The 72,089-nt window shown below is 41.5% G+C and overlaps 3 protein-coding genes across 5 annotated transcripts in view; 1 reads left to right on the top strand and 2 right to left on the bottom strand.

Moving 5' to 3' along the window:
* Positions 1 to 18,212: 18,212 nt before the first annotated feature.
* On the bottom strand, positions 18,213 to 55,952 carry VPS35 (VPS35 retromer complex component). The gene is made up of 17 exons (XM_084756009.1): positions 55,804 to 55,952; positions 49,308 to 49,406; positions 44,857 to 44,953; positions 42,621 to 42,744; positions 41,350 to 41,532; positions 38,774 to 38,987; positions 36,083 to 36,166; positions 35,498 to 35,607; positions 34,212 to 34,308; positions 33,959 to 34,107; positions 30,942 to 31,149; positions 29,655 to 29,810; positions 26,489 to 26,611; positions 22,316 to 22,495; positions 21,482 to 21,721; positions 19,805 to 19,948; positions 18,213 to 19,132 (listed from the first exon to the last, which is right to left on the bottom strand). The coding sequence occupies exons 1-17, from the start codon at positions 55,804 to 55,806 to the stop codon at positions 18,953 to 18,955; spliced, it is 2,391 nt and encodes a 796-aa protein (XP_084612135.1). The 5' UTR covers positions 55,807 to 55,952; the 3' UTR covers positions 18,213 to 18,952.
* Positions 55,953 to 56,091: 139 nt separating this feature from the next.
* ORC6 (origin recognition complex subunit 6) lies at positions 56,092 to 63,715 on the top strand. The gene is made up of 7 exons (XM_084756020.1): positions 56,092 to 56,344; positions 57,352 to 57,481; positions 58,948 to 59,111; positions 59,448 to 59,537; positions 61,078 to 61,190; positions 62,055 to 62,123; positions 63,245 to 63,715. The coding sequence occupies exons 1-7, from the start codon at positions 56,280 to 56,282 to the stop codon at positions 63,370 to 63,372; spliced, it is 759 nt and encodes a 252-aa protein (XP_084612146.1). The 5' UTR covers positions 56,092 to 56,279; the 3' UTR covers positions 63,373 to 63,715.
* A 4,805-nt stretch (positions 63,716 to 68,520) lies between these two features.
* The window catches only part of MYLK3 (myosin light chain kinase 3), a 52,654-nt gene continuing 49,085 nt past the window's right edge, over positions 68,521 to 72,089 (bottom strand). For all 3 annotated transcript variants that reach the window (XM_084756008.1, XM_084756007.1, XM_084756006.1), the window contains exons 12-13: positions 70,168 to 70,300; positions 68,521 to 69,036 (exon numbers count right to left, since the gene is read on the bottom strand). In XM_084756008.1, the coding sequence (XP_084612134.1) occupies positions 68,977 to 69,036; positions 70,168 to 70,300 (193 nt within the window). In that variant the 3' untranslated portion in view covers positions 68,521 to 68,976. The remainder of the gene's footprint in view (positions 69,037 to 70,167; positions 70,301 to 72,089) is intronic.

The following is a 72,089-nucleotide window of genomic DNA, read 5'->3' as shown; positions in this document are numbered from 1 at the left end:
GCAATGGATAGGGTTGTATAATTTTCATGCGGTAAAAAGGAAAGTAAAGATTTTAGGGGCTGTGGGGGTTGGAGAGAGCACTGCCCGCTCTTCCAAAGGTCCTGAGTTCAATTCCCAGCAACCACATGGTGGCCCACAGCCATCTATAATCAAAACTGGTACCCTCTTCTGCCAGGTAGGTGTATATTCATATACATAAAATAAAATAAATAAAAATTTCAAAAACTAATTGCTGTGGCTGCCTTTCTCTTTTTCCCCTTTGCTCCATATGGGCCCCTGCCCAGACACATTTAGTAGGGGTCTTCCCTCCATTCTGGAAATATCCTCACAGAGCAGCCATAGCTATGTTTCCTTAACCTTCTAAGTCATTATCAATCCATTCAAGTAAACAACAACAAAAGACTCAGCATCACATCAGGGAAGCACGCAAAAACAAATGGCAAATGCATTTAGGCAGACAAGCTACTGAATCCCACACCTAACTGAATCCTAAAGTCAGAGCTAATGTGGGTGGAAACCTCAAAGGGCCTACAGAACCCTTGTCCAGGACTAAAGCTGTGGAAGTCAGCAATAGAAACGCTATAAGACTCAGAGGCTCCACTATTGTGTTTATATCCATAGGGAACTTTCCAGTGCTGCTATCTGAGGTAGTCACAGAAACCTGGTTCCTGCAGTTGTCCTACAGATTGTGAAAGTAACTGCTGATGTGGGACAAGAGTTACTGGCCATTTCTCCTCTTTGAAGATTGCGAAAGTCAGGGGGAAAAATAAGGTTTGGCAGACAAATAGAGCACACCAATCAGAAGGTAGTTAATGCTACCTTGTGTGCCGTGACTTCATTGCTCTCCGTTCTGGATATGCTAAATACTGCAGCTCCTTGAAAGTACAGTACAAACTCTTGTCTTCTGTCCTGATGATGATGATGACTGTACAAGTAATAAGAGATGCCCAAACCCCACAGAGTTCGCTGAGTTCTTTCTCTGGCATTTCAGAAATGTATGTTGAGGATTTTCATGCATTGAGTTTGTATAATATCAAAAGAAAAGGAAATTAGTATCTCATAAAGATGCTTACTGCATTTACTGTAGCACTCTTTAAATATGTAAAAGAATCTTTTATTCATCAGATGTAATGGTCCTCTTGGAGGCTTATTGCTGAATAAGCTAACTGTTTCTAGCTCTTTCTGAACTCTTGCTGGCTGATTCAACTCTCCCATTTTGGCTCAAACTCTTCTCTAAGCTGACTGATTCAAATAGGCTTTTCTTGGCTTTGTAGGCTCAATTTTCTTAACAATTATATTTTATTATGAATGTATTAACTGAGAGTACCTCACTTATAACTGGACTAACCTAAACAATAGGAAAAAGAGATTAACGAATGTAATAATGAAACCATAAGGATATTAGTTCCAAGGAACGATTCCTCAAGGAATGAGGAATGAGGATTTCTTCTGCTGGAACCTGGAACAACAGGAACCCGGAGCCTCAGCCAGAGCCCAGGGCCCAGAGCCCCAAAGCCTTCCCTCGAGCAGTTCTCTCTAGGAGCTTCCCAAAGTGGAGCCATGAACAGCCAAAACTATCCCAAGTCTCCAAAAGGCCCTGCCTCCTGCTTTTGGCTCACATTTGTATCTCCTCTGAGAATTTGTTCACGGATGTTTTTCAGCTGGTTAACAACCAATCTCCCCCACACGGTGGTTTGACTTCTAAGGGGGTAAACAGCACCTGCTCTCTCTCACTGGTCTTTTTCTCATCCCCCACTTGTGATCTAAACAAAAAACATATTTATCTCTCCTTCATGGCTTCTTCTGAATTGCTCTGCTTCTGAAACCCATGAACTGAACTCCATCAAACTGCCTGTACTGTTCTGTACTGTACTCAACTTTACTGGAGTGTCTTCTCTACTGAACTCTGTATTGTACTCAACTCTATTTCTTTGGTACTGTCCTGTCTTCTTCACTGGACTCTACTGTAATTTACTCTACTGTACTGTTTTCTCTACGCTCTTTCTACTATACCCTATTCTGCTGTCTCAATTCTATTGCACTGATTTTGTTTTGGTTTTTCTAGACAGGGTTTCTCTGTGTAGCCCTGGCTGTCCTGGACTCATGTTGTAGACCAGGCTGGCCTCGAAGTCACAGAGATCTACCTGCCTCTGCCTCCCGAGTGCTGGACTTAAAGGCGTGCGCCGCTGCCACCACCCGGCTTACTGTACTGATTTTAAGTAGCTTCTCTGTACTGTCTGTTCTTGTGAGAGTTGTGTGTATCCTGCCTCTGACTTTATTCTGTCAAATCTTTCTCTGATTTGTCACTTTGTCTGCCCCTCAATTAGATGTCACTTTCAAACATGGGTGCTTACTTGTACAAACTAACTTTACCTTCATTGTTTTGGATTAAAGGTATGTACTAAGGGTGTGTCTGCATTCCAGCCAGATCACACAGAACTAGGTCTTTGGATGTGATCAGAGAAGCCATGTGGCTGGATTAAAATTCATCTACATCTTTCTTCTTTTTGCTTAATCTAAAAAAGAATACACAGTTTGTTACAACAGAAATAATTACCAATCCCATAAATTTAACAGTCTGAATGTCCTTATGATGATCCGTTGGTGTGATGACCCTTCATAACTGCAGTTGCCAAGGGCCACCCTGTTAAGGGGGCTCACTAGGCATGTGGGGTGTCTAGGAGGTGATCTAGTGTTTGCAAGGTCTTATACCATGATGTACCCCAAAACTGCTTCCAGCCTCTGACATGCTGTCAGGAGCCATTGATTTGGGAAAGTCCAGGAGGCATGAGAGATCTCTGGAGGTGATCCGATATTTGCAAGGTCTGTATCATGATGTGCCCCAGAATTGCTTCCAACCTCTGACTACCCTGTCAATTGTGCACTGCTGCATCTCTCTGAAATCTGGCATTAGAGCCGGGGATGGTGGCACATGCCTTTAATCCCAGCACCCAGGGAGACACAGGCAGGTGAATCACTGTGAGTCTAAGGCCAGCTTGGTCTACAAAGTGAGTCCAGGACAGCCAGGACTACATTCATGGCCAGCCCGGTCTACAAAGTGAGTCCAGGATAGCCAAGATTACACAGAGAAACCCTGTGTAAAAAAACCAAAATAAATACATCTGGCATTGGTGTGAATTGTTATTTTCTGGGTACTGACCAGCTCGGATTGAGCAAATTTCTAGAAGATCTTATTGAAGATGTACTTTTTGTTATCCAGATGAATTAATCCCTGATTATGAAATTCCTGGTTTGATTCAAATAGTTTTAAAAGTTAAAGTTAGTTTATGGCTGCAATAAATACCTTTGTGGACCTCCAGATGCCTCACTAAGGATAGCCTACTAGCAGATTTGTGGCTTCAGATAAAGCCTCCACTGCAGATGGCACCACGAATCCTGGTATTTTCACCATAAATATGGACAAGTTTGTTTAAACTTCTCATGACCTATATGGAATGAAGTTACCTAGAGATGTCTGAATTTACTCTGTTTCTTAGAATGAAAGACAGACAAGATTATTGCCAGGGACCAAACAGCCTGTGGCCGAGTAAGGTGTGATAATAGAGTGAGGGTCCCTTCCGAAGAGCCTGGTGGCCGCTTCCCGCCCCTGCCGAATGAGGGACGCAACCAGAGTGGGATAAGTAGGAAGGACCTTAGTGGAGGAGGAGGGGAGATGAAGCCAAAAAAGAGGGGCCCGTTGCCAGAGCAGTCCTGTGGGGGCAAAGAGGGAGGGAAAAATTATGAGCGCGAAAGGCTGGGTAGGGTCATAATAGGAGATGGACTGGTGGAAGATGACGTCTTCGATCTTTTGTAGGGCCACAGAAGCTTCAGCAGTGAGACTGCGTGGTGAAGAAGGGTCAGAGTTGCCTTTGAAAATATCAAAAAGGGGTTTAAGCTCTCCAGTAGTGAGCTTAAGGTAGGGGCGCAGCCAGTTAATGTCCCCCAAAAGCTTCTGAAAGTCATGAAGTGTTCTAAGGGTGTCTCGGCGGAGCTGGACCTTTTGGGTCCTGACCGAAGAGGTCCCAAGTTCATAGCCCAGAAAAAGAAAAGGGGGGTGTTGTTGTATTTTGTCTAGGGCAATTTTAAGTCCCAGATGACCCAAACTCTTAACAAGTTCCTGGGTGACTAGAGAGAGCTCAGCCGTGTTAGGGCCAGCAAGTAAGATGTCATCCATGTAATGAATAATATATAAATGTGGGTACCTAAGGCGTAGCGGGTCGATGGCCTGGGCTACATATTTTTGACAAAGGGTGGGACTGTTGGCCATGCCCTGAGGAAGCACCCGCCATTGAAATCTGGGTGAGGGCCCCACATGATTAACGACAGGGAGGCTGAAGGCAAAACGTTTGGAATCGTCAGGGTGTAGGGGAATGCAAAAGAAGCAATCCTTAAGGTCGAGAACGAGTTTATGAAATCCTTTAGGGATAGCTACAGGAGAGGGGAGACCAGGCTGCAGAGCTCCCATGGGCATCATGGTCTTGTTAATTTCTCTGAGGTCCTGGAGGAGTCGCCAGGCACCATTCTTTTTTTGGATGACAAAAATGGGGGTGTTCCAGGGGGAAGTGGAGGGCTCAACATGGCCTGCATCAAGTTGCTCCTGCACCAGCCTTGAGGCTGCGGCCAGTTTATGGGAAGGAAGGGGCCACTGATCGATCCAGACAGGAGAATCAGTTCTCCAAGTAATTTTATCGGCCTGGAGTGCAGGGGGAGAAGTAGCCCTTAGGGCGCCACATCCACTAAAAGTATCCACATAACCAGTCCGGCTGGTCAGTTATTGGGGGGCTGAGGGGGGTCGCAACCTGTGGATAAAGCAATGGGCGAGAGAGACGCAGAGCTCAAGGAAACAGTAGCTTGTCAAGAGCCGTTTATTGAAGGTGAGGGCAGGCTTTTTAAAACCTGCTTTAGGGAGGGCGGGGGTAAGCGAGGAGAGTAATGGAAAAGTACAAAATCTTCTGGGGTTGAGCCCCGGGAACATCTGCAGGGGGAGGGGTTTTCCTGGGTGGGGCAAAGCAGGATGTCTCTGTGGTTATCTCAGGATCGGATTGCTCTCTACTCAGGGCTAAGCCGGATGCCTTGCATGCCTAATGAGTGGCCAAGCAGGATGTTTGCTGCAGATGCTGAATGGGTGGGGGTTGGCCACAGGCCGTTTGGTCCCTGGCAGATTATTGTCCTGAGCCCATAATGAACTAAGAGATAGCTGGATAATGTATAGTCAGGTCTGTCTAATTGATAAGTTGTATACTCTTGTAAGTTTCAGACCCTGTTAACCTTAGACCCTGCCAATCTTCGTCATTCTGAACTCACCATGAACTTATGTAATGGATACGTAGATAAGAAATGTTTAGCTTTAAAACATGAAACCTGTTGTATTTTAGGATTCATCTGTTTTTGTGATTAATTGTACTCTTTTGACTATGAGGTAATTCCCTTTTCTCAGAAGTATATATATGGGCTACAATAAACGTGAGCAGGAGAACAGAGGAGAAAGTTGAGGAGAGCAGAGGAGGAAAGATTGAGCAGCTTAACTTCAGTTGAAGTTAAGACGCCTGACTTCATCCACCTTTTCTCCTGGTCCTCTTCTCTTGAACGTATGTGTGTGAGTGGTTTATTTTCTATCTCTCTCTTACTTCTTATTTCTCTGTAGATTCACAAATAAGTTAGCAGACTCAAGGCCATCAGCCTTCTCGGCTAATAAGCCTAAGTTTATACCAACTTATTGGAGATCTCCGCAAAGAGGCCTATCTACAGATCAAAGAGCCTCCTTTTACGACCCCCGTGCAGTTTCTAGCCAGAAGCCGCTTTTACAGCCTCAGCCATAGGAAAAAAGGTGGTCAGTTTAAGTTCTCCTCAGCCGCAGTACAGCCAGTCCCTAGAGAAGAAACCTTGGGCTCTTTTCCCTTTCCTTCCTTTTTCTTCTTTCAATCCTGATCGGTTGCCTGAGCCATCAGCTCTGGTCACCTAAGAGATAGAGTGAACTAGAAGGGCATCCGCATCCAACCCCAGAGAAACTACCCTGGACCCTCTCCAGAGCACCAGCCGGGCATTTACATGCAGTCCTGATTATCTCTCCTTCAGCAAATATGCATTTCACATCCAGATTTTCAGCCTATCAGTTTGATGAACAATATGTACATCTTCAGCTGGTTTGTTGAACTGTCTCCATGCAGGAGAAATCAACTTTCTGAATCATCTGCATTGCTGTCTTTCTGTGTTTCTTCCTTCCTTGAATTGTACCTTTCATGTGGAAGCTTCTTTTATTCAGAATGGATCTTTTATAAATTTTGACTGAACCCATAGTCTTTCATCACCTGTGGAAATATAGGCAAAACCTCTTCCCCAATGTAAAACATTCCTTGACTTCCATTCTGGCATTAAAACGTCTTTAAAATATACAGGTTGATTTAATTCAGCAGGTTCCCCCTACAATCCAATGTCTTTCAGCTAATATTAAAATGGGAAAAATATGAAGATCCATGTTATGTGTTCATCAACAAATGAATGGATGAAGAAAATCTGGAATATGTACAAAACTGAGTGTTTTAACCATAAAAATGGGCAAGTCTTGTCATCTGTTACCACATAGATGGAACTAGAAACCATTAAGTTATATAAGATAGACACTGAAATGAAGATAAAATTGAAAAACTCAATAACCCAAATGGAAAACTCAAGGGAAACCCTTAAAGAATAAGACAAGCAGAAGAGTGAATATCACGTCTTAAAGATAAAGGAGAATTAGATCACACAAGCTAGGAATGTATTTTTTTAAATACAGGAAAGATTGGGCCCAGGGGTCCCGCTCAAACTAAGGCACCAGCCAAGGACAATACAGGCGGTAAACCTTAAACCCCTACCCAGATCTAGACAATGGACAGAACACTCTCCACAGTAGAGTGAAGAGTGGGATATTACTTTCTCACATACTCTGGTGCCTCACATTTGACCATGTCCCCTGGAGGGGGAGACCTGGTGGCACTCAGAGGAAGGACAGCAGGTTACCAAGAAGAGACTTGATACCCTATGAACATATACAGGGGGAGGTAATCCCCCTCAGGAACAGTCATAGGGATGGGGAATAAGGGGAAAATGGGAGGGAGGGAAGAATGGGAGGATACAAGGGATGGGATAACCATTCAGATGTAACAAGAATAAATTAATAAAGTAAAAAAAATAAATACAGGAAAGAATATTAAGGAACCCTGGGATACCACCAAAAGACCAACTCTTCACATTATAAGAATAGAAGAGTAAGAAGAATCCTAGGTTAATAGCATAGGTCATATTTTCAACAAGATTGTAGAAGAAAGCCTCCCCAAACTAAGGGAATGAATATATATATGCACATAGATACAAGAAGCACTTAGAATACTAAATATACAAGACCCAACTCCCCATGGCATAACATAGTTAAAATACTAAATACACCGAACACAGAAAGAGTATGGAGAGCTGGAAGAGAAAATACTGTATTTTTTTGCATAAAGATGACCCTCAACTTTAACTTTTCCAGGTTAAAATATAGAATTTTGGAATATATCTTCCAACACACATTCTATGCAGCAGACTCAGGCTGAAAACTATATATTTTAACTGGAAAAGTTAAAGTTGGCAGTCGTCTTATATGCCAGAAAAATATGGTTACTTAAGTCACATATAAATCTTTCCTGCCACTTCCATGGGAGCTGTCCATGGTGACTCTTCCTAAAAAAACGACAACACCTTTCCTGCCTCAGAATGTCTGCCCCCGCCACCATGGCAGCTGTCTATGATGATGACAACTTTTCCTGCTCCAGCCTACTGCTTTCACAATGGACTCTTTGTAACTCTTTGACACCCTGTAAACTTTATTACCCCTCAAGGGAAAAAGTTGGCCCAACCTTTGCCTGAGAAAGTGCCAGTAGCCCAGCCACACACCCCCCCCCCCCCCCCCCGACCTCTGTAACTGCCATTTCCAGCCCCTCAGCAGGGTGCATGCCATATTATGCTAGTTTGGGATGAAAAGTCTGAACAAAAACCCACCAATACCTGAGCTTCCCCCAAGCTCAGGTTTGAAATCCTATCATCCACACTTAGGAAATCCCTGGTCCAGAAAACTCCACCTCCTAAGAAATCCTATATAAAGGCTGTGTCTACACAGTTCTCTGCTGTATCCTCCAGGGAGCAGAGGCAGCCACTCCTGGATTCATCCCTCCACCTACTGGATTCCAGGTGGAGCACTGATAGTGGTATGGAAGAATGGGGTGAGGGAGGGACCCAGAGAGTTCAGGAGCCCCACAAGGAGACCATCAAGCCTATAGATCTGGACCCAGGTGGGACCTGCACAAATTGTTGCACAAACCAAGAAAAATGCATGCAGTAAACCTATACCCCCCTGTTCAGATCTAGCCAGTGGACAGCTCATCCTCCAAGGTTAGGGTCAGGGAATGCCTCCGACATGAACTCTGGTGCCCTTGATTTGATCTCTTCTGCTTAGAGGGGAAGCAGGCTATCCAGATGAGAACTGATAGGCTGTGGTCATATGGTGGGGGAGGAGGTCTCCTTCTGTCAGAGGTCTAGGGGAGGGAAATAGGGTGGAAGAGGGAGGGAAGGAAGGTGGGAGCGGATAATATTTGTAATGTAACCGAAATAAGTTATAATAAATTAAAATTTAATAATAAAAGAGATTTATTGCCTGCTTTGACTCTTTCATCGGAAGAAGTAACAGAAGAGAAGAAGAAGAGAGGATGAATAATAATAATAATAATAATAATAATAATAATAATAATAATAATAATAGAAGAAGGAGAAGAAGAAGAAACAGAGAAGGAGCAGGGCTCCTCAGTTCTTCAGGGTTTAGGGGCAATCCTTCCCTGGGAGCTGCATCATCTCTACCTCCTCTCAGAGCTGTGAGGTTTCAGGGATTGAGTGCCTCAGGGTACCTGGGACACTCTGCCACCTCAGGCCTCAGATACCCTCCCAGCTTTCAGAGTTGTGGACAACTGAGTATAGGAAGGCAGGCCACATCATCCACACAATACACACACCACAAAAACAACAATCAAACTATGTGCTTATCTGTGTTTAATGATCTCCAGGGCATAAGAAAGACTTCCAAATAGTGATCACATAAAGTTAATTTTAGCATCTTCCTAAAAAGACTTCGACATAATTTTTTTTCTCAGAAAAAGTCATAAACTGAATTATAATGTAGAAAATCCTCAAGAATGCAATGCACAGAGACTAAAACCCAAAACTGAAAGAGAGAATGACAACAATTGCAGCATTTGGCTCAGCTTTGCTAGAACTGTGTCAAGCAGCTGCACTGGCTTCATGACTCTTTCCCTTTCCAGTGGATACGTCTGTGCCACACCCCAGTTAGAATGGTCTAGTTCTAAAAACAAATGACAAGAGATGCTGGTAGGGATATGGGGCAAAGAGGAACTTCACTGTTGATGGGAGCACAAACTGGTACAACGTCTGTGGAATTCAGCGTGGAGGCTTCTCAAAACCTGGAAATAGATAAACCACATAGCTCAGCTATACTGCTACTGGGCATACTCCACTACAGAGATACTTACTTTTCTAAGAATCAGGAAATAGGAACATCCTAGACACCCATCAACTGAGAATAGATAATGAAAATGTGGTGCAAAATGTTTTACAAAATAGATTGTTAAACTAAGAAAAATGAAATTATGGAATTCACAGGTAAATGGGTGGAGTTAGAAACAATCATTCTGAGTGAGGTAGCTCAGACACACACTAGCAAACAATTGCATGTTTTCTCTCATTTTAGGATCTTGGTTTTGGGTCTTCAGATAAGTGTGTTTTATTGAAATATTTACAGAGGCAAAGAAATTAGTTAAGGGATCTTGGAGGGAGTGGTTTTCAGTAGAAGAGAGATATAGCACAATGATTATAAAGGGTTAAAGAGGAATAAATAGTATCAGGCATGGTGGCGCATGATGATTTGTAATCCCAGCACTCGGGAGGCAGAGGCAGGGGGAATCGCTGTGAGTTCAAGGCCAGTCTGGTCTACGAAGTGAGTCCAGGACAGCCAAGTCTACACAGAGAAACCCTGTCTCGGGGAAAAAAGAAAGAAAGAAAGAAAGAAAGAAAGAGAAAAGAGGAATAGAAAAGGAAGGAAGGTTTAAAGTAGGGTGGGTGATTGCTGAATTGAGAGACCATGACTACTGCAACTCTTATAAAGGAAAAATTTTAATTAGGGCTGGCGTACAGGTTAGAGGTTAGTCTGTTGTCATCATGGCAGAAAGCATGGTGGCGTGCAGGAGACATGGTACTGGACGAGCTGAGAGTTCCCCATCTTGACAGGCAGCAGGAAGAGACAGTGAACCACCTACTCCAAAAAGGCCACACCTCTCAATAGTTGGACTCCCTATGTACTATGGAGACCATTTTTATTTAAACCACCACAGGCAGGTAGAGGAGAAAATATGAGGAGAAACAAATAGTATTACAGTACCAAAGTCCAGCTTTGAAGGGTCCAGGGGAAAAACTGAGACAGGTGGATGATGTAGACTCAACGAATGGGGCCAGGGGCTAGTAGCTCCTAGTGTCTAGGGTTAGGTATTCCTGGTACTTTACAACTGGCAAGAAACTCTGAAAATCTATTTAAACTCTCCTGAGCTGCTGCTGGCTTCTGATGAATGCCTCCTGCTGATTAGCAGCAGGCAGTTAAGAAAACAAAGGTAATTACCTAAGCTGGCAAAAGACCCAGGCTCTTTGAGAATGAGAACTCCAGCTAAGAGCCAGCTCAGGGCTCAGAGTTTGTTAACTCTTTGTGAGCCAGTGGGGAAGAGAAAGAGAAAGAAAAACACTATGTACACACACACACACACATACACACACACACACATACACGCACGCATACAGACAGACATGCAGACTTATACACATGGAGCAAGGAAAGTTCTAAAAACATCAAACATACATCCATATATATATTTATATCCACACATAGTCAGATAGGCAGACACATATTTGATGGACAGTGGATGGAGTAGAAGTCCCAGATCCAGCCAAAAACATACATATGTCCAATCAGACAAACATATTTGGTGGATACAGCAAAGCTCTGATGAGTAAGTTTTAATAGTTTCATACATACATCTATACATCTGGTTGGTGGATAGAGCAAGGCATTTATGCGCACAAGGCTCTAACACACATGGTTTGTTTTCTTTTGCTATCTGTTATGCCTTATAAAGCAAAGTTCTTCATGTCAGAAGAAAAATTTACCTCATGGCCATAAAAGCAATTATCATGAAATTTGTTACACAGCAATATGATTGATTACATGTTTTTCCATAAGGCTCATACCTAATTAAACATTTCTTACCTACATCCTCATCCCACAGGCTCATTGAGAGTTCAGAAGAACAGTTTTTAGTGTAACAAGGTGTAAGGTTAACAGGGCCCAAGGGGCTACAGCAGGATTATTGCTTATATGTATTTCCATTAAGGCTTGCACCTAACTAAACATTATCCAGCTGTCTCTTAGTTCCATGAGTTCATTATAAGTTCAGAAAAATATTTCTATCTGTTTTTCATTCCACAATTAGTTATCTATTTTCTGTTCATGGTTATCTATCGTGGTGCATACCAAGACCATTGACTTCAATTCCAACTTAGAGTGACTGTTTACCTTTGGTCATAAATATGTCTCAAGCCTGTTCTTCCTAGTGCAATTTATGTGCCAGTGACATGTGAAGGTTCACAGATTCCTAGCAGTTTTTGCTATTCTGCAGAAGGGTTTTAAATTACTTGAATAAGATCAGGAATTCTATAAAATCATTATCAGGAATTATAGAATCATCTTCATTGGTTCTTCAGGAAATCTGCCCAAAAGAGCAATTACACCAGAGTATAGGCAGTGAGGTTTCTCTATGCTATGTCAGATATATGAGAGATACAGCAATGACAACCATGGAAAAGCATATCAGCATCAGGAAACAGCCCAGAGACTTTCTGGGACCATGCTGATCCAGGGCTCCCCCATCGCTCAGCCTTGCAAAAACTGGTGAGATGCCTCCAGGATGCTCGCTTGCTTGCCACCAGCCCTTTCTGCATGCATAGCTCCTGGAACTAAAGGCTTCTTGAAAAAATCACATGGAAACATTACTAGAAGCTTCTTAAAATATATACATATAAACATGTAAAAAGAATTTTAGTAGTTACTCTACAATGAGGGACAATAACCCAACTAAATACCTTGTTATTAAATAAAAACCCTAGTACCTAGAATGGGCTACCTCTTTTTACACTGTCAGTTAGTGGGGTTTCACAGACCCCCAGGCATTACAGGCTCTTGTATCCCCTCCAAAATTTGACAGTAAGATTCTACTGATTAAGACACCAAATGCTTGAGTCACAGAAGATGGAAAAAGAGTCAAACTTCATCCCTATTGGCTAGCTTACATGGTTCTGGAATGTGTTAGGTATGCTACAAGAAAAGGAAAGTAATTATCAACTGTAAGCTTTGAACTTTTCCAAACCTACTTTATTTGGGGTCTTTAATGCCTATACCTCCCTTCCAACCCATCTACCCTAGACAGGAGAGAAAAGACAGGAGAAATGGGGACAGGAGAAGTAGACCTTTTTAGACTCTGTTCCTTGGGCGGATCCCATTCTTTGTCATCAGGATTCCAGCAGACCCGTGTGCGAGGACATTTATCAGCTGGCAAAGACCATTCCCCCCCCCCCCTGCAAGAGGCAGTTCCTCTTCCAGCAACCAAACACCATGTGCCCTCTCACAAGTCTGTTTCACATCTCACACTTGGGATCAAAACCATGTTTACATCCACTACAATCAATCTGACACAGCTATGAGTTCGGCTGCTTCCACAACGACTGGTCTAATAAGCCATACCCAGTGGTGTGATAGTGCCACAAATGTTATGGGGATAAACAACCAATTTCTGCTTGGATCTAAGGCCTGTTCTGTAAGATGAAACTCATACCGTGCACTGGCATAGGCCCTAAGAACCTGTGACTAGATAACTCATAGGCATTAGGGGAGAAAACAATACTATTTTCTGCTGAGTGGATGATAGTATGCTATAACCACACACTATATCACTCAACCCTCATAAAAGAAGCTTCCCCTTGTAGTATACGACAATTAACAGAGAGACCCTACACTAGCTAGTGTGTAGACAATAAGAGAAGGAGAAGTGTTCAGCCCTAAATGAGGCACAAATGCCACACTCCTCCCTCCAGAGCCCAGGGGTCCTCACAGAAGAGGAAGTAGCTTTTCAGATACAACAGGGCAGTTGCAAATATGAACTCACAGTGATTGTGACAAATAAGACGTAAGCAAGATCAAGCCAGACAACATCCCAGGACAGAGGTGGAAAGGTGGAAATGAAATCTTAATCAACCTGAGGAGCTATGCATATTTAATAGCTGCTAGGAAGGGAATGGGCTTTTTGTTATTTTGCTTTGGTGTTTTTGGTTTAGGGGTGCTTTTGTTGTTTTTAATTGTTTTTTGTTTTTGTTTTGTTTTGTTTTTTAACAAGGTTTCTCTGCGTAGCCCTGGATATCCTGGAACTCACTCTACTTTTCTGATCAGCTGCCCTCAAACTCAGAGAGATCCACCTGCCTCCCAAGTGCTGGGATTAAAGGTGTGTGCCACCACCACGCAGTGGAGTCAGTTTTCTTTAATGATGAGACCCCTAGTAGACTGACCACATTCCAGAGTAGGCCCCACACCCAAGACTACTTGGGCAATAAAAACTGAATTTGGTGGGGAAAAGAAGAAAATTCAAAGTTGGATGGGTTGGGAGGGGAAAAAGATGGAGAGGAAAGTTATTAGGAGTTGAGGAAGGATATGTAAATATGTTCAAAATATACATTTATCCAAGTAGACTAGGACTACTTTTATTGTGTAGAAAGATCAACTCTCCTGGGAATAACCTAATAGTTTGTTTTTTATTATTTGCTTGTGTAAAAAACAAAAACAAAAACAAAATCCAGAGCCAGGTGGTGGTGGTACATGCCAGAGGCAGGCAGATCTCTGTGAGTTTGAGGTCAGCCTGATCAGAAAAGTAAAGAGGATCACCCTGTGTAGGCTTTGATCTTTTAAAAACCCACTTTCAGGTTCTTTAATGCCTGTACCTACCTTCCAACCCACCTACCCTAGGTAGAAGGGGCTAATAGGGACAGGAAAAGTAGACCTTTCTAGATTCAGTTCCTTCGGGACAATTCCACTCTTCATTGTCAGATTTCCAAAAGACCCACTACACAGCAAACCAGAATTTCAACAAAAGCAACCGCAACCACAACAGCTGGAACCTGGAACCGCAAAGTGTTCTCTGGAGCATTTCTCTCTAGGAGTGTCTCAAAGAAGAGTGATGAACAGCCAAGCAATGTGAAGCAATGCAAAAGCAATTGATTTTTGTTACTTGGACTATTTATACTCTCCCATAGTCCATACAGGATGTTTTGCAACTGGCAAAGACCATGTCCCCAAAATGAGGCAGTTCCCCTTCTTTCAGGCAAATATCACACACCCTCTCATAAGTCTGTTTCACATCCCACACTTGGGATCAAAACAAAAACATGTTTATATCCACTACAACTGTGTATTAACAAAGCAAACAACTCAGTAAGGAGACGTAACTACTGTTAATATTTATGCACCAAATACTGAAATTTCCAAGTTCATAAAACAAAACTAAAATGCATAGAAAACATGGATTCTAACCAAGTAGTAGGAAACTTCTGTATCCCGCTCTCATACCTAGATTTCTTCTAAACTAAAAATCAGCAAAGAAACCTAAGAGATAAACTATACCATAAATTAGCTGGATTTAGCAGATTATCTACAGAAAATTTTACATAATAGATAATAACCGTTCTTCTCAGTGAAGTATGGGAGCTTTATTAAAACTGGCCACATTACCAGGAACCTATGTGCCAGCTTGCCTGGGCATTCTCTCCTTCCCTCTTTCACCACCCCACCACCCCTCACAGCTGCTATCTCCATACATTCAGGTTGAAGCCAGACTTGTGGTTGGGAGCCATCTTGGCCTGATCCAATTAAACTGCTCCTGCACTAGCTTTTCTTGGCCCAGCTCCAGTCATAAAGCTCCTGCACTGGCCCAATCTAATGCAGGCCAGATTCTCACATCAGGCATATAACCAAAAAAACAAAGTCAACATGCCCAGGTCACACCACAAAAACAATCAGAATGGCCAAGGCAGCATGCTTCAATCAAACCCAACAGTCCTATAGAAACGTTCTCAAATGAGAACTGTCAAGTTCAGCAGTTCTCAAACCCCACCTCTAACCCTGACCCCTTTGGGGGTCGAGTGACCCTTTCACTGGGTTTGCATATCAGGTATCTTATACATTATATATTTACATTATGATTCATGACAGTAGCAAAATTACAGTTATGAAGTAGCAACAAAAATAAGTTTTATGGTTGGGGGTCACCACACGAGGAACTGTATTAAAGGGCTGCAGCATTAGGAAGGTTGAGAACCACTGCCCTAGATAAACCTAAGGGCACATATTTCAAAAGAACAACCATAGCCTTCGTCAAAGAATTAAAGGAACTTAAGACAAATGCTTCACTGAACTTCAAGAAAACAATAAATGCCTCAGAGATGTCCAAGAAAATACAAATATATGGATGAAGTGACAAAGACAATTCAAGACTTGGAAATCAGAATTACATAAAGAGCTATAAATATTAAAGAGAACTCAAGCTGAAATGATTGAAAAACCCAATAAACCAACCAGAAAAACTTGAAGATTTTTAAAGTAGAACATATCAAGTAAAAGAATATCGTATCTTTAAAATAAAGGAGAGAAATTAGAGCACACAATTAAAGAATGTGAAAACAAATGGAAAAGCACCAGAAACAGCTTGGTGGTGGTGGCGCACACCTTTAATCCCAGCACTTGGGAGGCAGAGGCAGGCAGAACTCTGAGTTCAAGGCCAGCCTGGTCTACAGAGCAAATTCCAGGGCAGCCAAGGCTAAAACAGAGAAACCCTGTCTTCAACAGGTCAGGGTAAACTAGGAAGATGTGTGCAGAGTTGGCAACAAATCACTTTTCTCTAAGGGTATAAAAAGTATCTGGGGCCGGTGAGAAAAAGAAAAAAAAAAAAAGGAAAGAAGAATCATACACTCAAATACACTAAAGAAACCCTGTGTCAACATGACAACCCCTCCCCCCCGCAAATAGAATCACAGATAAAAACACACTAATAATGTTTTGCAATTACAAAATAAGATTGTATTTCACTAACCTGGAAAATCTAAATGGAACGGATGAATTTCTAGTGTGTATAACCTACCAAAGTTAACCCAAGATTTAATAAGTAACTGTAACTAACAGTGCAGCTGAAGTAATAATTTTAAAACATCCCAACTGTTGTTATGACACATTAGTAACTGCCTTCTAAATGCTTATATCCAGATTAGGGTTGCTCTCATTTTGCTCATAGAAGCTTTACGGTGGGAAAAAAGGTCACCCCAAATTTGTAAGTGGTCAAAGTGCCGAGGCATCTGTTATCAACTTCCTGCCTCATACCCCTCAACCCAAGGCTCAGGGAACACTGCAGAAAAGGGGGCAGGAAGAGGCTAGGAGTTAGATGCTGCAAAGTACTGTCTTCCTGAGTGACATGGAACTGTACTCAGGAATTCACACCAACGGCTACTGTGTAAGATCCAGCCAGCAGGACTCATGAGGCCCCTCCCCTAGCTGAGGAGCTGTTGGCAGATGATGGTTTCTAGGGAAAGGGGACTTTTCTTCCAGGGTGTGGTAGAAGTCACCTTTGCTTGGGTGGATGGTTCCATAACCATGAATGTGTAGGCAGCGCTTAACACTCAGTGCGTTATTTAGAATTAAAAATAAAGCAAAACATAAAAAAACATGAAGAGGAAGGAGTAGGTATGTGTGACTGTACTTAAGATACATTGTAGCCCAGTGGGCTGGTAATGACCCATGCATTTAACCCCAGCACTCTGAGGCAAGCAGATCCCTGTGAGTTTGAGGCCAGCCTGGTAACAGAGTGAGTTCCAGGACAGCAAGAGCTACAGAGAGAAACTCTATTTCAAAAACCAAACCAACAGATACATTGTCTATTTCTATAAAATCCCAAAAGCATAATTAAAATTTTTTCTTTAAAAAAAAAAAACGAACGAGCAAAATACCAAAGGGGCAATGGTAGAAGAGGACTCCAATCCCAACTCTGAGACACAGAGTCACAAGTTGGAAGTCAGCCTGTGTTATAGAAAAAAACAAAATTTGGAGCATAATTCTCTTTTGAGTATGGGCTAGACTTCTGAGATCAGGTTATCCCACAGTATTGTGGCATTCCCCCCTTGTTTTTCCTGGGGTTTATCCTGGATCAGCCAGCTGCTATATTAGAAGGGATTGTAAACTACACTGTGGAAAAGGCCATGAAACGGGAACTAAATCCTCCAGCTAACAATTATGGGTGTGTATACCAAACCTTCAGATGGCAGCACCCAAAGATGTGATAAAACATGCTGACCTAGAGCCCAAGCTAAGCTTGTTCTCAAATTCCTGATCCACAACCTGCTCGGGTCCTGAAACCCTGACAAGGAGGTGAGGAAATGAAGAAAGGACATACAGAAAGCTGGGACCAGGCAGGGAACCCTAAAACCGGATAGTGTTTATTAGGTACAGCAGAGGGGAGGGAGGAGGTCTTGTAGGTGTGCAGACAAACACCAAGGAAGAGGAAGCTGCAATTGGCAATTGTTCATGAATACTCATGTTCAGATTCTAGAGGAAAGACTCGCTATTCCTCACGGAGGGTAAGGCTTCTACCACTTGGGACGAGGCACTGGAGTCCTCAACATGGCAGTGCCTATGTCAGCAATGCATAGTCACTCAGGACTTTGGTCATTTAAGCCTTCCTCCACTCCCTACACTGGATAATGGTGAAGTGAGTGCTTCTTATGCAGTTCTAGGAGTACCTATTACACACTCATTAACTACACAGGTAGAGAGCCTTTAGGGATGTTACAGTAACTTATCATGCCCTACAGAAAAGCAGGAGTCATCAAAGAAGGCAATTAGCTGTAAAAGTCTGAAATAACAGATGGTGCCTTTATTCAGTAAGTGCTTAGAGTTGAATAAGAGAATTCCATAAGCATATGAGACTGCATGGTACTTCACAAGTAATCTACTGGCTCCTTTCACCAATCGTACAAAAAACAAAAAAGACTCAAAATTGTTAACAGCAACTTTATTATTTCACTGATGAAAAAGTTGTAATTGTGATGCACTTCAAATAAATTTACAATAGTGGAGTTATACATAAATTACATTAAGTCACAAAATTTCTATTTTATAGAATCAAATTACTTTGATGTGTCCAGATGATGACATAGTTCTTAATGGATAGCTGAGTCCAAATATGCAAAATATAGCTTCTGCTTCTGACCATGGTGCTTTAAAATTCTTCAACATGCATTAATATATTCTAGTTGTAGGGAATATATTACACATAGGCTTTATTTTGCATTCAGGGAAAGCCCAAGCTGAATTTCACACACAGTACTCCTGTCCTCTAAAGTAATCTCAGATAGGACCAGAGAACAAATAAACAAGTGTGTTTGGGTTAGTATTCCCCATTAATGAAGAAAATACACAATCAACAATGCAACAAAATAAAAATAAGAAAGGAGAGCTCCATTAGTAGCCAGGATAAGTGGGGTTTGCTTTCAATTTTCACAGATCACAAGAAGTTTAAAGAGCAGATCAGTCATGCTACTTGGGGTGATCAGACAGACTTAAACAATTATGAAGTGAGTTAAGGTCCTGAAGGCGTCTGGAGGTGCTGGGTAAACACATCACAGGTAAGGAATGGGAAACCTACCTCAGCATTTCTGAAAGGCACAATCTATGGAAGGGAGACCTAGTTAAGCCCTTTCTGATGTGGAGAAAGGAGTATGCTGAGCTGTCTTTCTTTTAAAGGATGAGACCTTCATAGATTGGCCCCTCAGACTCTGGTGATTCCCGCCTTGAGCGCAAATGTTCCAATGTGTTATGAAAATGCTTGTTAATTTGCTCTGTTTCTTCACTGGACTCAAGATTTGGGAGATCTTCTCGAATCTTTTGAATAAGTTGGTTCAAGACCTGAATTGTTACCTACAAAAAGAAAAATTGTGTAGCAGACATGTATCACAAAAGAAAATTTAGTAGCCCTGTTACTTTCACCAAACACCTGAATAATTATAAAAAAAGAGACAAGAGTATAATTATAAGTTTAAACAACATCTATTAACTATTCACTAAGGAAAGAACAAGAATTGTAAAACTCAAAATACAGAGTAACATAAATCAGCAAAGGAACAAAAAGACAAAATTGTATTTAACCTAAAAATCCTTTCTGTTACTGGTGGTGGGTTTGTTTTGGTTTTTTCTTTTTCTTTTTTTCCTTTCTTTGAGACAGGGTTTCTCTGTGTAGCCCTGGCTGTCCTGGATTTAGACCAGCCTGGCCTCGAACTCATAGAGATCCACCTGCCTCTGCCTCCCAAGTGCTGGGATTACAAGTGTGCACTGCCATGCTGGCTAACCTAAAAATCTTAATGAATACATAATGCTATAAATGGACAACACCCTTAGGAGTGGACTCAGAACTGCAACATAATGCCTAATCAAGCCTACAAGTTGGCAATGTGTATTTGGTATTTTTTTTACTTGCACAGTTTGTGCAAACAGAAAAGGATTCTGGAGAATAGAAGAAGACTGCAGGCATACTAAGCAAAGCCTAATTAAACAAATCATCAAATCTACAGAAAAAGAGAGCTATTCACTTACCGCATCATTTTCTTTTTCATAGAAATAGATGTACCTGTTCAGAATCTCTATGAAGAGCTGAACTTGTAGAGAGGGGTCCATGCACTGATTTGCTATTTTTAGAGCCTTCTTTAGGCATTCCATGACTCTTTTACCTCCATGAAGCTAAATTAAAGGGCAGGAAAATATTAAAAGGATTAATGAACAAGAAATATCCCATTTTCTCACCATCAAAGAAACACAACTGTTGTGGAAATTTTTGGTTTCTTTAAAAACTCAGCTATGTTATGTAAACATGTTTTTGTTTTAATCCTAGGTGTAAGATATGAGGGCTGCTCCAATAGCAATAGCTGATAAACAGTCTCATGAGGAGGTATAGTCTTTACCAGTTGGAAAAAATTTGAGAGGGGAGGGAGGTTGGGGAGGACACACTAGGAGTGCAAGAAGAATTCTTTATTGGAGGAGACAGTTGGAGAGGAAGAGAAGGCTGCTGCTGACTGAATATCCTGACAATGGAGACTGGTACTGCCCCAAAGAACCTGAGGACCGTAAAGAAGTAGCCAAAGAGAATCCCGCCCCTTCTCCCCACTAACCTTCTTTCTCTGCTATCTAAGGTTGGTGGGTTGGAAGGGAGGTAGAGGCATTAAGGAACCCCAAATAAAGTAGGTTTGAAAAAATCAAAGCCTACACACAACACTGTAAGGCTTTTATGTTGAAAAGAGACATAAAAAAATAAACCCTAAAACAAAGCAACTGCATTTGAAAACAGAACTGGGTCAGGAGTGGTGGCACATATGTCATTTAACCCCAGCAGTCAGGAGGCAGCGGCCGGTGGATGGGTCTCTGTGAATTCAAGGCCAGCCTAGTCTACAGAGTCATTTCCAGGACAGCCAAAGCTACATACAGAGACCCCATCTCAAAACAAACAAACCAAAAGAAAATTACAACTAGTGGTAAATAAATTGTAGTGACAATTTTGGCATTTTGGTTTCTTTAAAAAAGAAATACATAAATATTATAAGAATATGTTTTCATTTTAACACCAGGTGTGGTATATGGGGCTGCTTCAGATTACCCACAGCAGCTGACTATGATTTGCCTTGTGCAGGTGCCTAATTTTGCCAGCTGCAGAAAATGTCTGCGATTGTGTGGCATTTGGAATTCTGGGGACTTTTGAGAGGGTATACAATAAATCCTAGGGCCCTGAGAGTGGGTTTGCTGGTGGTGGGTTGTTGATTGCTGTTGGTGTGGTTAAGTAGTAATGTGCAAAGAAGAAACAACAAGAAACTAGATATCCTTACTACACAGATCAAACTCGCCCAAGGAACCCGAAGCCGTAATCAGCAGGAAGCAGCTGTCTAATGATAATGCTGCCCCCTCTCCCCTCTATCCTTTTTTCTCTCCTATCTAGTGTTAGGGTGGAAGAAAAGGAGTGGAGAAGGGCGGAAGAAAAAAAGACCCCACAAAGAAGCAAGAGCCAGCTACACAAATTGCTGTAAGCATATCCTTTTTAAAACATACCCTTTACTACAGGGTGAGATGCTAATATCATGACCTATTCCTTTCCTCTAATAAAGCAACACGATAGTCTTGGTCAGATTTCTAAGCACCCAAATGTTTCACTTCCAAAGCACAAGGCCCAGGTGATTAATCGCTGTTACCAAGTCTATCTCCTGTAGTAGTCAAAAGGAACCTTACCTCCTCCCCATTTTTGTCTGTGTTTCGGCCAGACCAAAAGAGATGTGCGCATGTGCTCACAGCTCGGCCTTGATCTGGCTTTTTCAGAAGTTTTGATGCAGCAAGCGCACACTGAGTTCTCAAGGGCTCATGATTCTCTTCGCTGAAGCACTTCATCCTCTCAAAAGTACCAATGATCAAGGTGATAGCAGCCAGCTGTGCTTTAGAATCGCTGATTTCATCTTCATACAGAGAAAATGCCTGGTAGACACACAACAAAGAATACTCAGGAAGCAACCATCAATAGAGTGTTTTGCAAAGTTCTTCCAAACCCCATTCTGTGAGATAGTCTAAGTCCACTTACACCAGTGTGTGCTGCACCTTCCTCCAGTGAAGAGGATTAAGCTACAGCAATACTGGAAGGCGCTAACAGGTTACAATTAAGAAACCTGTTCCAACTTCGTTGACCTCATACTTCTCAAATGAACCAACCACAGGAACTTTTTGTTTCTGAAAACACTTTTACCACTACCTACCAGTGAACCTTGGGTTTCTTCTGTTCCCAGTGCTCAACAATTTTGCTGCTTGTCACAGGCACTACAGGTGACTACCATATGAATGATCACAGTGTTAGTTGCATATTAAAAGATAAAGAAGAGTGCCAGGAATGGTGGTGAACACCTTTAATCCCAGCATACAAGAGGTAGAAGCAGGTGGGTCTCTCTGAGTTTCAGATCAGCCAGATCTACATAGTGCGTAAACCAGTAACACTAAATGCATTACCTCAAAACTAATGGTTCAGTGACTGAACCCAACAGACTGGACTAGACAACCCAAGAAGGAAGACAGACTCACCTGGGACATAAATTCATATGCTACTGTTTCATGATTTTCAAAGCCAATTTCTCCAGCAGCTAGTGCTCCTTGAAGAAAAAGTCTCAGTGGTAATTCAGCCAGCTCAGCTTTAATCAAAGCACTAATAGTCTGGTGAGCAAATGAAAAAATCTTCTGGCATTTCTTTTCCCACTTGTCATCCTGAAACAGGAAAAACATATCAAGTTCAAGAGTACTTTATTCATTCTACTGAAAATGTCTAATAAAGGCTCTAAGCAAAAGCACTGAAGCAGAGTTCTTCACTGAGCTCAAGTCTTCTTCTCTCTCACTCATAAAACATAGAAGTAAACCAAGCAGGATGTCTCCTTAAAAACTAAACCCAATGAAAGCTACTGCTTCTGTAATTTATAGAAACTTGATAACTTATTTTTCTAATCAGAAAGGCAATACATCCCCCAAACAACAAACAAATGTAGAAAATAAAATCATCTGCAGTAACAGAGCTGCTAATGTCTTCCTGTCTACTTTTTAAAAATGTAAATATAGTGGAGATATCTATGTATAGTTTTGTGGGGTTTTTTTGTTTTGTTTTGTTTTGTTTTGTTTTTGCTTTAAGGCAGATTTCTGGGAGAAAGTTAAAATTGGGTTCATACTGCAAACGATTCTGTCAAAACAAGTTTCTTCATAGTGCTAAGTTATTTAATATTATTCTAACAAGAAAATATTCCATCAACTCATTTATAATCTAATTGGCTATACTGTTCCCTTTTAGAAAGCATCTGTAAAAACATACTGTATGGTCAGTATATATATATAAAGTTTTATTAAGACCCTAATTCTGTGCCCAGTGCTATGGCTCAGCAGGTACAAACATTTGCCACACAAGTTCAGAGAATCAGAGCTCAAGCCTGAAAGCCCATAGAGTGGAAGGAGAACCGACTCCATAAACTTGTCCTTCACCCTCCATACGCACCGCACAACATGAGGGTCCCTCCAGCCAACAGACACACAATAACAACAAATGTAACTACGTGGTTTGTTTGTTTTTTGTTTTATGCAGGGGTGGGGGGTGGTGGGGAGGGAGGGAGTCAAGACAGAGTTTCTCTGTGTAGCCTTGGTTATCCTTTCATTTTGTAGACCAGGCTGGCCTCGAATTTACTGAGATCCACCTGCCTCTGCCTACCCAGTGCAGGGATTACAGGTGTGCGCCACCACAGCCACCTTAGAATACATGCTTAACATAGCCATTGGTGAAAATTATTTTTCTTTTCCCTTTGCCAATCTAATTTCTAGAAAGTTGAAAATACCAGTGAGGTTAAATACTCCATTGTGCTACACCATCCAACTTCTTCTATAAAACCAGAAAGTTCTCTTTTACTTGTAAAAGATGACAGAAAAACCTGTTACAAGGATTAAGTACAATAATTCAAGAGTATTGTCCTTGTTACAGTACAAATACTAGCTGTTATTTGGGGAGGGTGTCTCAAATCCTGTTCCCCCCCACCACCCCCCGCCCTTTTTTTTTTTTTTTTTTGGTTGGTTCCCAATTTTTTTCATCTGGTAGCATTTGTAGAATTTGCCAGCCATTGGTCTACTGTTGACAGTTTTAGATTAAGACATGTGAGACAAGTAAACTGATTTGTTTTACTCAGCATACCATCTTCCAGGACCACCTATACCACCACAAATGGCAGGGTTTCTTTCATTTTATTCATGTAGAATAATGTTCCAGTATTGTATGCACATATGTGTACATATACACACATCATATTTTCATTATCCATCATTGATGTGTTTGGCCACACACATGGCCACTGTAAATAATGCTGTAATGCTGCAATAAACATGAAAGTGTAGCTCTCTCATTAACAAAAACTGATTTCATCTCCTTTGGATAATTATTCAATAATGCACTCTAACACTGAAGTACACTTACTGTTCATTTTTGGGGTAGTCTCCATATAATTTCCTTCTCCTTCTTCCTCCTCCTCTTTCTTTTTGGGGGGGGCTCTTTTTGTTTTTTTTGAGAGGGGGTTTCTTCTCAACTCTGTAACAGCCCTAACTATCCTGGAACTCACTTTATGAACCAAGTTGGCCTCAAATTCAGAGATCCACCTGCCTCTGCTTTCTGGGTGCTGTGATTAAAGTTTTGTGTCATCATGCCCAGTCCATACTGTTTTCTATAGTGGCTGCACTAATTTATACTCTCACCATGTTCCCTTTTCCCCATACCATAAAGGTTTTATTTGTCTGTTTGTGATGCCAAGAACTAGTCCTAAAGCCTTGTGCATGCAGCACAAGGATTCTCTACCAATGCGGCTATATTCCCAGTCATCCCCCATCTCTTTGATAATAGCCCACTAAAGATGAATCATATTGTCATTGTACTTTTTATTTGTATTTCTTTCATGATTAATGAGTCAGCATCTTTTCTGACCCATCTGCCATCTATATGTGCTCCTTGAAAACATTCCTACTTATTTTTGTTTTTGGAGACAGAGTTCCATTCTGTAGCCCAGACTAGCACCCTTTGCCCATTTTTAGATCAAGTTATTTATGTTTCTACTATTGAACTGAGTCCCTTATTCTGTTTCAAGGGATGTTAAGAGTTTTTCATTGTATTTTATGTGTATAACAGCTTTGTTTGCAGGTATATAAGCACACTGTGTGCATGCTTGGTGCTCATGAAGGTCAGAAAAGGACCGCAGATACCTCAAAACTGTAGTTAAAGATAATTGTGAGCCGCCATGTATGTGCTAGTAATTAAACCCAGGTCCCCTGAAAGAACAATAAGCACCTTTAACCACTGAGCCATCTCTGCAGTTGAGGGTCCTTATTTTGGATCTAGCCCTTATCAAATGTATGGTTTACAAATTTTTGTTCCCATTCTGTATACTATCTCATCTGTTTCCTTTGCTATGCAAAAGGTTTTAGTTTTATATAATCCATTTTGCTTTTTTGCTTTTGTTGCCTGTGCTTTTAGTATTCCCATCTCAAAAAAAAAGAAGAAAAAGGAAAAAAGCAATGACAAGACCAAGGTTTGGTTCCTTAATTCATTTTTGTGTATGACGTAAAATACAGATCCAATTCCATTCCGTTAAAAGTGGACATCCATCCCCATTCATTAAAAACTGCCCTTTGCCCCCTCTGTTTCTGGCATGGAATGAGGATTAAGAGAAGCTGATCCATTAGCTAGGCCATGGTGGCGCACTGTGTTTCATCCCAGCACTTGGGAAGAAGAGGCAGACAGATCTGAGTTCAAGGCCTGCCTAGTCTACACTGAGAAACCTTATCGGGGGTGGGGGTGGGGTGGGAGGGGGAGATGCTCGCACATGTTTGGTGTACTGGATCCCTCCCCAGGTCCACTGGTCCAGTTGGATGTACTTCTATTAGTACATTACCATTTTGATCATTATTGCTTCACACTACGGCTACTTCTACTGCTATAGTGACAAATACGTAGTCATAAAGTGCTGGAAAATAAGACAAGCTATCCTAACAAAAACCTGGTATGAAGCCAGGCATGGTGGTGCACGCCTTTAATCCTAGCACTCAGGGCAGCAGAAGCAGGCGGATCTCTGTTGCCAAGGCAGCCAAGACTATACAAAGAAACCTGTCTCAAAAAGACAAAACCAAACGAAAAAGAAAAACTAGTATGCAAGCTAGTAAGAATATTAATTTTAAAAAAATTTTTAATTATTAGAAAATTAAGTTTACTGAGCTTTATTCCTCACATAAACCTGGATGTTCAACATTCATGTAAATGAAATTTCTTTAAAACTATGCCACTGAACACAAGCCATGACTCTGCTTTAGGAAGAAATAAACTCACAGAAAAGTTGCATGCAACTCGTAACATTATTCAATCACAAGCTTTCTTGAGAAGTGACTGTGCAATGCTGGACCTTATCACCAGGCAAAGTTAAACTGATTCAGACCATAGGGAAAAGTTTCAGCATCAACTTGAGCTGATTCAGTCACATATTTCCAAGTGCTGTTACGTGATTTCTCAGCAGTGTATGGTTCACCAGTGTCAGAACAACAAAGGTGAGTAATGAATGAATCGAGAGCTCCTAAAAATAGGATCTAATATCGTTATCATGTATTTGTGTGTGTGTTTGAGCTTTTTTGCAACTTAGAAGATACGATAAAGAAAAAGGAAAAATTTAGTGACATATTCCAAAGTAAACCCACCACTTGAGAATTCTCTTTGTATCGAAAAGCCAACTGGTAAGCTGCAAATACCAAGGGTGGCAGTGTGAAGCGAATTCGTTGATTTCCACCAGCTCCAAAATGTTTTCGTGCTGTATTCAAAATCTGACAAAAAAAAAATTTAATTAAAAATAAAATTTCCACACTATAATTAGTTGTTTACAAAATTACATGGTAACTCTAATCTTTACTGCTGCCTTTTTGTGATAGAGCAGGCCTTACTGATGTACACACTTCCTATATTAATCCCTCTAAACTACTAACCCACCTATATCTGAGTAGGCTAGAAGCCTGTAGCCTTAGATAGCTAGTCAAGAGCAGGTATATGTTTTTCATACACATGTGTACAAACTGTACTTTGTTGACAAGGATGCAGGCTGATGAAGCCAAGCAGCCGTACATGTAAAAGCAGATTCTAGTACTCTATTCTTTATTGCTGTTGTGTGGTGATCTGTTGGGAAGCTCCTAAGACTCAGGAAGTAAATAACCTTACAAATCCCAGATAGCTGAGACTTGTAAGACTAACAAAGGCCCCTCCTGAAGGATCAGGAAATCTTCTCCAACATGGAAGCCGCCTGGGAAACCATGCAGAGCCCAGGACTGAGGCTCTGATGAGCTGTCACCAGCACTGGAGTAGGATTGCTCAGCTATGCCACTGCCTTTGAGGAGCCCTGTTCCTGTGAGTAACCCTACCCCGCCCTCCACTCCCCGTTAAGTAATCCCAATAAACTCACTGGTTTGCCAAATTGGACATTGGTAGACTCATTACTTAGTTTTTTTTTTTTGTTTTTTGTTTTTTTTGGTTTTTTGAGACAGGGTTTCTCTGTGTAGCCTTGGCTGTCCTGGACTCGCTTTGTAGACCAGGCTGGCCTCGAACTCACAGTGATCTGCCTGCCTCTGCCTCCCGAGTGCTAGGATTAAAGGCGTGCGTCACAACGCCCGGCTTAGAATCATTACTTGGGTCTGTCATCTGTTCCCTATAGGAGTGAATAGATGTCTGTGTTACATCTCCCAAGGGTAAGTCTCATATAACAACTGCCCTCCTCTTAGCACAAATTTCACTTGAAAAATGAGGTTGCATACTCCTATATAACTGCTGGGAAAAGTAAATGTGCAAAGTTTAAATCATGTCTTCAATACCTTGCACAAAGTATGTGCTCAGAAAATACCGGCCGTTGTGGGAAAACAGTGTGTGTATGTGTGTGTGTGTGTGTGTGTGTGTGTGTGTGTGTGTGTGTGTGTTACCAATAGTAGAAGAATCACTCCCAAAAGCCAAGGCCCTAAACTGAGCTCAGAGCTCCAGGAAGCCAGCTATTTGGGAATTGTGTGGGAAAACAGTGTGTGTATGTGTGTGTGTGTGTGTGTGTGTGTGTGTGTGTGTGTGTGTGTGTGTGTGTGTTACCAATAGTAGAAGAATCACTCCCAAAAGCCAAGGCCCTAAACTGAGCTCAGAGCTCCAGGAAGCCAGCTATTTGGGAATTGCAGAAGCCAAGTAGCTGCCTCAGATACCCTGTAGTTTTATAAAAAGATAACAGACCCTACAGTCTCAAGAAAAGACAAACAAATAAATAAACAAACAAACCACAAAAGCCTAAATTCTCCTTTCTGTCTTCCCATCCTTAGCTTCAGAAATCCTAGCCTAAAGCATGTACCATGTAATCTGCACTCTCTTGAGCTCTGACCACTGAGTGACTGACCCTGCTTAGTTGGCCAGAATTAGAAAAGCCACCTTCCTGGCATTAAATAAAGCCTGCTCTAGCTATTGGAGGTTGTCTAACTTCTGACCATGTTCTTCTAGAAACTTAATTCAAACTTCCTAAGCCCACTTAAACTAAGAAAAATACCAACATATTTAAAAGAGCCTTATGAAACAATGTATGGATGGCTCAGGGGAAAAAAAGAAAACCAAAGGACTGGGTAGATGGTTCAGTCAGTAACATGCTTCCTGCACAAGCATGAGGACCTGAGTTCAGATCCCCAAAATCTACGTCAAAAGCCAGATGCAGCCATGCAACTGCAATCCCAGCACTGGAAAGGCAGAAGCAGGTAACTCCATGGAGCTCACTTGGGAACCCTGCCTAGAAAAATAAAATGGAGAGCACCTGAGGAAGACACTTGATGCTGACCACTTTCAGGGACACCTACATATAAACATATTAATATACATACTAAAGAGGATAATCAAAGAATTCATGAGATAAACATCTAAATATGTAAAACACAGTATATGATATATTTGCTATGAAAGCACACAAGTATAACCAATCAGCCACAATTAACACTGTACTGATCACATCGTGCTTAAAATGACAACAACAACAAAAACCTCTCCCCAAGCCAAATCAAAGGCTACCACTCTACTAACAGAAATCAGCCTCTTAACCATCTACTATCAGATGCCAACATACCTACTTAGGCCACATTTAAATCTTCATTTCATAAAGATTAATGAGGACTATGATAAAAGAGAAAGTTTTGTCTGATTACACGGAAATAAGAAGGGAAAAGCATACTAAACTTTAAAGTCCTTCAGACATTTTCATCTGACAAATAAGTACATTTTCATATCAGACTGTCTCATGAAATTCATTATGACAAGCAACTAAACATTCTAAAAGTAAAACACTGTTGAAAAAGAAGCAACCAGAGTAATTGTGGAATATCCAGCTAAAAGAAAAAAGTAGTATACACCTGCAATCCCAGCACTCGGGAGGCAGAGGCAGGTGGATCTCTGAGTTTGAGGCCAGCCTGGTCTACAAAGTGAGTCTAGGACAGCCAAGGCTACACAGAGAAACTGTGGAGGGTCTGGGGCGGGGGAGGCATACTTTTCTGCAATTCTCATGTTTTCAAAAGCAGCTGGAATAGCTAACTTGTTCCTCATGAGCTCCAACAGTTTACTCACTTATATAAAAGGAAAACCCAGCTGGGCATGGTGGTACATACCTAAAATCCCAGCACTCAGAAAGCTAAGACAGCAGCATCATGACTTTGAGACCAACTTGGCTATAGTAAGACCATGCCTCAAAAAACTTTAATTCAGCAGCAAATTTGTCAACACCTTAATCTAAGGTAAAAGCTACATTAAGCCATGTTAAACACTTCTCCACTCATTATGAATGATGAGGTTATAGTCAGGGGTAACTCATACCAAGTACTGCTGATCAGGATCATCAGAACGCAGAAGGTGAATGAATCGGCCAACAAGGCTCTGCTCATCAGCAAAGTCTTCTGGATCAGGGTCTTCTACAGGTTGGTCTGGCTGATCCTGAATCAATGTGGATACCAAGTTCATTATGGAATCTACCTGCAACATGGGAAATAGAAAATATTAGTGTGAAACCATCAACAGAAAAGGTTAAGTTTCTAAGTGTATAAATTATGAAATAGTATCAGCAAAATAATTCAGTTTTTGTATTAAAAAAAAAAAAGTTGGTATGAACAGTCTGACCCAGCTGTGAACCCTTTAAGCTACACTAGCAGCCTGTCTGGCAAGGTTAGTCCATTGTTACAATAGTAGAGTGATGTTACAGGAATAACCAATGGCTTTCTGCTTAGACTTAAAGTTTGTTACACATGGTGGGATTCATGCCTGGTGCTATAATCCTGATAAAGGATTACAAAGTAAGAGGCCTGGGGCAGAACACTACTATTATTTTGCTAAATGGACATAGTATCAAATTGCTTTCTAAATACTTACCCATCCACCCAAAGATAATTACAATTCTTCCTTCCTCATCAAAGACTTTCCCCGCAGTGGAGAGCAGTTAATATAACTCAAAGGGTAGAAAATAAATGACTATGGAATGTTAGCCCTACACAGGATGTCTTTATCACACCTCCTCCCTGACATGGCTCAGGGAATACTGAAGAGAAGACAAAGATTTTAAGAGTCAGATGTCAAAGGACTCTGCCAAGTAGTATTTTCTCACAGCAGCTGTGATTCATGCTGGATAGGGAGCAGTTCCCAAGGATCCACCCCTAGCTGCAGAGCTATTGGCAAATGCTGGCTGTTGAAAAAGGGACAGTCACTTTGTATGGGGTACAGCCACAGATAGGCTGCTCAGACTCCAGCAGGTGACCCCACCTGTTCATATACAGGCAGCAAGAACTGAGCTGAATTTTTTTTAATTGGGAGGAGGTAGGAGGCATTGAAAAGAAAGTTGACAGGTCAATATATACATTTATGGACAACATCTGAAAAGAAATATGTCGAATGCTAATCAACTATGGTTATCCTCCTTTTGGTGAAATCAGGGGTACTTAATAATTCTACTTACATCTCCAGTGTTTTAACTTCTACAACAACAAGTAAGATATTTATAGTTTTTATTATTATATTACCTCCCCATTTGTCACCAGTGTCTAGGGCTCACTGTCTAAAATTTAACCAACCACATCCTCTATTTCTCAAACCATCATATCTCTATTCTCTTACCTGGTCCTGAGAGACGATTTCTGTGTTATAATCCAGAACATTACTAAGCACATAACAGCTCATGCTCTTTCTGGACTCGTAGTCAAAGTACTCAAAAAGTGGGTGGAAATGCTTTAACTTTAAGACTGTTAAGATATTGTTGTAAGTATCGACAGGTATCTTCAAAAGTCTGGTAAGCTCCTTTGAAACTGCACTACTGGTAGCAATACTACAAAGAGAAAAACAGCAACCCTTTCATGAACATAATTAATCTTTTATATAAACACATAGCACTTGTTTCATATATTTTAAAAAATCTTCATTTACCATCCATGGCGGGGCGGAGAGCTGGCCCCGGAATCATGAGATTGGGAAAACTGGCCATGTCCCTCACGAGCTGTAACACTTGGGAGAGCGGGCCCTGCACCTTGCCTGGGCATCAGGATAGAGCTGGCCCTGGTTGCAGGGGTTGTTGGTGAGCCAGGCCCAAAAGCTTGCGAGTGTTAGAGCTGGAGGGCTGACCAGATAGATACCTCTCAGACGCAGATCTAGGGCTTTAACCTGGCCCACCCCTACATCTGCCCCGTTGATGAACTGCTCAAGTGCATGAAGGGGCTGGTCAGACAGATCCAAAACTACAGGACCTCCATGACAAAAGGCAACAACAGGATATCCCAGCCGAGTCCCAGTGAGGTTCCATATTGATAAGAGTAGCAGAAGCCAGAGGCCTCATAACAGTCACTGCAATGAACACTTGCAAGCAAAGATGTATGAACAAAGGAGTACACTGTAGGACACACTGTGACACACTACAGCTTCCACAACGAAATTTTTTTTCTCTGCTGTGGGGGAGGTTGCAAGGGTAAAGGGCAGGTACAAGGGGAGTGGGAGATGAGGGGAACTGGGGTGCATGACATGAAATACACAAAGAACCAATAAAAAGTTTTTTAAAATCTTCATTTACACATTAAAAGAAATAGGTCAAGTGAATTGAAAAGACAGTACACTCAATCTCTCCTATTTCAAAATTACGTCCTTTCAAGATAAATATAGCCAGGCCTGGCCCACTCCTATAATTCTAGCATTTAGAATTAGAGTAATAGAGTTCTAAGTTAGCATGGACTACACAGCAAGATTCCACCTTAAAACAAAAACCAAAAAAACAAGACAAATAAAAAGAGGATAAAGATGCCTACTTAAACATACACACTTTTTTATTCAATACAGTTCTCTTGATAATAGCTTGCAGATCATGAACTCTTAAGAGCTCATATAGGGACAATGAAGGTAACTGTCTACAATTTCGTGTTCCTCAGAAAAGTGTTTCAAGTGATACATTGATTCCTTGGATCACCAGCAAGTTTTATCCATCCATGAGGAAAGCAGTAGGAGAAAAATCCAGCAAAAACCACCCAGAAGAAAATTTGTGTCTGGTGACTAAGGGAGAACAAGTTTAATTTAAAGTAGCATCTTGTATAGGAGTATTTTCTGGAGGCTGAGACATAATTTAGCATTTAAAAGACCTTTAGACACTGGGCTTTCTAGTTATTTTACTTTTTCTTAAAGCTTATTTTTGGGGGATAAGGGGAATACAAACACATCACTTAATTTTCTCTCTTACTTGTTAAGATCTGCACTGTTTTTCAGTTCACAAGAAAATGGAATGACTCAAAAACAAAATAAAAGGATATAAAGAAGAAAGAAATTTTCCTGATGCGTCTGAACCAATGGGTGGAAAATAGAAAAGAAAAAAAAATGCATTCACACCTCAAAACTACAAATAACCTAAGAGAAAAGCAGAAGTCTAACTAAGCAAGGGACTGAGGAGGCAACTTTTGGGGAAAAGATAATAGCATCAAAATTGCCCAAAGTGAAGCTGGCTGGTGGCACACAGCTTCAATCACCAGCCTGGTCTACAGAGCAAGGTCTAGGACAGCTAAGGCTACACAGAGAAATCCTGTCTCAAAAAAAACCTGCCCAAAGTAATCCATGTAGGATACCATAGGGGTAGGACAGTATGACTGAGGAAGCATCCATTAGGGAACATTATTCTTTCCCTAAAGTATCAAACCAAAGCTCAAATATGAAAAATATTTAAATCAATTTGTTATACTTCAAATATATATATATATATATACACACACATATATATATATATATTAGTTTACACAATGTACTCATCTACAGGAAACCTTTTTCTTCTTTTTCTTTTTTGTGGAGTGGGAGTAGTTTGATGCTGTTTCCCTACTAGTTTAAAAACTGGCTCATTACAGAGAAACGCTGTCTCGAAAAAACAAAAACAAACAAAAAACCTGGCTCATTCCTGAGGCTGACGAGATGGCTCAAAAGGTTACAAGCACTGGCTGTTCATAAAAAAGATTCAACTTCTGTTTCCAACATCCACACGGTGGCTTATAACTGTCTATAGCTCCAGTTCCAGGGACTTCAACCCTCTCTTCTGGCCCTTGAAGGCACCAGGTACACACATAATGCATATACACATACTCAGGCAAAACATTTATACACAAGAATAAAACAGTAAGTAAAAAAACAAAACAAACAAACATACAAAAACAAAACAAAACAAAAAAACCCTAGCTCATTCACATACAGAAAGGGATCTGAACTGTGGGCACTGAACTTTGAAGACTGCCTACAAGCCTTATGGGCCACTACTTCACTACAGTACAGAACCACGGAAGCCGCTAGCAAACCTTTCCACCCTGTTTAGCACCACATGGGACAATCTCCGCATATACTTCAAACAAAACAAATGCTAACATTTCAAAGAACAGTTAAGAAAAGAAAAGTGCTAAGAATTGTTTCCAAAGCTGTAACTGTGGGGTAGACAAGCTGGCTCAACAGTAAAGGTGCTTGGCACTAAGCCTAGCACCCTGAGATCTACCCACAGAACCCAGCTGGAAGGAGAGGCAAACAACCGCAGCAAGTTTTTCTCTGACCTCCACATGTATGTTTTCTAACCCCTCCCCAATGAATAAATGTAGCTTAAATTTTTCTTAAATACAATTTTGACTTACTGTTCAAGGTTAAGCTTATTGAATATCTCCACTGTTGTTTCTAGAACTTTATCAACATAGTCCACACGATCAGGATAACATTTCATAGCAAGATTAATGAGAGAGACTTGTAAAGACACTACATCCTCTGATGGCATGTCTTGTCTGGACTGCAATGTTTAGAAAATCATATAATTAATTTAAACAATTGCAAAAGAACAGATCAATAGAGAAGTTTCAAAGTTGAGAACTTAAGAGAAAATACTATACAAACCTGTATTACTGTGGCCACCTGTTGTGAAAATATGTCAAAAAGTTTAATCTCAGCTGGAATTCCAGGTCCATCTTCACGATGAGCAAATAAAGCTAATCTAAAAAAAAAAAAAAAAAAAAAAAAAAAAACTTGGATCTGAGCAGTGGCATCATTTTTGCTTTACTACTTTTCTATTAGAACACTAAGAATGGTTTTTAAAACAAGAGCTACAATATATAATTTTTTTTTCAACTTCTTAACAATATTTTTGTTAATGATGGCTCTGAGTGAGATTTAATCATCCTTCCTAGGGTCCTCCTTGCCACTTATCTTCTCTGGGTCTGTGAATTGTAGTATGTTTATCCTGTACTATGTGGCTAAAATCCACTTATAAGTGAGTACATACCATGTGTGTCTTTCTGGGTCACCTCATTGAGGATGAGCATAGGACCAACAGAGCCAACTAACCAGCGCCTAGAGGGGCTTGTGGAGACTGAAGCACCAACCAAGGACCATTCATGGACGGGAGCTAGGCCCCGACCCAGATGCAGCAGATGGGTAACTTGGTCTTCGTGTGGGCCCCCTAGTAAGGGGAGCAGGGCTGCCCCTGACATGGGCTCTGTTGCCTGCTTTTTTATCACTTCCCCCTGGTGGGGCTGCTTCACAAGAACACAGGGGAAGAGAAAGCACTCAGTCCTAGCGCAACTTGATGTACCGAGGTAGGTTGGTAGGGGCTCCCTTTTCTGAGGAGTTGGGGAGGGGATAGGGAGAAGAGGAAGGAAGGGTGGGACTGGGAGGAGAAGAGAGAGGGGGCTACAATTGAGATATAAAGTGAATAAGTGGTTTTTAAAAAAAGAAACTAAGTCAAGTAAGTTACCACTCGAAGATAATTTACATAATTGTGAGAAATTTGGTTCTTCAATGGACTTTAGAGTTATAAGATTCAAGGAAAGGCCTATACAGTAACACCTATATATACCAGTTAAACAGATTAAAGATACTCATCGTGATCCAGGTATGGTGACTCATGTCTAATCCTAGCACTTGAATTAAGACAACAGAATCAGAAAGTCAGGGTCATCCTCAAGTACATAGTGAGTCTGAGGCACCATGGGAACATTAAAAAAACTTAAATTAAAAAAAAAATCACCTCCATATGCCTTCAAATGAAAAGTTAAGCTTTCACATGTAAGTCAGGCAAACACTAACTAGATACTAAGTGTTAAGTTATTATAGAAATCAGTACTTAAAGGAATAAAGAAACAAATGATTCAGAGCATTTACCTTCCAGTGTTGAGCAGTCTTACCTGTCAATTAAAGCAATGATTATGTTTTTCACATTTACATTTTGGTGTAATTCAGCACAAGCTCTAAGAAAAGGATTCAAAGTCTGAAGATGGAACTCATCAGGAAAAACCTAAAAGTCAGATATGATTAATCGATACAGGGAAAAAACTTCACAAAATATTCCGATCATATGAATGGTATATAAAATCATTATTTATAGAAAAATTTAATCTTCGATAATTAAAATCAAAACTAGAAATATTCTATTTCCAGAATACAACTAATAAGACCTCGAAAAGTCAAGATTATTTTCCTAGATTTTTGAGAAAACAAAACAGATTATTAGTACAAAGACCAAGTTTAAAATGTGGAAATTTCTGGAGAAAGTTTTTTATTCAGGAAAACCTTTTTTTTTCCTAAGTTTTTTTTTTTTCTTTTTCTGAAACAGTCTAGACACACTGCCTAAAGTGATCTTAAACTCAGGGCTTCATCCTCACAAGTGGCTAGCACTACAGGCGTAGGCCTCCACATTGGGCTTAAGATTTCTTTTTCCCAAACAATGAAAGGTAATAAACTGTTTTTAAGAAATTAACATTCTTACTTACTTGAATAATACACTCCATAAGATACTCTTGAGCCAAAGCATCTCTACAATTCACAACTTGCTCCAAAATGCCTGTTAGAACAATCTAAAAATAGCAAAGAAAAAAAAAAGCAAGTTAAAAATCAGTTTAAAAATCCCAAACTGCTCCTCTAGCAATACACTAGCTTGAGAATCATATTTTATATTGCTCTCATTCACACTTCATGCTCAACTTTAAAAATTAGCTTATTAAACATAAAAGCTTGGTTATATAAAATGTAAGGTTTTGTTTCTATAGTTTGTGCTTTTTCGTATGTCCTAACAAGTCTTCATTTAATCCAAGACCATGAAGACTTCCCTTATGTTCTCTCCTAGAACTTTTAGATTGTATATGTCTCTGTTCAACTTTTCTAGAGCCTCTACAGTGTGAGCAATAGCTCAAGACTTAAATGTTTCTTTGTTTACACATATTAAGTGGCTATTCAATTGTTCCAAAGCCATTTATTAAGAATGTTACCTTGAAAGCCAGGCATACACTTGTAATCCCAGCACTCAGGGAGGCAGAGGCAGGAGGGTCTCTGTGAGTTCAAGGCCAGCCTACAAAGCAAGTTCCAGGACAGCCACAGATACACAGAGAAACCCTGTCTTGAAAAACAAAACAAGCCAGACATAGTGGCGCATACCTGTAATCCCAGCACTCTAGAGGCAGAGGCAGGCAGATCTCTGCAAGTTCAAAGGCAGCCTAGCCTGGTCTACTAGGTGCATCCAGGACTGCCAAGGCTACATAAGGAAACCCTATCTTGAAAAAACAAAAAGAGGAAAAAGAAAGAAAAGAAAAACAAAACAACAATAAAAACATTACCCTGAGCAGGCAGGCACAGTAGTGCACACCTTTAATCCCAACACTAGGCAGGCAGATCTCCGAGTTCAAGGCCATCCTAATCTACATAGCAAGCTCCAGGGCAACCAGAACACAGAGAAGACCACCTGCCTCAAAAAACAAAGAAGGTTGCCTTCGCACCTTTATAAAAATCAACTGCAGGGATAAAATGGAGCTCAGTTGGCAGAGTGATCTCTGGCGTGCACAAAGCCCTGACTTCGACTGGCAGCACCACAGAGACCAGATGTGATGGTAATCCCAACACTCCTTGAGAAGCACACAAAGGAGGCCACAGTGAGCTGAAGGACAGCCTGGACTACTTTCAGAGGACAGGGAAGAAGAACACAGGCCAGCCTGTGAGTCTGTGTGGACTATCTAATGCAGGGTTGACAAGCCTAACTCACTGCAAGTTTTGGGATTTTGTTTTGTATTTTCGGTGCTAAGGATCCAAATCCAGAACCTTCAGCATGTCTAATCACAGCCATTCCACTAAGCTATACTCTAAAATTTCAATGGGACCAAGCCCTGCCCTGTTCATTTTCTTAATGTTTTGGCTGCTTCTGCGCCAAGTCCATTTAGTTTACTAGTTATAACTTACAAAGTTCAAAACTATGTAGCCTTTTACAGGAAAATTTCTGCTAGGAGCTGTTAAAAACCACATGCTCTTCTAGAGAACATGTATTCGATTCCCATAGCGGCTCACATCTATCTGTAAATCCAGTTCCACCAGATTTGACACCCTCTTTTGGCGTCCTTGGGCACAGGCACACACGTACTACATAATCACACACGTAGGCAAAAAAACCCCATACACATAATCTGTTTTTAAAATTTATTTTATGTATGAATGCCCTATCTGCATGTGCATCTACATGCAAGAAGAGGGCACCAGATCTCATTATCGATGGTCATGAGCCACCATGTGGTTGCTGGGAATTGAACTCAGGACCTCTGGAAGAGCAGACAGTGCTCTTAACCACTGAGCAACTTTCTAGCCCCCATATAATCTTTTTTTCCCCCCAAAATATTTTTATTTAATTTTCATTTATGTGCACTGGTGTGAGGGTGTCGGATCTTGGAGTTACAGACAGTTGTGAGCTGCCATGTGGGTGCTGGGAATTGAACCTGGGACCTTTGGAAGAGCAGACAGTGCTCTTAACCACTGAGCCAACTCTCCAGCCCCCCATAATCATTTTTTTAAAAAAGGCTTTAGGAAGCCAGGCACAATGGCGCACACCTTATAATCCCAGCAATCAGAGAGGCAGAGGCAGACGGTTCTCTGTTGAGTTCGAGCCCAGTGTGGTCTACAAAGCAAGTCCAGGACAGACAAGAGAAACCCTGTCTGGAAAAAAAAAAAAAAAAACCCAACCATCCGACCAATCAACAAAGTCTTTAGAAAAGTTTGCTGGCCCTACTTTCCTCCCCATCACTGACTTATGTGCCTGTTCCTTTGATCACTTTCCCTTTAAGCTTCTACTCAGCAATATGTGTCAATACCACAAAACCTCCACTGCAGTAAGGTCCTTTTGTCCTACTCTTTCAAAATTGCTGTGGGTATTATACGTTCTCTGCTTTCTTATATTTTAGAATCTGTTTGCTGACTTAATAAGATGGGTGGATATGAGTGAGACTGCACTGAATGTATAGTTAGATTTAAGAAAAACTGCTACATTGACAACACTGAATCTCTAACCCATAAACATGGTAGTACTTTTAACTATGTGTTTTTAGTAAAAGAGTTAGAGTATTTTTCCAATTTAACATTCAACAAAAATATAAAGTTCCAGCTTATAACTCATAATGTAAAAAAGTGACAACGAAAAAAATAAGAACCTGTTTGTAACGTTCCACATTTACACCTTCCAGCTGACTAAGGCGCACCAAATTGGTTCCCACTAAAATCCTCAGTTCTTGTCTTTCTCGTTCTCTCTTTTCTCTATCTCGACTGTGTCCTTGGTGCTGCATCCGGACCCAGAGCTTGTTCATTTCTGCGAAGTTGAGTAGTACAAAATCCATGGAATCACTGATGTCACCAGTTGTTTCTTCACTGCCAAGAAAAAGAAAAACCTTTACACACAGCAGGATCAATTTACTCCTCCGCCTTTCATTTCCTTCTTCTGCAAAGAATCATGCTTCAAAAAGCCATTTTCAACTTGGTTTCATTTGGCTCAGTGTTAAATTTCAAGAACAGATTCTAACATAAAAAATAAACACCAGGGGAAAACACAAAACATTTTATGGGGCAAATCACTTTCCACAACTCCCTTTCTGAGCTCGTTGGACTTGCTCTTACAGCAACTCATTAAAATACAGAAAGATGTGTTTGATCTGGCAGCCCATGTGGTAAAACCGAGACAGCACAGAGGTTAGCATAGTGACAAGCAAATCTGTGAAGCGCCCATGTTTATAAAAGAGCACCAGAGGGCTTAGCATGCTGCTGGCAGCCTGTTACTCTTCAGCTACAGCATCTGTTACACAGAGCTGAGTGGTGACACAAGTCCCACTGAAGGGGTCAGAATGGAGGCACTGCACTCCTCAACATGAAGGCTTACCAGCTCCCACCATAAAGAGTTCAACTACAGCTGAATCTTTCCATATCCTGGCAAAACTAATGTCCAATAAAAGGTAACTGATTAAAAACAAAAACAAAAATAAATAAATACAAAAAGACCTCAAAATTAGACATTTAGGGTATATCGATAACTGTCGTTTTATTGTTAGATATTTTGGTTTCAACTGAAATGAGTTTTATGAAGAAAGATTATTTTTCTACATCTTCCAAGACAGGGAATTTTGTTTAAGTATTTTACTGACTGCTTAATGTTTAAAATTTAGAGTCAAATTATAATAAAGCAAAATTAACAGCATTCTTTTTATGTATCTTTTCTGTATGGTTTAACTTTGTTGATAGACATTGTTTTTTATTATTATTGTTGCTGTTATTATTAAAAGTAAACAATCCTTGGCATGTTAACACATGTCTGTAATATGGACATGTGGGAAACAAAGACCGGAGGATCACATGCTAGGACAAACATGAGGTATATAGTGAGAACCTGTTTAAAAATGAAAAGGAATGGAGAGGGCTGGAGAAGTGGTTCAGAGGGCAGAGGCACTTGTCATGTAAGCCTGCTGGTCTGAATTTGGTCCCCCAAAACCATGTAAAGGTAGAAGAACCAACTCCACAAGTTATACTCTGACCCCACATGTACACCAAGGCACATTCCCACACACGCACACACCATAACATACAAATAATGTACTTTTTAAAGGGATTAATGCAGATGCTGAAAATTGCTGACTTATTTGTCTTAGATATTTAAAACAGTAATTTTTTTTATCTTATGTAAATAATTGATTCAGACTACATCTCAATTGTTAGATAAATTTTAAGTAAAAGGAAATTATTAGTTCTTCAATTTAGGGACCCATCATCACATAAAAAGTTCACCACATCTAGCTAACCATCTGCCACTGCTGTGAGAAAAAAGTACCATGGATTTTAATGCTAGAATAGAAGCCACTAAGAAGACACAGGTCTCTATAAATTATTTTTGTTTGTTTTTTCCCCCAACTAGTAAACACCTTTAAAATTCATACTTACAGCCGGGTGTGGTGGCGCACACCTTTAATCCCAGCACTTGGGAGGCAAAGCAGGTGGATCTTTGTTGAGTTCGAGGACAGCCTGGTCTACAAGTGAGTCCACGAGAGCCAAGGTTACCAGAGAAACCCTGTCTCAAAAAAACAAAAACAAAACAAAAAACAAATAAACAAAAAAAAACCCATAAAAATAAAAAATAAATACAATTCATACAATTATGTAATGAAATGGGAAAATGTTCTAAACTACATTAGATAACTATCATCCCACTGTTTTTTTTTGTTTTGTTTTAAAGATGTATACAGTATGCACGCCAGAAGAGGGCACCAGATCTCATTATAGATGGTTGTGAGCCACTATGTGGTTGCTGGGAATTGAACTCAGGACCTTTGGAAGAGCAGCCAGTGCTCTTAACCTCTGAGCCATCTCTCCAGCCCTATCATCCCATTCATGGGAGTCTGCATACAGGAGAGCTGTTGAAAATTCAAGGCAAGCCTGGGCTACACAGTTAAGTACCAGCCAGTCAAGGCTACACAGCAAAATTCTATCTCAAAACAAAATATTACATTTTTAAAATGCCTATTCTAATCCAAAGAATTCTTCCAAACATGTATTGAATATAGGTACATTTTGCCTCATACCACGCGTATGAATCAATTCTGTATGTCAATGAAAGTCTATACAGAAAATGCTACATGAATTTGAGAAAATTACTTACACCCATGTTTTTATTTCTGTATACTTTTCTAAAATTTTAAGACATTTTACTATGGGGGGAAAACGTGACAACTAAACCAAAATTACTTACTCTGTTGGCTCTCCTTCATCGGGCAAAATGTTCCTAGTACACTGAAGAAGATAATTTCGAAGAAACAAACCCCTTAGCGGATGCTGTACACCACGGCACATTTCTACCAAATCTTTCAAAATATCTTTCCTGGACTGAGGAAATGACTTGACATATACAACTCCAACTGTGATCAACAGATAACTAGGAGGAAAAAAAAAACAAAACCACATTTGATTAGAGATAGAATATGGGAAAACTTGATTGTGTTCAAACACACTACACACATATTAAATACAGACACTATGTTGTTCTAAACTGTATTCTTTGTAAGGAGAAAAATCTAACTTTAAATATAACTACCAAACATTTGAAAAAAAATTACTGACTGATCCCAGTGGTCAAGATACCTAATGATAACCAAAACTGCAACTAGTAGGTAAGATTATTTCCCTTATACATGCACATTTGTAAGTGTATTAATTAAAGTAATTAACCACAGTAACTAGCAAACAGCTGTAAAGCACATTGTAATAAAAGATAATGTAAGTGAATAATGTCTCTATCTCTTACTATGGCACATTCACCATTCTTGCAATGATGTGAGATGGTACAGTGAGTATGCAATGAGAACAAAGTCCGATGAGTAAGCAGCACCACTGCTCCAACAAGCAACATGGCTACCAAAAGACTAAAGGGTGGATAACATATAGTGTGCTCAACAAAGGATGATTCACACCCCCAGCACAACAATAAAAAGTTTTATCAGGTTACTTAATAGAGTACAATTTTAAACTTAATTACTTCTAGGATTTTCCTTTTTAATAATCTTAGACTATGATGATTAAGGTTGCTTGTGGGAACAACTACTACTGATGTTTTTTTCCTTTTTTGATTCTCTTACACACACATCTGCTCTTTCTCACCAGCTGACTTAGATATTTTCTATGTGACCCAGGCTGCCCTTCACCTGCAGCAGTGCCTCTGCCTCCAAGCACTGGGATTACAGGCATATGCCACCTTGTCTGTCTTTTAAATAAAGTCAGTGTTAGTCATGGTGCCTCATGCTTGTATTCCCAGCATTTGGGAGGCTGAGCCAGGAGGATGATGAATTCAAACTATTGAGATGCTGTCTAAAATAAAGAGAAGGGAGAGATTTCAAAAAAGAAAACACATACTACATAAGGCAAGAAATGCAAGGGTGAGTTTTAAACTAGTACTAACTGTTCATCAGATGAGACTTCACCACAACACAAAGCCTAGAAAGTGTAGATATAAAAGATGTTACTTACAGCCTTGGAATAATGTTTCCAGCATACTGCACAAGTTCATAGAGATCTGCTACCTTTCTTCCTTTCGCAAATTCATCAGTCAGGTAGACCTCCAAGTAGTGAAGTTCATCAGAAATAGCCATATCTTTTAATTATGGTTAAGGATTAAGAATAAAGGTAAATTCATAAAACAAACAAACAAACACCCCCAAAACCAACTCTACAACTTCTCATTGGAATAATTAAAACTATTGGGCAGGGCTAGTGATATTAATGCTCAGTAGTGCTAGCATTAACCTCTCACGAGAAAAGTCTTGTATTTTATTTCCACTACTGTCAGGCAACACAAAACAAAAACGCACACACCTTTGGACTGCCAGCCATAGAGACATAGACCTTATAATCCCAGCTTCTCATGAGGCTGCCGCTAGAGGACTGAGCTCAAAACAAAACCCACTGATAAGGTATTTTACATTTATGCTTCCAATGAGAATGAGTATTTAAAGGGAAGACAGAATTACAGTTGGCTTATATTACTTTAAAATAAAAATTCGCTGGCTGTAGAGATGGTTCAGCAGTTAAAACCAACTGTTCTTGAAGAGGACTGGGGTTCAGTTCCCAATACCCGCCCATCACTATCTCCAGTTCCAGGGGATCTAATGCCCTCTTCTGACCACCCTGGGCACCAGTACACATGTGATACACATTCATACATGCAGGCAAGCAGTTGCACACATAAAAATAAATTTAAAATTTTTTTCAAGCTCATATATAAGCAGCACAAGTCTGAAACCAGCACTCATGCAGAACAGTGAGTTCAAAGGCAGCCTGAGCTACACCATAATACGTTGTCTTAAAACAAAACCAAACCAAACCTCCCAGCTCCTTGGGAGGCTGAAGACAGGGGATCAGCTGAAGCCAAAAACTCAAGACCAACCTCATCTCTTAAAGTAGGGGAGGAAGACTGCCGGGCACGGTGGCACGCACCTGTAATCTCAGCACACAAGAGGCAATGCAAGAGTATTACTGTGAGTTAAGATGCCAGAAAGGCCACATAGCAACATCTTGCCTCAACAACAACAACAAAAATACAGCAAACAACTGCCACTTAATAGCCTCAATACTTTTTAAAAATTAAAAGCAATCTATTTTGAGAAACTTAAGCATATGGGTATGGATTTAGTCCAACTAGCAGACTGCCTTCCTAAAATTAAGGTCAATAGCAACTCTGCAGAGATGGGGGGGTATTTTGAAAAAAAGGGGGGGCACTCTGAAAGTAACTTCCTTTTCTCACTTAGAATATTTGTCTGGAGAAGGACAATATTGTCTTAAAAATTAATAGAACAATTGACTCCAGAAAAAAAATTTTTGTTTGTTTTTGAGACAAGAGTTTCTCTGTGTAGCCTTAGCTGTCCTAGACTCACTTTGTAGACCAGGCTGGCCTTGAACTCAGAGATCACATGCCTCTGCCTCCTGAGTGCTGGAATTTAAGGTATGCACCACCACTACCACCACCAGCAACTCCAGAAATATTTAACAAAGAAAAAAACAAAAGCCAGGCATGATGGTTCGTGCCTATAACCCTAGCACTTATGAGGTTGAGGCAGGAGGACTGCTGTGAGTTTGAGGTTAACCTGGGCTAAGAAGTAAGAATGCATTTCATAAAGAAAGAAGAAGAGGCCTGGTTGCTCTTCTAGGGGACATGGGGTCGAGTTCCAGCACCCACGTAGTGGTTTACAACCATCTGTGACTCCAGTTCCAGGGCATCCGACACCCTCTTCTGGCCTCTGCAGGCACTAGTCATGAGTGTGGTGCATATACATACATACAGACAGACAGACAGACAGACAGACATGCAGACAAAACACGCAAACATATAAAGTAAAATAAACCTTTAAAAAATTAAAGCTATAGGGTATTCCTCCTTGGAGGCCCTTCCACTCTGAAGAGTTCTTTTCTTACTTTTCATTAATAAATCTGTACTGGTTCTGCTTTAAAATCAAATCCAGCAACAACAAAATTGGCCTTATCAAGAAATAATACAGTAAGCTGGGTGTGGTAGCACACATCTTTAATCCCAGCACTCAGGCAGAGGCAGGTGGATCTACATGAGTTCAAGGCTAGCGTGGTCTACAGAGTAAGCATCTGAACAGCCAGGGCTAACACAGAGCAACCCTGTCTTTAAAAAGACAAAAAAAAAGGGGGAAAAAGTAGTAAGAATGGCCCAAATGTCTATCTTTCAACATTCAAAGGATACAAAGTTCATAGTAGCTCTTTGGTGATAACATAGAAGTCCGGAGCTCTCCCAGCATGTTAGAGGCATGTTTCAGAGCATCCATCAGCTTGTTTTTGTCCTACAGAAATAACAAAAACATCGATGAGAATGCTTAGCTTAACATTTATCTTGGTTTATTTAACCAAAAATATGTTACATAGTGTTAAGAGTCTACACACGTATTTTAATTGAATCAACTTCACAAGTTTCTCCTTATTGAAAATTTAAATGAAAAAAAAAAAAAAAAAAGCCTAACTCTTTTCAGGGCTTCAAAGCTTGCAGGGCTTCCATAACTGAGACCGCATGTTTTACAGAATAACTTCAAACGTCTCAACCTTTAGAGACTAGGAAATACTTCCAACAGTCCACATTTGACCTGAGTCAAGAGAGTAGGCATGTTGCTAAGTTTCTTAACAAGACAACTATCCTAACAATGGCTTTGCCCCAGAGCTTCAGGCTCTTCGCAGCTTCTGTAGTGATTATTCATGCAGGGCTTCCCTTGTGTTCTTCAAAGCTGCCTAACCACCATATGCCCCACTTCACTCACAGATATAGACAACTTTTGAGACACGGTAAGAAATATTATTCATGCTTAAGAAGAAAAACCCCATTTTTATTCTAAGACATTTACTTTGACATAAGAGAATACTAAGCTATGGAAAATATAAAAACAGGGCTAGGGAGAAGGCTCAGTGAGCAAAGTGATTCCTATGCGAGAGTTTGAATTTGGATCCTCACTAGCCAGGTAAAAAGCTGAGGTATGACAGCACACATCTGTAATCCAAGCACTTGGAAGGAAGACACAGAAGATCCCTGGAGCTCACAGGCAGTCTAATCCATGAACTCCAGGTTAGAGATGCCATATCAAAAAATAAGATGGAAAGAGAGGTGAGAAAGGGCCACTGGGACTTGGGACCCTGCTGTTGTCAGTCACACTCTGCGAATGGGAGAAAAATCAGGACTTAGGGCCCCAGCAACAGTTACAACCTGAAGCCAGGTAGTGTGCAAAGACTTAAGAACTCACTGCCAATCCTAATCTAAGGTTACAGAAGGGTGTCACGACTTCAGTTTCCCTTACTGGTTCCACTCTGATAGCAGAGAATATATGGAGACTTGGGACACCACTGCCAGTGGCACTCTGAGGTCAAGAAGAAAACAAAGGGCTGGAGATGGCTCAGAAGAGCACTTTCTACTCTTCCAGAGGACCCAGGTTCAATTCCCAGTACCCACATGGCAGCTCACAGATGTCTATAGCTTCAGTTCTAGGTGAATTGACATCCTCTTCTGGCCTCCATGGACTCAAGGTACACATGTGGCACATGTAGGCAAAATACTCATACACATAAAATATAATAAGACATATGGGCAGGCTTTAGAACTTTAGCCCCCCAACACACCAAGTCACCTTGCAAGGTAAAGGAGCTTGCTGAGATTCCTACCAAAGCTGGTCTCCACCTAGCTCTATTTCCTTTCTGGTAAGTGGGAAAAAGAAAACATGGCACATATATGCACAGTTGAACTTTATTCAGCTGTAAAGAAAGATGAATTTGCATGTAAATAGATAGAACTGAAAAAAATAAATCACAGTGAGTAAGGTAACAGACATTCATAAAGACAAAGACATTGCACATTGTTTCTCTTATGTGGATCTTAGGTTAAATCTTTAGTTGTATTAAACTAGGAATACCTGTAGACGCTTAAAAAACTAGAAACGGAGCCGGGCGTGGTGGCGCACACCTTTAATCCCAGCACTCAGGAGGCAGAGGCAGGTGGATCCCTGTGAGTTTGAGGCCAGCCTGGTCTACAAAGCAAGTTTAGGACAGCCAAGGCTATACACAGAGAACCCTGTCTCCAAAAAACAAAACAAAACACACACACACACACACACACACACACACACACACACACACAACTAGAAAGGGGCTTTAGGGTGGCGGTGGGGAGAAGTGAAGGAAGGGGTAGAAGGCAAAAAGCCTGCAGGAAAGGGGCACAGCAGAACAAAGTAGTACGGAGTAGAAAGAGAGCAAGAGGAGTAGCAAAGATTTACATAAGGAAAAGGATGGGGCAGATGGAAGGGAGGAGGAGGGAGTCACAGAGAGATGGCTAACACTAAGGACGTATGAAGATGCCATTTGGTAACCTATTATTTATAAGCTTATTTAAGAATATGTAATTTTTATAAAGAGTTTAACTGGGGAACCCTACACAGGAAGATAATGGTCCTCCCAGAAGCCATAGCTTAATAAACAAAAATCCTAAGCCAAGTATAGAATATCTTCCTATGAGTGTTAACCAGGAGGTCCCAGAAGTCCCCAAAATACAGGCTATTTCCACTGCTCATGTTTTTCCCACTAGAACTTGATGATAAGACTCTATTGCTGAAAAGGCCACACACTCGGGTTGCAATACTTGGGACAATCAAGCTCTAACTGAACAGAAAAGCCTCCTCTCAACTGGCTGCCTTTCATAGTACCAGAGGGTGTGACGCTAGGGGAAGAAAATCACCTACAATCTTACTCAGTTGGGAACCCTTGAAGCTACAACAATGATCAACCTGGCAAGCTGTGCTCATTGGTGCACTAATAGCCATGACTGTCATAGGAGTAACTAACCACTTCTTAACTGGATTTAAGGCCCTTTCACAGCACTATAAACCTTAACAACCGATGACTGGAGCTGCTATGAGCACTTGTTGCTCTTGCACAGGACCTGGGTTCAGGTCCCAACACCTATTGGTAGCTCACAACCATCAATAACTCTCGTTCCGAAGGATCAGGATCCTCATCTCCACCAAGTATACACAGGTACATATACATACAGGCAAATAACACTCATACACATAAAATAATAAGTCTAAAAAGTTAAATAATTAATTCTGCTGAAAGGGCGCAGGTTCTTGGGGAAAACCTACTACTACTGTTTTGCTAAGCAGTAACAAACTGCCTACTAACTGCTTATAATTATACTTCTAGATTAGTACAGCTCTCTGCCTTCATCAGTGACACTGCCTTTAAAGGAGTGAGGCTAATACAGATTCACAACCGGCCAAGGTGACTGCAGGGTCCCCAAGGCTCATGGAGCATCTCAGAAGAGGGTGGTAAGAGTGCAGGAGCCAGAAGTTGGGCAGGAACGCTGTAAACCAGACTTCTGAGCCTGAACTGGCCACCGCACTCACTGCAGCTGTGGACAGCTGTGTAATATTACCTCTGTCACTGTCTCACCCTGCACAGGGAAAGAGCTAGTAAGGTTCTAATGCTCTGAGGCACTATGGGCGTTTAACTGGTTCTGGGAGAGAATGTAGTGTAGCCACTGATAAGTTGATCATGTTCCGGGACATAACCCTTCACTCATATTCACGCAAGCCTACATAATTAAACTTGGTTCAATTATAAATATATATATAGAGAGAGAACTTAATTTTGGATATATATATATATATAATTAAAAATTTTAAGGTGATCAAGAGTAACTTAAGAAAACATCTAACATCAACCTCTGGATTCCATACACATGTACAAATAAGCACATATACCACATACACACATGGAAAACGTAAGACACTTTACAAATGTCTTCATTATGCCAGCAACTTATAAAGTATCTGCCTATTTGGTTCAATTGTTTAAACTTTAACACACAGGATATAAAGTACCTATGCTGATTATTCCTAGCTTTAGACTATAAAAACATATACAGGTATAGGAGTAATTTTTGTTTTCATGTTTTAAGGGTCTCACTATGTAGACTGGCTTCAAGTTCATGGTCCTCTTATTTTTGCCTCCAGAGGAACTGACCACATGTATCTTTAAGTATAGGTTTTAAGTTAGTTCCTACAATAAAAGGACATATTCAGCTGGGCACAGTGACGCGTGCCTATAATCCCAGCACTCACAGAGGCAGAGCCAGAGGCAGGCAGGTCTCTGTGAGTTCGAGGCCAGGCTGGTCTACAAAGTGAGTCCAGGACAGCCGAGGCTACACAGAGAAACTCTGCCTTTAAAAATTGTACATATTTAAGAGTTCTCAGGATACTCCAGTGAAAAAATATAACTGAATAAAAAATAATTCAAACAGAAGGCATTCAAATCCATTCATTAGTATTTCCTGAACACCTATTATATATTAAGTTCTCCTCATGTCTAAGGTATAAAACCAAAGAGGCTCAGACTTTTGGATTAGATGCTAACATGCCAATGTGTAACTAAAAGGCTGGGTCTCTCCTTCTGAGTTTACAGTCACTAGGCAGCCACACAATTAGGAGAAAGCAAGGCTCTCTGTTCCTAAGTACCTACAGTGCTGAACACAGATGGAACCAAGACAGTTGCTGGAGGTGATTAGAATGACTGAAAGCAGCAATGCTACATAATTATAGCACTGGAGATGCTTGCTTAGGAAACTACAATATACAACTGTATCTCTCACATTTTCATTCTTACCAGGCATCTTTTCATCTGGAATGATTGAACCTTCACAGCCTGGATGGCTTCATCCAAGAGTTTTTCTTGTTCATCCTGGGGTGATTGCTGTGTTGTAGGCTGAAATGAAAATTTTAAAATACTTTCATTAATGGCTCATAAGCACTTTCTCCTATAATTTTTTTTTAATTTCTATAGTTTTTGTCATGCTTCGTTTCTGAAACATTCACATAAGGTTCATTCCAGCTCCGTATCTCAAACTAATTTGTCAAATTTTGACAAATATTGAAATGACTGAAAATTTCTGGCCTTGGCTAGTGTGGTGATACATGCCTTTAGTCCCAGCGCTTGGGAGACAGAGGCAGACACAAAGTGCCAGGCAGACATTTTGAGTTCAAGGCCAGCCTGGTCTACAAAGCATGTCCAAGACAGCCAAGGCTACACAGAGAACGCCTGTCTTGAAAAAACCAAAATAAAGCCACGAGGTGGTGGTGCATGCCTTTAATCCCAGTACTCGAGAGGCAGAGGCAGGCAGATCTCTGAGAGTTCGAGGTCAGCCTGGCCTACAAAGCGAATCCAGGACAGCCAAGTCTATCATAGAGAAACCCTGTCTCAAAAAAACAAAAACAATTAATTAATTAAATTTAATTAAAAAATAATAAGTGGTGTCAAAGAAACCTGTGGTGGTACTTTATAGTTATGTTCTGCTAATATTCTCTAAACCCAACTGGAACACAGCCATAGAGCCTTGCTATTTCTTATGATAACTCTACCATAACCCAAAATTTTTTTTTCATAATCCAAAATTGTAAGAACTTCTCTTTCCCTCTCAATTTCATTCATCTACATTTCAGAAATGTAGAAATGTAGAAAGAAATGACTTTATACAGTCCCCTCCGTCATAACAAAAACTAAACAATTTGGAAATAAAATAGCTGGAATTGTTAATGACTTATAATAGAAAATGGTAAAGATAGTTTCCTCAAATATCTACTATTTCAAATACACAAATAAGGGGCTGGAGAGATGGCTCAGTGGTTAAGAGCACTGCCTGCTCTTCCAAAGGACCCGGGTTCAATTCCCAGCACCCATATGGCGGCTCACAACTGTCTGTAACCCCAAGATCTGACACCCCCACACCAACGCACATAAACTAAAATTAAATAAAATATTAAAAAAAAAAACAAATACACAAATAAACTGCTAAAGGAACAAAGTAAATCTACTCTTCCATGCCATCAGCAAAATTCTGCTTGCAAAGTGAACTCATTAGCCCTGTCAAGTTGAATTAACCCATATTTCATGTTAAATAACATCATGTTTACATTACTACCACAGCACGCCCAACAATGTAATTATATATAATCGTGTGTTTGAGATCCAGTATACACAATGTGTGCTTCAAGAGTGTTCACTGCAGATTAGCTGATTTGAGGCCTTTCAGATCATATATTTGATTTAAAAGATAACTAACAAGTAGACTCATGGATTTGTGGTATATACACACAACCGACTATTGTTAAGCTATTAAAATGTCTCTAGTATTGAAGCATAAATATTATATAAATAAACGTAGACACACTACACCAAATGCTTGCTCCATTTATATGAAATATCTTAAACAGATAAATCATCCACAGATATACTAATTTAGAGAAAGAAAGAAGGGCAAACTGCCAATTAATGAGTACAGAAACTTTCTTAAGATAATGAAGATATTTTGGAACAAAAGGGAATGTATCAAAAACCACTGACCTGATCATTTTATATAAGTTTCACTAAAGAAATGTTAAGACTGGCTAGAAAAAAAGCACCTCTCTTCATAATGATAGAAAAGGTAGAAGGATTTACATATAAATATGAATGTAAAATTTCATGTTTCATATCTAAGACAATGAAAATCCTTTTTTGTTGTTGTTTTTTGTTTTGTTTCAAGTCAGTTTCCCAGGCTGGCCTTGAACACAGAGATCCGCTTGACTCTGCCTGCTGGTTTTAAAGGTGTGCACCACCACATGTGGCTTAGTTCATTAAGATTAAACAAACAAACAAACAAAATCTGCTTCTGAAATGCAATGGTTTATAAAAATCAAAAGCTTTGTCTAGGCTTAGTTTTGAATTGAAAACTTTGTCTTGGTTTATTTTGGATAAAGAAAAAAACTTGAGTAATGAGCAATGCCATGTACCTCCCTGTGCTGTTTTGCTAATAAACTAGTTTCCCCACAACTATTTCTTTTTAAAAATCATAGAGGGTTGAAGACATAGCCCAGTAGTTAAGAGTGCCTAGGGCTCTTGAAGAAGATCTGAGTCCAGTTCTTAGCATCCACACACTGGGTGACTCACAACCAACTATAACTTCTGATCCTGGAAATCCAACACCTCTGGCCTCCACAGGCACCTGCATTCACAAGCACATACAAATACGTGCATGCACATAATTTAAATTTTTTAATTAAAATATTTATTTTAATTATAAACGAATTTAAAAGAAAACAAGTGTTTTAACTTTAAAGAACTGTTCATTTATATAGGAGAAATATTAGCATAAGATGATTTTGTTCAGGGCTGGAGAGATGGCTCAGAGATTAAGAGCACTGACTGCTCTTCCAGAGGTCCTGAGTTCAATTCCCAGCAACCACATGGTGACTCACAACCATCTATATAATGTGATCTGATGCCCTCTTCTGGCCTGAGGTGTACATGCAGGCAGAACACTGTATACATAATAAGAAATAAATCTTAAGATGATTTTTTTTTCCAGAAAAGGACAGTAGCATTTAAGGATTCAGACTTAAAACTAGATGGCTCATGCTTATAATCTGTCTAGAAGGTTGAAGATTACAAATCCAAGGCCAGCCCCACCTACAGTGTAAAACCTTGTTTTAAAAAGAGAGAAAAAGGAAAAGGACCAAAACCAAAATAAAGGTTAAAAAAAAAAGTCTAACTTAATGAAAAATGCTTTTTTTCTTGTGTCAGGGTCTGATATAGCCTAGACTAGCTTTGAACTCACTTTGTAGCTGAGGATGGCCCTGAACTTCCACTCTTACGGTCTCTACATGCCTAGTGCTGGGATTGCAAACATATGCTCCTTTGTCCTGGTTTCTGTGATGCTGTGGCTAGACCCTGAGGGCCTCATACATGCTAGGCAGACACTCCCAACCAAGCCACATCCCCAGACTCTAACTGAATGACAGTTACTACACAGTGGCTAGTCCTCTAAGTTTACAATAGCTCAGGGTGAACTTAGAAGTAGTGATCAGGACTTTTAAGGCTTATCATTTTTGTATGTGTGTATGTGTGTATCTGGGGGAGGGTACGTGCTGTACCACAGAGACTGGAAGAATGTAAGGAGATCATGGAGAGCAGGAGTTTGGGGCGGCTGTAAGCCACCCAACAAGGGTACTAGAAACTGAACTTGGGTCTTCAGAAAGAGTTAATGCTTTTAAATGCTTTTGACTGCTGTGCCATCTCTCCAGTCCAAAACAACTTCGTAACAGTAAGATTTACCACATGCATAGTGCTGTACAGTAATCATCACTTTCTATCTCCAAAACATTTTCATCTTTCCAAATAGAAACTAGGCTCACTGAAGTTATCATATACCCCAATGTCCCTCAGCTAGGCAGTTCTACTTTTTTCTCTAAGTTTTACTACTATAGGTGCTTATATACATAGAATTATGTACCAATTTTCCTTTTGGGTCTGGCTTATTTCATTTAGGGTTATGTCCAAGGATTATCTGTATAAAAGCATTTGTCAAGATTTCTCTTTTTGGGGGGTGGTGGGGGGGTTTCAAGACAGGGTTTCTCTGTGTACATAGCCCTGGCTGTCCTGGACTCGCTTTATCCAGGCTGGCCTCAAACTCACAGCAATCTGCCTGCCTCTGCCTCCCGAGTGCTGGGATTAAAAGTGTGCGTCACCATGCCCAGCTCGGATTTCTCTCTTTTTAAAGACTGTGCAATATTCCACTGTATTTATATGTATGTATTTATATATATATACATTTATTGATCACTCAATGTGGATTGTTTCCAGCTTTGGTTACTGTGTATAAACAGCCTATAAAATGGGCCATGAGAAGTCACAAATTTTTGGTATAAACTAGAAAAATAAAATATCACACATAAAGTTCAGAATGTGCACAGCACTTAGTAATGAACATTCCATAAGTGTTAGTTATTACTTATCCAGTTTGAAAGGTTGTAGGAACCTATTTGTTGGTCAACTTTCATTCCTATAAACTACAGGTGTAATATGACAATGCAATATAAATTGTAAAGTGAAAATTAATCAGCATACAGAATCATCATGTTGTTGAAAGGGCTTTTCTTTTTTTTAAAGAAAAAGAAAAAGAAGAAGCAGGGTGTAGTGGTGCATGCCTTTAATGCCAGCACTCAGGAGGCAGAGGTAGGCGGATCACTGTAAGTTTGAGGCCAGCCTGGTCTACAAAGCGAGTTCAGGACAGCCAAAACTACACAGAGAAACCCTGTCTTGAACCCCCCCCCAAAAAGTGGTATTTAAAACTGATGATAAAGCACAAATTTATACTTCAAAGAGAACTGAGAATAACAATTGAACAGGAACTTGGGCTGGGAACTTTGTGCTGGAGTTTGTGTCTAGCAGGCTGAATGAAGGCCTTGGGTTCAATTCTCAGGACTGAAAAAAGAAAAAGTAAACAAAGAACTAACTCCGCAGCTGAGTCCCACACACACTAACTCAGCAATACCCCAGAAATGCTGTGATGGGCACACAATGAACATTAAATGGCAAAATTCTTTCTTCTCTTTGTGGAGAATTTCTGCTCATTCTCCTCAGAATCTGTTTGTGTTAACCCCCACCCACCCAAAGCCTTTCCTAAGCTCCTAACACAATTCTTTCCCATTATGACCCCAAAGTACTGTATTACACAATATGTTTCAAAAGCACATCTCCACCACTTATTTCTATCCAGTGTCTAGCACATTCTATAAAACTGAAAGTACACCAAATGTTTGGTTAGTTGAACTGGACTCTCGATATTGAAGAGTACAGAACCAATGAGATCAACACTTGTTTCCAGATGTAAAAATGAGGCTTAAAGGCTGAATGCCTATTCAAATCATAAAAACTCCCTTTGACAGAACTGATACCTAGGTTCCATTTTCCAATAGATCTACAGGGAAAACTATGCTCCAGTCTGGTTCACTCAGCACATAATTGGTGGCGTTTATGGTGTATCCTCAAATGCTTTGTATTATAACACTCTGTCAACCAGTAAGGGTTGAGAAACAAATTCTAAAATTAAACCACACCAGTTATGTACCAAATCCCAATTATACAAGTTCTGAGGGAGGAAAAATCATCTTGTAAGACAATATATTGTATTAGGCAGTATACATCAAAAGATTTACCGAATTATGGGAGCAAAAGATCAGAACTCAGCATGCTGGAACTGAGGATGGCCATGACACCAGGCTAGTCAGAGCCTAACAAGATGTTCTCAAACTTCCGGTCCAAAAAAAAAAAGTTTTAATGCTGTTTTTTCTTGTTAACACCTTAAAATGAAATATGTGCCAAGGCATAGAATGAATGACAACACGAAGAATGAATATTGAATAGCTAAAACGGACATTAGCATACCAACGCCCCCAAACAGTATCTGTCCAGTGCAGATTACATCAAATTCCAGTATGATGCGAGTGACAACTTGCCCTGTGGAAAACAGACAGGACTCGAATTTTGAGGAAGTTCTTGTTTGTACGGCCAGGGCCACACTGCTACCGTCGCAGAGAAACCCCAAAGGGGAATGACTGCTTCCAGCAAGTGAGCTAGGAGCCTCAGTGAACAAACGCGAAAGAAAAAGTTGTCCCCTTTCTGATGGCTCGGTTCACTCAAAGAACGCGTGAGCCCTTCGGGAAACTCACGTGAGCAGGTCCCTAGAATTCGCTGACAGACACTTGCAAGATGAAGGGGGTTCATGCGCTCTGCCGGGGAACCACTGCGGCCCCACTGAAAGATCATTCTTGAAGCAGGGAAAGGGAAAAAAAAAAAAAAAAAAGACGCGGGGCCTGCGAGCACAGCTGAGCACAAAGGTTGGAAGGAAATGCACCATGTGGGCGCGCGCGACCCAGCCTCAGCGCCAGCCCAGCAGCTCAGGCGCTCCTGGCTGCCTCAACTCCACACAGCCCTGGGCTCCCGACTCTCAGAGGGGAAGGGTGGCCATTCCACACACAAGGGGCTGACGCAAGCCTCCACCGACACCCACAACCTGCAGCCCGAGAGACACCCCCCCCCTTTAGAGACGGCCGCCTGGGCTCGGGGCTCGGACCAAATCCAGCGCCACCGCCCACCGCAACCCACCGCAGCCTCCTCGCGGCCTTCCCAGCCCGTGCCCTATATCCCGCAGGCCCAGCCCAGCTGGGATCGGGCTCGAACGGAACGTCGGGGCCCCTACTCTGCGCGCCATGGCTCCCGTCCGCTGGAAGAAAGCCCTGGCCTGCGACCCCGGGCAACCCAGGCCCACCGCTTCCCCCTCACTCACCATGGCTACTCCCGGGGACCCGCAAGCAGCAGAGCTTACTCCTCCGGAGCCGCCCGCCGTCAGGTGACGCTGCCTTCCGAGCCCCGCCCTCCCTAGCCCCGCCCTCGGGCGGCAGCGGGCTTCCGATTGGCCTACTTCAAGTCTCGCGTGGTTTGGAGAGAAAGGGGGGGGGTCAGGCTGCGGTGCGGGGTGCACGGGGCGGAGCGAGACTAGGACCGAGCCGCGGCGGGCTTAGGGACAACCGGAAGGGAAGTCTTAGTTAAGGGGGCCCGCGGCAGAGGAAGGACAGAGATGGAGCTCTGTGCTGGTTCCCTTCGCCCGATCCGCCCGCATCCTCGTGTGCACATGCGCAGAGGGAAGACCAGGATTGGTTTTCTTGGGAGGCGGTCGCCACCAATCTGGAGGCGCCGGGGGTGGGTCTTAGCCCTTCTTGACGTCTGCGCGCGCACTTCTTTCCGCGCGCATTTCTTCCGGTGATGGAGTCGGAGCTCGTGCGGCGTTTCGCCCCTCGCCTCGGCCTTGCGGAGCCCAGTGTACTGAGGTGAGTGTGGCCGGCCGTGCCGGGAGACATCCCTGACTTGTGGCCATGGATTCTCCTAAGGCAACACCGGAGACACTGGCAGTGGGAGAATGATGGCACACTGGTCGGGGCGTGAGAAATCCAGAAAGACCCCAGTGGCTTTGGGGACTGATTGGTTAGCTAGTGCCATGCATGGGGAAAACGTAGCAAGAGTGGCCCAGATAGCGTCAGTTTTCAGAAGCCATTAAGATTGGGAGGATCGTTTATTATCGACCTGTTGTAGGAAGTAACGCTACAGCAGGAGAGCGTAGTGGGTCTCACCCAACACCCAGTCAGGTGAGAGGGGGTCGCTAAATAGATCTGAAGAGAGGACTCTGTAATCATTAAAACAGCAGTTCTTCAAGTGTGGCCCTGGATCCGCAGCAGCAGCCATGCCATCTAGCCGGTGGTGGTGCACGCCTTTAATCTCAGCGCTCGGGAAGCAGAGGCAGGCGGATCGCTATAAGCTCGAGGCCAGCCTGGTCTACAAAGCGAGTCCAGGACAGCCAGGGTTACACAGAGAAACCCTGTCTCGAAAAACAACAACAACAATGTCATCTAGTTAGAAATTTAAAAGTTCGTGGGCCTCATCCCAGGACGACTGACCAGAAATGGGGTGGGGTCCACAACTGTTTTCCCAAGCCGCCAAAACTGAGAACCGCTCATTTAAGGAAGAAAAAAAGAATTTGATTTCCTCTAACCTGCCTGCCTCCAGCTCTATACTTGTTCAAGTAATATTAGAAGGAAAGGGATTGTTTTGGGGAGACATGAATTCACTTTTCTTTAAAAGCCTTTGGACACAGCTAAGTCTGGAGTCACTTTGGTCCTATCTGAAGAACTTCCGCTCTACAAAGGATGTGCGTTCTGGGCCCCAAATGAATTTGCACAGTAATTAGGGATACAAATCTACCATGCTCCATTGGGTTCTTTGCCTAAGTGTTGGACACAGTTCTGGGACGTTTTAGTGAATATACTGCCTTTATAACCAGGAAAGCAGAGGAGTACCTGCGGCTCTCTAAGGTGAAGTGCCTCGGTCTGTCAGCACGGAGCTCAGAAACGAGCAATGCTGTCATATGCCTGGACCTCGCCGCTTCCTGTATGAAGTGCCCCTTGGATAGAGTAAGTTGGTTCCATAGGACACTGAATGATTTGATGTAACACTGAAGGTTTTTGGTTTTTTGAGTGGTTTCTCTGTGTAGCCTTGGCTGTCCTGGACTTGCTTTGTAGACCAGGCTGGCCTCGAACTCACAGCCGTCTGCCTGTCTCTGCCTCCCTAGCACTGAGATTAAAGGCGTGTGCTACCACGCCCAGCTGCTTCTTTGTTTCTTCATCTAACTCTTCCTTCATGTTGCTGTGATAAATTACCTGGATAAATGCAGCTCACAGGAGAGGGTTTTTAAGTGTACACTTCAGGGGTACAGTCTATCCTGGCACAAAAACCTAAGCAATTCCAAGGATCTACATGGCATTTATAGTCAGGAAACAGAAATTAATGAATCTTTGTTCTCAATTCACTTTCTCCTTTTTATGCCTACAGGATCCTGTGGGCCGGTCTGTCCACCTCAGTTAACCAGGCATGCCCAAAGGCTCTACGTCTCATCAAGTTGACAGTTGAGATTAACTCTCACTGTTCGGCCAGGCCCTTGTCAAAATCCTTAACTTTTTTAAAATCTTAAAGTCAGGAAGAGTACATGTTGAAACCAAATGTCAGTACTATATACTAACTCTATGAGCTGCCAGTTTCTTCATCCATAAAATGAGGATAAAAAAATGTCTTTCACTGGATTATTATAACTAAAGACTGTATTCTTTATGTAATATATCTAAAAGTACTTGTGTCATAAAGGATGCATTCATTAAAGCTCTGTTAACTTTGCGTTGCTGTCAAACTCTTCAGTCTCTTTTACCCTGCCCTCCAGCTATGATGTTCACTTATTGACTTGTGGTTTTGTAAATGCAGCACCCCTGGAATGCTTTTCTGCCAAGTTCCTTTTTTTCTTAATGTAACTGCTTTGTTACAAAACTTTCATGAAGCTTTCCCTGACTTCCCCCAGACAGAGTGAGTCTCCACACTGGTGGATTAACCTCCTCTGTCCCCCTTTTTTCCAGACACATGCCTTCCTCACTCTGTCCCAATACTTCTCTTTTTTTTCCAGTAAATTTTTTTGTCCAGCTTAGGAAAGCTGTATTGTTTAATCTCTTTTAAATTATTTGTAGCTGGGCATGGTGGTGCATACCTTTAATCCAGGGAGGCAGAGGCAGACAGATCAAAGCCAGCCTGGTCTATAAAGGGAGTCCAGGATAGCCAAGGTTACACAGAAACCCTGTCTCAAAAAAAATTTTTTTTTATTTGTACACATGCATGATTGTGCCCTTCTATAGTATGAATTCTTTGAAATAGTCTGCTTGATGTGATTGATGACTTTTAGGTTAAATAAAATTAGTACATAATTAATACCACAAGCTGGAGAGAGTCCATTAAAGGCTGGACTCAAAATCAAAAGCATAATTAATACCACTTAATAAGTAGTTAAGGATAATAATACTGAGTTTAAAATTTGTGTGTTTTTTTTTTCCTTTCAAAGGCTTATTTAATTAAGCTCTCAGGTTTGAACAAGAAGACGTATCAGAGCTGTCTTAAATCTTTTGAGTGTTTACTGGGATTAAATTCAAATATTGGAATCAGAGACCTAGCTGTACAGTTCAGCTGTACAGAAGCAGTGAACATGGCTGCAAAGATACTGCAAAGGTATGTATAATCTTTTACAGATTTATTTAATGTGTGTGTTTGCCTGCATGTATATATGTGCACCATATGTGTGCCTGGTGCTATCCAGTCAGAAAAAGACATCAGGTCCTTTGGACTGGAGTCACGGATATTTGTGAACCACCTCAATATTTAAAGACAAAAATTTTGAGTCAGTGGTTACAGCACAGCTGGTAAATAAATGCTAACTAGGTCAGGACAATCCAAGTTGGAGGCTGGGTTGTATTTTTTTTTTCCCTGAGTTGTTTCATTGCATTTTCAGTCCCTTTGAAATAATACTTCCTGACAAATGATTCCACAAACTTTGCTGTCCCCCAGCTATGAGTCCAGTCTTCCCGAAGTGCAGCGAGCAGACCTTGACTTGTCCAGGCCGCTGTTCACCACTGCTGCACTACTTTCAGCATGCAAGTAAGTGTTCTTTGGGGTACTTCGTGTTGTTTTGAGACAAGAGTTTTGTTGTGTGGTTATGCTGGCCTGGACTGCACTGTGTATCCTAGGCCTGCCTTAAACTCGGGGTGCTCCTCGTGCCTCGGAGTCCCAGATGCTGAGATTCAAATGTGTGTACCTCAATGCCAGTATGTGAATTCTTCAGTCCCAAAACATCTAATTTCATGTACAGTCAGCCCAGTGCTTCTGGTTTGTGGCCTACTGATCAGATTCTCCTGTTAGCTGGTAACATAGCTGCCAACTTAGAACTAGTGTTTTCAGACCTTTGCTTGCCAAGTGGGAACCATGTATGTATACAAGGTATTCTCATTTCTGGCCTGCTTTTTATAAGTGATAAAAATCTGTCAGGACAGTAGTCGTGTTTGATTTTCCCGGCATATTATTTAAAAAGTATTGCCTATAACTGTTCATTTGAGTATAAAACATTTCTGAAACAAATTCTTACATTTGAATCAATCTTTGAAGTGCCATTTCACCTTTTGAGAAAACTTTCTACAGAGAAATCATAGAGTAGTCTGTTAAAGACAATATTTCTCGGCCAGGCGCACGCCTTTAATCCCAACACTTGGGAGGCAGAAGCAGGTGGATCTTTGTGAGTTTGAGGCCAGCCTGGTCTACAAAGGGAGTCCAAGACAGCCAAGGCTACACAGAGAAACCTTGTCTCAGAAAACAAACAAAAACATTTTTTTTAAACTATTTCTCACTGTCTAGTCATCACTTTTGGTGGATTTGGCTCTGTTAGCAGCATAGCTAAGACTGATTGTTGTTCACAGATAACAACAACAACCTTTTAATTCAACAAGACTATGTGGGTGGACAGGGAGGTGATGCAGTTGATGTTAAAAGAGAAAAGTAAATAGTCAAATAACTGCACTTTTGGAACTGTGTTAAACTGGACATGAAATGATTGGTTGTCGTGTGCGTGCTTGCATGTGTGTCAGCGTATCACATATGTGCTGCCTGTGAAGGCCAAAAGACGGCATGGGATCCCCTGAAACCGGAGTTACAGGTGGTTGTGAGCCACTGTGTGGGTGCTGGGATTGAACCCAGCCCTCTTAGAGAAGTAGCTAGTGCTCTCAACCACTGAGCATCTCTCCAGCCTCAGTTGTTTTGTTTTATTTTTAATTGCTTGTTGTAGAGCAATATGAGCAGGATTTGGGCTTTAGGGTGGGGGTATAAACAGAAACATTCTCAAAGTGAATGGAACACTTAGAGATGCTGTGAGTCCAATCTGCAGAGAGGTAACAGCTGAGACACGCGAAGCTCTGTAACACATGTCTTCATTTGCCCTGTTCATTGCCAGACAGGTGCATCTTAGCTAAAGAGCTCAAGAGAGCAACATTCCAAGCTTCTCTCTAACAACATAGAGGATAGAGGAAAATCTAGACAGCTGAAGAGTCTTAGACCAGTGTGGGCAAAGGTAGTAAGTTTGTGATCTGGTTTACTTGCCAAAAAAAGTGGTGATAGTGAAAAGAGGTAAATTTATGAAATTGTTTTTTAGAATTCTAAAGCTAAACGTGGACAAAACCAAAATGATAACTACATCCGGTGTGAAAAAAGCAATATTTGATCGGCTGTGTAAGCAGTTAGAAAAGATTGGGCAGCAGATTAACAGTGAGTATTCTGTAGTTGAAAATGCTGACTTATGAATTCTTTAGTGAGAAAATTGACATGTCTGATCTTCAAATAAAGTAGTTCAGTACCTTTAAAAAATACAATTCTAGGTCGGGCGTGGTGGCGCACGCCTTTAATCCCAGCACTCGGGAGGCAGAGGCAGGTGGATCGCTGTGAGTTTGAGGCCAGCCTGGTCTACAAAGTGAGTCCAGGACAGCCAAGGCTACACAGAGAAACCCTGTCTCAAAAAGCCAAAAAAAAAAAAAAAAAAAAAACCAATTCTATGCTGGGCGTGGTAGCCCACACCTTTAATCCCAGTACTCGGGAGGCAGAGGCAGGTGGAACACTGTGAGTTCAAGGCCAGCCTGGTTACAAAGCGAGTCCAGGACAGCCAAGGCTGCTCAGAGAAACCTTGTCTCGAAAGAACAAAAACAAAAAATATGATTCTACAAATCCATGCCTAGAAAATAGATTCTTTAAGAAATATCAGTGTCAGCCGGGCATGGTGGCACGCCCCTTTTAGTCCCAGCACTTGGGAGGCAAAAGCAGGCAGATCTCTGTGTTCAAGGCTAGCATGGTCTACTTAGTAAGTTCCAGGTCAGCTGGGCCTACACAGAGAAACCCATATCAAAAGAAGCAAACTCAGGGGTTAAATGCCTCGTCCTAGCTTCTGTGTACGTAAGCTGGATGGAAGCAGTTCTCATGTCTAAGAAGAGAAGTGGCCAGAGAACAGAGCAGCAGATCAGCTTGCCTTTCCTCCATCTCTCTTACTCCTCTGGGCGCTGAATTTCTGTGATCCAGCTGAGGACCTAAATGACCAAATACAAAAATTAACCTCAAAACCGCCTTTTCTTTTTCTGAAAGGAGACGCTGCAGATTTAGCTAGTCCAGTACTGAAGAAAAAGAAGCTAGTGCTTGAACCAGCAGCAGAAGGTAGGCACACTGGCTGTCGCGGGTGCTGAGCTTGGTGCTGTGCGATTTCTGTAGTGAGCAGTTCTGTGACAGTCCCAACAGTTTTCTTGACAAAAGCCAGCACTAGAAAAAAGTCTGACCACCAATTACCTGGTAAGAACGTATTTTCAAGCCAGGTAAGGTTGTACACACCTGTAAATCCAGCACTTAGAAGTAGACGCAAGAGGATTGCTGTAAGTTCAAAGCTAGCTTCGTCTATATAGTGAACTCCATCCAGCATGGGCTGCACATTGATGCCATCTCATGACAATATAAACAGCCCTTTAAACAACAATTAAATGTTGTAAAGACATGTAAGTAAAAATATATCCAAAATGGCCAAAGTATATATGGTACATGTATGGTGAACATGCCCTTAATCCCAGCACCCCTTTAGTGCCAGCACTCAGGTGCAGGCAGAACTCTGAATTCTAGGCCAGCCGGGTCTACAAAGCTAGTTCTGGACCACTCAGGGCCGCACAGTGAGACCTTATAAAAACAACAAAACAAAGTGTGTGAGTGTGGGTAACTAAACTGGGCTGGGTTCATATTCTGCTTTGCTACTGTTTAGGCAAATCAAACAGAATTCAAGCAGAGACTGACTCATAAATTGGGTAACATCAAACTTTTCCAAATTTGGTTCAGAAAACTCTGCCCAGTAGTTGAACAGCAAGTCCTAATAGACTGAAACTAAAAGATCAAGAAAAGATCCGAGTGAGTCCAACTGCTCTTTTACTTAGCATGTCTGATGTACAGTCCTGTGTTGCTTACATAGGATCGCCGGCTACAAAGGCATTCTGATGCTAATGGCATCCTGTGTTGCTGAACACCACCTATTGGCTGTGTGCATTTGAAAAGGACACCATTTCTATGGATTCAGTTTCCTAGTCTGTAAAAAGTGACGTTAGTGCCTACGTCACAATGTTTGTGATGGGATTACTTGAGATACACACTTGTTTGATGTCTTAGACTACTTAGGGTATAAGAAGAAAAGCAAAAGTTGCCATGTTGCACTTCACTTTGAGACCTGACTCTTTCACCTTAATTGAGGTACATACTTCTTCTCAAAGTTTGAAATTACATTTGATAACTTTCTCTCACAGAAACAGAAGAAGTAATAGAAACCCCACAAAAACCACCAAAAGATGAAGATCTGAACCAGGATTATGAAGAATGGAAGAGGAAGATTTTGGAAAATGCTGCCAAAGCTCAAGCAGCCACGGCAGAGTGACTTCCATGTACAGGCCTGGACATGGAGATGAAGGGCAAGGGGATCTTGTCTAAACTTGTGTACAAGGCTGCGGATGTCTCAGGAGCGAAGACACTAGCACCAAGCCCCTCACCTGGAGAATAGACCACCCATAGCACCTCCACAACTCGAGTCTGTCCTCTCTATGGGATGGAATTGGGATAAGTTTGCTTCTATTATGTTAAGCGTAAGGACATCTCCTGACGCAACCTAGTTGAATGAAATTTCAAGCTGAAAGGCATCTTAGATATTTTGTTTTTTAATCTTATTTTACTAAATCAGTGTTATATATAGGTAAGTTAATAAATGCTTATTTTTTTAAAGATTCGTTTACTTTTTTATGTGTATGAGTATTTTGCATACATATATATACACACATAGGTTTACGTGTTCCTGGTGCCAGTGGAGGCCAGAAAAGGATGCTGGACCCCCTACAGCTAGCACAAGAATCGTGCAGGCACCACCAGTCCCAGCCTCCTGCACAGAAGACACGTGATATATCTTCCCCTTGAAAAGACAATGCTGTGTGTTTAATATTCCTGGTTACAATCTGTGAACACAAAAACCTTCTCTTTTTGGTTTTTTGAGACAGGGTTTCTTTGTGTAGCCATGGCTGTCCTGGACCAGGCTGGCCTCGAACCCCTTCTAACTCTTTAAAGAAAACATAGTGGCTATTATAGAGGCCAGGGTTGAATGAATCGCCTCTATGGCTAATAAGAGAATTATGCAAATCATCAATTTGACTATCATTAGTGTGAGAAAAACCTGACATATTAAAGCAACACATGCCAGGAAATTGTAGACAACCAAGATTATGTTTGAGCAACATACAGTCTATAGTAGCTCTCTTGTAAAACTATGATCCTCAGCTCACATCTCTTGATTAATTTCTGCTAATATTGTTTACTTACATTGTCAACAGGATTAGTATAATCACTGACAGTGCCCTGGCAATGGTAGGTAAATGAAATGGACTCGTACAATTAGGAAACATAGTTTCCCCCCCAAAACTCAATGTATTAAGCATCGCTGCATAACTATCAAGAATACTTATGTAAAACCATTAAAACAGCTAACATTGCAAGTCAGCATCAAGACAGTTTCATGAGGGAAGTGGGATTAGAGCATCTGTAGTTCCAGGAATGCTTCCTCACTGGGGACCAAGTCTTTCCTAGCCACAGGGTTTTGCTCTGTTTTACAAGAGGAATGGGCTGTGAAGTAGGCTTAAAATCCTATTGGAAAACTTGATTATACCTTAAACAGTTGTATCACTCTGATGTCTACAGGCACATCTTGCCTAACACTGTGGGTTCCAAAGCCAGACAAGACTGTGGGTGACACTTCAGCAGCCTGTATAGCCCCTTTCAGCATTAGGAACGCCAGCCAGTTATAAGCCCAGCTCCACCAATTCCCCCATATCCTGCAACTAAAGTATGTAGATTGATTCTCCAGTAATAAAATTGTTTCTCTAGGCAAAGAGTAAGAACACAGGGAAGGAATAGTGGAAATGAAATAGACACAAGATTCACTCTAGACTTGCCCAGCCCAACACAAAAGCCATTAAAAAAACAGACTTATTTGTCCCAACCCCTCCAGTGACCTGCCCGGTGGAGTCTGTGACAAATGTTGCACAACCTGAGGTGACAACCCCTGCCCAGGAAGAACCTCCTGCCAGGGATAATTGATTGCAGCCTTTTTTTTTTTCATTGTGTTGGCATATCTGTATTCTTTCTCCTAACCTTACTCCCATACCAGGACCCTTCAAACATGACAACGTTTCAATGAAACGCCCTAACATGGGACTGCAGCCAGGGACTGTTCAAACCCAGAGTTCACTGCCAAGGTCTGCTGGCCTTCACTTATTAAAAGAAACATGGCTAGGCATTAGTTAATAATTTATATTATGACTTACAAAGAAATAAAGTGTTTCAGAAAGCTCCAAATAGTGACGCTCAGATATTAGAAAGGAGAACCAAGAAAAAACTGTCTTGGTTCCCACACTCCTAGCACACAGGTGCTGAGCCAAAAAATGAGAGAACATTGACCCTTGACAAAGAGGGCACATGCATACTGTTATCAAGCCAATAACATAAGAATGATGATGTCTTTACTTTTGCATTCTGTACCCTGTATTGTTTCATTCAAGTCAGCAACTCAAAAATGACAATACTGTTACTCTGTACTGTGTACGCCTGATGGCTTCACTGACTCCCTTGAATCTACTCTATGGGAAATGTAGCCACAAAACACCCCCCCCCCCCCCCACACACACACCCCGACAGTTTCTCTGTGTAGCCTTGGCTGTCCTAGACTAACTTTGTAGATCAGGCTGGTCTGAAACTAACAGTGACCCACCTGCCTCTACCTCCAGAGTGCTGGGATTAAAGACGTGTGCCACCACACCCGGCAACAAATACATTTTCTATAGTATATTTTATGTACTTAAGTACAGATTCTATCCAATAAATGCATGCCATCTGATCTGGCATGTGTTGTAAGTATAAATTATGTGCCATATTTTGGAGACTTAATGTGAACAGAAACAGCATTGATATTTGGCACATGGGGTTAAATTATTAACGTTAGTTTATGTGCATGTTTTAGAGGAATGATTGGAAAATCCAAACTGTGCATCGCTTGTTTTGCATTTCTATCGGACAAGCTCCTCCAGATCAGCACGGCACCCTGGGTGTGTTTCCAGGAAGACTCAGCATCCACCAAGGGTCCTGAGTCCTGGGAGGGTGAGGATCACTATCCCAGATCTCAAAACATCCTTTCTAGCCCCCCTCCTGAGACTGCCCTTAAGCCCTTTCCCAGAAAGATAAACGGACACTTTGCCAGATCACTGACTGCATCACTGCCACCGTGCCCACAGCCCTGTTTCAGCCGTTCCTTGTTGTCATCTTGGAGCAGGCCTCTGCATTGTGTTCTGGAAATCTCAGCATCCTGTCAAGGGCCAGCATGGCTGAGGGATGTCGCATTTTGAGAACGAAGGTAGCAACATGGCCTCTTTGTCTGCACCCAGGCTCTCTGTCAGAAAGACTTTGGGGGGGGGGAGTAAGAAAGGTGTGAAACTGATGCACGGCTACCCAAAGTCTACAAGTCGCTACAGAGACTGAAAGGGCTGGATGAAAAGGGATCTGGGGGCTGGAGAGGTGGTCCAGTGGGTAAACTGCTTGCCACATAAGCACAGGACCTGAATTCAACCCACAGCATCCACAGCAAAGCCTGCAAGCAGCAGAGACAGGAGCATCCCTGGGGCTTGCCGGCTAGCCAATCTAGCCAGAGCAGGAAGCAAAGGACAAGCGAGGAAGACTCAACACAGATCTCTGCCCCCAATGGGAACATGGAGGCATGTACACACACACACACACACACACACTACTAGGATGGCTACACACAAGCAATAAATAGAAATAGAATGGTTTAGTTTTGAATAACATCCTTTCAAATCACTTCACAAGCTGGCAAAGTATTTAAACACCCATGGGAAGTTTGCAGCATGTAAGCTGCTCACCACATTGAGAGCTGTCTTCTCTGTAGACCAGTGACAACGCACGCCGCAGTGATTACATATCCTCGTGGAGAAACTGGTGCTTAAGCTGCACAGACTGGAGGAGAGCAGCTTTTCTTCGTTGCTCTGTGGTGGGTCATTTCTGAGTTGCCATCAGGAAGCTAGACTTTACAGTAACTATTTTCTTCTATAAAGTGTGTACCAGTGTGCAGACTTATAAGACCAGAAATTCGTAACTAAGGAAGGGGGTGTCAGAACAGGTAAGAACTAGAAGAGAAGCTGGGGGGGTCCATATGAAGTTGTTTTTTTTTTTTTCGAGACAGGGTCTCACTGTGTAGCCTTGGCTGTCCTGGACTCACTTTGTAGACCAGGCTGGCCTCGAACTCACAGCGATCCGCCTGCCTCTGCCTCCCGGGTGCTGAGATTAAAGGCGTGCGCCACTACAGCCCAGCCCATATGAAGTTTTAAAAGCACATTCAAAAAATCAAATTTGATCATGAAAGTTGATAGGTTTTCAATTTTCAAAAAATACTAAAGAAACGTATTGGGTGTTTTGTTTTGGTTTTCTGGCCTCAAACTTGCAATCCTCCTGCCTCCCACATTTGAGTGTTGGGATTGCAGGTGTAGCCACTATACCCGGATGATGTTGGTTTGGTTCGGTTCGGTTTTTCTGAGACAAGATTGAGCTGTGTAGCCCTGGCTGTCCTGGAACTCACTCTGTAGCCCAGGCTGGCCTCAAACTCACAGAGAACCACCTGCCTCTGCCTCCTGAGCACTGGGAGTAAAGGCGTGCGATTAAACTACTGCCTGGCCAATGGTGATTTTCAAAAGGGAAGTTAAAACCTATTTGAGGGTTGCTCTCCTCACACATTTTGAGATCAGAGCCCCTAAGTCAGTCGTAAGTTAGTCCTTGGCACTAGAAGTCTTTGCCCTGGGAGGAACAATGCTGGATGGCATGCTTTTCCTTGCAAAAGAATCTACTGAGTTCCTTTTTTGAATGATATATTTTATTCTTTGAGCACTCCATACATTAGTACAAGGCATATTGATCACATCCATCCACCTGCTTCCAAGTCTCCCTAACGTCCCATCCCCCATCTTCCTCCTACCTTCATGTCCTTTATTTATTTATTTATTTATTTATTGCTGTTATTTACCTCCCATGTCTAATTAGTACCGCCCACGTGCACATGTGTAAGTGGCATCCACTGGGGCATGAACAACAAGTACCAGAGGCAGAAGGAGAACAGTTCTCCCTGCCTCATCAGCCATCACTTCCCAGTAGCTCCACCAACAGCGGTGCGCCTCCCATCCGGGCCGGAGCTTTGACGGACTCGATCTTGTACAGGTTCTGAGTTGGATGCCTGCGAAAGTCACGTGATCTCTCGAAGACAGCCTTGCTTAGCAGCCGTCCTCGCCTACCAACCCTTATATCCTTTCTGCCGCTTCTCCTGTGACGCTCCCTGAATCCTGGTAGGTGGGGGTTCAGATGACGCATCCAGAGCTGAGCACCCATTCTGAGCCCTTGCACTAACTACCCACTGCCAAAAAAAAAAAAAAGAGAGAGAGAGAGAAGCTTCTCTGACCAAGGTTGCAAGCAGCTCAAACCTACTGACTTCTTTTTAAAAATAATTTTATTAATGCCTTGATAATATTTCACTCTCCACTCTTGCAACTAAGCCCTCCCAGACCCATACCTCCCTCCCTACGGCGTGCTTTAATCATGACAAGTTTAGAACTCATATTTGACCCCAGCCCATCGTATTACCGGAAGTGGGGGTACTTAGGGAGGAAGCAGCGTTTCAGACCTGAGCTTAGAAGACAAAAACCATAACCACAAGGAAGAGAAAAGCATAGCCTTTCCCCCTTCCTTTCTTACTTCCTTCTCCTTTTCTTCTCTCCTTTTTTCTTCTTTCTCTCTCTCTCTTTCTTCCTTCCACCGCTCTTTGCAAAGTAAGAAGAGTCTATGATAGCAAAGCGCCGGACTAGAGAAAATCTTGAACAATATCTTCATATGACCACTTGATGTTGTCTCAAGAATTCCTGGCCCGGTGGAGCAGCGGAGTTGAAGATTAGGGACACGTCGGAAATTTCTTTAATCTGTTGACTGCAGTCACCACGTGGAAATGTTTCTTGAAGTAAGGGGAGGACGGAAAAGAAAAGAAAAGGTGCATCTTTAGATCAAGTACTTAAGAAGAACTGATAAAAAGACAAGTCTACCCATTTGGGTTTCTTCTGTTTTAACCTGCTTAAACTCTATAGACCCTCTGTTCAGACGTACTTTAGTTTTTTTTTTTTTTCAGAGACAGGGTTTCTCTGTATATTCTTAGCTGTCCTGGACTCGCTTTGTAGACCAGGCTGGTCTCGAACTCACAGCGATCTACCTGCCTCTGCCTCCCGAGTGCTGGGATTAAAGGCGTGCGCCACCATGCCCGGCCCTACTTTAGTTCTTAATAAAACTGTAGCTCCTCTGTTAACACCTGCAGTCGCCTTTAGGCTATCAGAAGCCAGTTTCTGCTGGATTCTGCCACCTCTATGGATTCCTGTGCTGTTTGGTGTTGGCTCTTGGACTGGACTGTTGGTATCCTGACAATTCACAGTGGAATTGGCATAAGAAACTACGTCTAAACAGGCCCGCAACCCCATTTTCCTATTAACATTCTTTCTCCCTTCCTCTGGTTGGTGGATCAGAAGTGAGGTTGAAGTGAGGTTGAAGAACCCTAAATAAAGTAGATTTTGAAATATTTAACCCTTCATTCCTATCCCACTTTCTCAAATGCAATGGAACCGAGCCTCAAGCTACACACAGCTAAGCCAGGGTCCTCCTTGCTGACTTCCCTGGGACTATGCACTCAGTTCTAGCCTGGTTCGTCAAGAATTCAGATAATTATGGGCTATACCACTTTAATACCAGTAATTTCTGGTGTATGGCATGTTTGTTTATTTGCTTGTTTTTTAGAACCTGGTCTCACTGTGTAGCCCTGGCATTCCTGGAGCTGGGTATGTAGACGAGGCTAGCCTTGGACTCATCATGATCTGCCTGCCTCTGCCTCTGCCTCTCAAAGCGCTGGAATTAAAGGCTTGCACCATCACTCTCAGCCCTGTGGCATCTTCTAATCAAGCCAGCAGCTATAACACCAGAGGGAAATCTTCCCTTTAAATAACCCTCATATTCAGAATCCATGTATGAATAAAAACTTCGCAGTAAATCTTTCAAAGGACAGAAGACAAATGCAACTTTCACTGAAGGAAAACCAAAATACCTTCCATTTGCTCTGGGCCATATATTTCTGCAGCAGTAGTTGGGACCTGAGACGAACATTGGAGCCCGAAGCCTTGGCTGGCAGGTGATTTAACCACTCGTGTTTCAGGCACTGTGTGGCGCTCATCCTGCAGCTGCGGGGAGGAGCATCAGAGAGACGGTGAGTTCCTTTGCAAGTTGTCTAAAAGGTCTGTTCTACTGCTAATGCATAAGAAGTCTGAATCGATGGAACCAGGTTCATCGTTCAGGCAGATTCCTGCCACTTGCCAAAAACTCCCCTCTTTATAAGAGCCAACAGCTGTCAGTGGAAATTTCCTGACCTCCACAGAAGATTACTGGTTGTTAGGGAATAGCAAAACAGCTTTAGAATTCATGGAATGCAAGCCAGGAGCGGTGGCCTACACCTGTAAACCCTGCACTCTGGGAGGCAAAGGCAAGGGGACCTCTGTGAGTTCGAGGCCAGCCTGGTCTACAAGGTGAGTCCAGGACAGGCAGGGCCACACAGAGAAATCCTGTCTCAGAAAACAAAAACAAAAATAGAAAGACTAACCACCATGGGTGTTTCTCTAGAAGCAGAGTCCCAGGACTATTTATCCTGAGGACTTTATGTTGTTATGGAGCATGCTAGTCACCCTGTGGTCACCATAGGAATTGTATGAAAACTCTCAGGGGCCTTCCAGCCCCTCACTGGGCAGTATCAGTGGCACTCACAGTAACAATGTTTGGTCTCGCTCAGGCATTGCTGCTGGAGCAGATTAATAAGCCAACCACTTGGCAAGGCATGGTGGCTCATGCCTTTAATCCCAGCACTTGGGAGGCAGAGACAGGTGGATCTCTGAGTTCAAGGCCAGCCTGGTCTATAAAGAGAGTTCCAGGACAGCCAGGGCTGTCAAAACAGACAGCCTGATTTGAAAAACAACAAAAGAAAAGGTCAGCCACCACCCTTGAAAAGAAGTTAGAGACGTAGATTGTTACAAATGACCACTACCTTTAGAAAGAATTTAGAAAAATAGATTGTTTAGCAAGGTTAGGTAAAGATGTTTTTGCTAGTGGCTCTGATGTGGATTGTTTAGTAAGGTCAGGATAAGATGCTTCTGATTTAGAAAACCTTAGAGAACAAATTGAAGTTAAGAAAAGTACACTCAAAAAAAAAAGAAAGAAAGAAAGAAAAAAGAAAAGTACACTCTAAGATTAATTTTCTTGTACCCATTTTTGCCCTCAGCTTCCTGATATGATTTAATAAAAATTATTAATGAGTACATGTGCATCTTGAGGATTTAAAGTTGAAATGGCTGATTGTTTTTTATATAAAACTGTGGATTTGTGATTCTTTTAAGATTTTTATAAGATTACCTTTTAAGATAATTGATTCTTTCTTTGTAACCCCAAATTACAGCCTGATGGTAAAAAAAAGCGGCTGAGAAATTACCTTGGTTGTTCACACTTTGATAATATATAACAAGTTGCTTAGTTACAAATATATATGGGTTCTTGGAAATAACTTGTTTTTCATGTTTGTTTCTCACCCATAATATGTAAAACAGCCAAGGAGTGGTGGCACACGCCTTTAATCCCAGCACTCAGAAGGCAGAGGCAGGCAGATAGCTGTGATTTCGAGGCCAGCCTGGTCTACAAAGCAAGTCCAAGACAGCCAAGGCTACACAGAGAAACCCTGTCTTGAAAAACAAAACAAACAAACAAAAAACCCCTCAGCCAGTTGGTGATGGTACAGCCACCTGGTCTACAGATTGAGTTCCAGGACAGCGAGGGCTATTAACACAGAGAAACCCTGTCTCAGAAAAAGAAAACAAAACAAACAAAAACCTTGTCTCCTCAATATGCAACCTAGATAGAGCTGCTTGTACAGGTTAGTTTTAAGCCAACTTGAGACAAGCTAGGGTCATCTGAGAGGAGGGAACCTCA

Source organism: Acomys minous (genome assembly GCF_964271855.1).
Source record: "Acomys minous genome assembly, chromosome: 14".
In the NCBI taxonomy this organism is placed as follows: Eukaryota; Metazoa; Chordata; class Mammalia; order Rodentia; family Muridae; genus Acomys; species Acomys minous.
This window is presented reverse-complemented; position numbering and strand designations above follow the sequence as displayed.

Coding starts and splice junctions, on each gene's coding strand:
- VPS35 (XM_084756009.1), bottom strand. Junction 42,745..44,856: donor AAAGAGCTACTATGAACTTT/GTATCCTTTGAA, acceptor CATAATTAAAAG/ATATGGCTATTTCTGATGAA. Junction 35,608..36,082: donor TTATGGAGTGTATTATTCAA/GTAAGTAAGAAT, acceptor TCTGACTTTTAG/GTTTTTCCTGATGAGTTCCA.
- ORC6 (XM_084756020.1), top strand. CDS start 56,280: ATGGAGTCGGAGCTCGTGCGGCGTTTCGCCCCTCGCCTCGGCCTTGCG. Junction 57,482..58,947: donor TGAAGTGCCCCTTGGATAGA/GTAAGTTGGTTC, acceptor TTCCTTTCAAAG/GCTTATTTAATTAAGCTCTC. Junction 62,124..63,244: donor GCTTGAACCAGCAGCAGAAG/GTAGGCACACTG, acceptor TTTCTCTCACAG/AAACAGAAGAAGTAATAGAA.